At 39.8% G+C, this 72,089-nt stretch overlaps 2 protein-coding genes and 1 long non-coding RNA gene across 4 annotated transcripts; 2 read left to right on the plus strand and 1 right to left on the minus strand.

Annotated features, from left to right (window-relative positions):
• Nucleotides 1-5,252: 5,252 nt before the first annotated feature.
• Nucleotides 5,253-10,768, minus strand: LOC122646760. The gene is made up of 3 exons (XR_006330691.1): nucleotides 10,726-10,768; nucleotides 10,551-10,654; nucleotides 5,253-5,263 (listed from the first exon to the last, which is right to left on the minus strand). It is a non-coding gene; the product is annotated as an uncharacterized LOC122646760 (long non-coding RNA).
• Nucleotides 10,769-11,752: 984 nt separating this feature from the next.
• LOC122646675 (asparagine--tRNA ligase, cytoplasmic 1-like) lies at nucleotides 11,753-42,006 on the plus strand. Of its 2 annotated transcripts, XM_043840267.1 has the most exons (7): nucleotides 11,753-12,322; nucleotides 13,191-13,778; nucleotides 14,596-14,846; nucleotides 14,928-15,057; nucleotides 15,251-15,309; nucleotides 41,702-41,886; nucleotides 41,949-42,006. In XM_043840267.1, the coding sequence occupies exons 1-6, from the start codon at nucleotides 11,816-11,818 to the stop codon at nucleotides 41,883-41,885; spliced, it is 1,719 nt and encodes a 572-aa protein (XP_043696202.1). In that variant the 5' UTR covers nucleotides 11,753-11,815; the 3' UTR covers nucleotide 41,886; nucleotides 41,949-42,006. The 2 variants fall into 2 exon arrangements, with proteins under 2 accessions (XP_043696202.1, XP_043696201.1); XM_043840266.1 differs by lacking the exon at nucleotides 41,949-42,006 and having other exon boundaries at nucleotides 41,702-41,939.
• A 15,741-nt stretch (nucleotides 42,007-57,747) lies between these two features.
• LOC122646242 (long-chain-alcohol oxidase FAO4A-like) lies at nucleotides 57,748-68,513 on the plus strand. The gene is made up of 3 exons (XM_043839745.1): nucleotides 57,748-58,020; nucleotides 58,118-58,387; nucleotides 66,542-68,513. The coding sequence occupies exons 1-3, from the start codon at nucleotides 57,793-57,795 to the stop codon at nucleotides 68,435-68,437; spliced, it is 2,394 nt and encodes a 797-aa protein (XP_043695680.1). The 5' UTR covers nucleotides 57,748-57,792; the 3' UTR covers nucleotides 68,438-68,513.
• The last annotated feature ends 3,576 nt before the right edge of the window (nucleotides 68,514-72,089 follow it).

The raw sequence follows: 72,089 nt of genomic DNA on the forward strand, positions 1-72,089 counted from the left end.
CTATTTATCATTTGTGGTCTTTGTTGTGTTCTTGGCCTATAGTGATTTTAAGGTCTTTGGTGTGCATATGGCATATATGAAGTATTTTGCCTATATGGTTGATATGACTTAGGCTTAGGGTATTGCCTTTGTAGTCTTTGGGGCACAAATTCTCTTTGAGGTTTGTTGGTCCTCTTTTGAGAAGTGTAATAGAATGCATGATGCTTTCTTTTAGTATCCGATTCTCTATATATCACTTTACCATCAACATAGGCACCGATGCAAGTTTCATGCCCGGGTAGATGACATTTTTCACATACAATGGGATGCGAGGTTTGACCTTGGTTTGGTTTTCTCCATTTTGGAGTTCTTATCTTTCTTTTTTCCTTAGCTTGATGTGGTCTTTTACCATCATAGCCTAGGCCTTCTTTATTTTGAAGTCCATTTTATGGGGTTCCTAACAATGTATCTAAGGTCTTTTGACCTTTAGTGAAAGTGTGTAATGTGGAGGTTAGATTCTTGTTTTCTTCTTCTTGGTTGTGTGCATGTGAAGTCAACTCATCAATTTTATGTAGAAGATTAGCTACTTCCTTTTCTAAGGCCTTTTTAGAAACTTTCTCTTGGAGACTTACATCATAAAGCTCTTCAAAGGCCTTTTGAAGTTCTTCATATTTTAAATCATCATTGTAAATCGACAAGGAGCTATGATAAAGAGAGTTTACCTCGTCATCATCATTGTTGTGAATCATTAGTGCCAAGTTGATAGCCTCTTCATCGGATTCATTATTTTCTTTTTCACTATCACTTGAATCCCATGATATCTCGACGGTGTAAGCCTTTTTCTTTCTACTTTTCTTTCCTTCCTTTTTTTTTAGCTTGGGGCACTCGATTTTGAAGTGTCCTGGCTTTCTACATTTATAACACATAATATCCTTATTAGTATTGAAAGGTTTTTCCTTTGGGTATGTTTTACCTTTTATTTTCTTATGATGGTTGTCCTTTGTTGAATCTTCCTCCTCTCTTCTTTAGGAATCTTTGGAATTTTCTTGTGATTAGAGAGATTTCTTTCTCTAGATCATCTTCATCGCTTTCTTCTTCTTCGGATTCACAAGAGGTCTTGAGTGCGATGGTCTTTCTCTTTGGTTCTTTTACTTCCATAACTTTTTCATTTTCAAAGAGTTCAACTTCATGGGTTTGTAAAGTACCCATCAATTCATCCATGTGTAGGACCTCTAGATCTTTTGCTTGTTTGATGGCAGTCACCATTGGTCTCTACTTAGAGGGTAGTGATCTCAAGATCTTCCTTACATTCTCTGCTTTGGTGTATTCCTTTCCTAAGCTTTTTAACTTTTTGACAATGTTAGTGAATCTAGTAAACATGTTAGAAACACTTTTATCATCAAACATTTTAAATAATTCATATTCATGAATAAGCTTGTCAACTTTGAGTTGTTTAACTTGTGATGTTCCTTCATAGGTAACCACAAGAGTATCAAACATCTCTTTAGCTGTGCTACACATACTAGCTCTATTGAATTTCTTTTCACTAAGAGCACATTGTAGGAATACAATAGCTTTATAATTTTGTTGTATGTGTGTTTTATCCGACGGTGTTCATTCAGATTTCTCCTTAGGCACAGTTTTTCCTCCAACTTCTTTTGTGATTTGGAAGGAGGCTTCTTCAATTACAGTCCATACATCAATATCATGAGCACACACATAGTTTTTGAACCTGTACTTCCAATAGGCAAATCCTTCACCATCGAAGTATGGTGGCCTAGAAGTGTTGGGCCCCTCAATTTGGTGTGTAGATGATGATGCCATGGATCATTTTTGGCATAATGTAAAGACAAATATGATCTTAGTTTTGAGCTCCCGTTTTGATACCAATTGTTGGGTAACCTAGAGGGGGGTGAATGGGTTACCACTAGTGAATTTTATTTCTTTTCCGATTAGTTACACAATTAGATTAATTATTACAATATAAAAGATGAAAGTAAATGAGGCATAAGATTTATAGTGGTTCGGCTAACTTACCCTACATCCACTCCTCTCAATCTTGAGAGAATTCCAGTAGTATTTTTCTTTCAATACAATAGGTGAAAAAATGACACATTTATAACTCTTTTTATCAGGATAAGAGGATTCTTACAATCTTAGTTCCAGGACAAGAGTATCCTTCAATCGCTTAAGGATGAGAGGGTCCTTATACTAATCTAAGTACGGTCTAGATTAATATAGCAATGCTTTATCAATTCAAAAGTATAAACAATCAAATACAATAGAAAGTTTGGTATAAATACCTATCAAAGAGTAGTGACACTTTTACCCTTTGAGTGATGGTGCACAATGATATGAATGAGAATGATGCAGCTTGAATCTCCTAAATGATTCTCCTTGATGGTATAAGTTAGAGAGAGTGGAGAGATGAGAGCTTGGTAAGATCTCTTTGAAGAGCTTGGATTGACTAACTTGGCTCAATGATAATTTAGCACTTTTTCACTTTCATAAATGTACTATGCATTTTTTTTTATTAAAAGATGTGTTTTTTTTTTCTTGTTTGGATGTCTTTTATAAAGTCAAAAGTTGGAGTTTGTTTGATCTACAACGGATATAAAATAGTTATAATTTTAGACTGTCGGTCGACCTATAAAAGTTGTAGGTCGACCGTAAAAAACTAGTCGTTGAAAAACTAGCCATTAAGGCCAATTTTGGGCTGTCGATCGATTGTCGGTCGACCTATGGATCGACCTACAGGTGTCGGTTGACAGGCAGTTCTGTCGGTTGCAACCGACAGGCCATTGGAATCAGGCTTATGTTTTTCACATGCTGTAGGTCAACCGACAGAATTTGTAGGTTGATCGACAGACAGATGTCCTGTTTTTGACTGCTTGTCAAAGGGGTTTTTGGTCCGACCTGCTTGGGACTTCATGGGTTTTTGTCCAATACTTTTATAGCTATATTTCTTGAGTCTAGGGCATGGGAATGAGTTCCTCCTAGGGTCTCTAACATATGAATGCAATGTGTGTGCAATGTGATGTGCACATGTACAGAGTGTGTTCTATTGGCACTTGAATCTTCTTGGAGGTTCTTTGTCTTGTGAGTGTGAGTTCATGGTCTTCCTTTAGAGATGTTCTTCAATCTTCAAACTTCTTCTTTTCTTTAACTCTTCTAATGTGAGCTCCGTTGATCAAGTTCATCCTAGGTGCTTGATATCTTCCAATCGTCTGACTATTGAGGATTGTTTAAAGATTTGAGCATTAGTATTAATCTCAAAGTTTGTTATCATCAAAATCAATTTTGGAGGAATGTGTTTTCCAACAGTAGGAACCCTGCAACCGTGTAATGTTATTTTTCCCTAAGGCCCCATTTGTTTAGAGGGGACTTAGGTGGGGTGGGACAATGCTGATGTGGGACTTCAAATCCCACCCAAACCTTGTTTGGTTATCCTCGGGTGGTGAATTTACAAAAGCTAAGGGAACATCATTAATTGTGTTGCCTGCTGACGTAGCACTTCAAAATCCCACCCTTAGCCTATCCAAAGTCTCATCAAATTGGTGGGACTTTATTTACTATTCATGAAAAAAGTAACTTTACCTCAACATTTCCACCCAATAAAAATCCCACAAACATGTGGGTCCCATCTTCCCAACAATCCCACCTCACCTTCCCCTCTAAACAAACAGAGCCTAAGGCTATGTTTGGAAGGCAAGAAAAGAAAAGAACAAACATAATAAGATAAAAAATCATGATGAAAAAATGATTGATTTATGTGTATTTCTCTCTCTCTCTCTCTCTCTCTCTCTTGTTAACGAGGAAACCCTTTAACTTGCCTGAGTTAAATATTTTTATTATTGAGTTTCAAGGAATAGAACCTGCTCGGTTTGATTTATGTCTCTCTCTCTCTCTTTGTTAAGATATGTAACATGATAGGGGAAGTCCCCCTATCGTGGTTGATTTTCTTTATTGCTTTATATCTTTAGTTGTTAGTTTCCTAGTGTAACTAAGTTTCTTGTTTAGGCTTAATTAGGTAAGAGTTATATTCTTTTTATAATTCCGTTTTGGCTTAATATAAATATATGTTGGCTGGTACAGTAGAAGAGATATTCTATCGCACAATCTTTTTCTCTCATTATTCTCTCTTCTCCTCCCTAGTCTCTTTATATCTTCTCTCTTCTCTTTGTCAGGCACTGGTTACAGGTTTTGGGATTCTTCACATGGTTTAAGAGCTATAACTTTAACCAGTACCTGATTCTCTCATTGGTTGGCAGTTTTGAGAGTCGTTTAAATTTTTAGGTTGAAGAAGGAGAACTATGGTTTTGTTTTGGTTTCAATGGGTTTCGATGGGTTTCGTATGAGTTTCGATGAGTTTTGCATGGGCTTATTTGTATTGTTGATGTTGAATCGATTTTTCATTACCACTGCAACGATGATTTTCTTAGTTTTATTCTCCTGGAAACCGTATTGCAGCTACGCTCACATTCTTTTGGGTCTGAAAATTTGCTCTAACCACAGTTGCTTTGGTTGTATCAATTGGAGAAATTTTATAGTTTTGATAACTTCACCATATTCTGTTTTAGGTCTGGTTCTTGAGCCACTGCTAGTCATTATTTGGTTGTGGTTGATGGGTTTTCCACCTTGGTGAAGAATCAAAAGGTTGAAGAATTTGATGTTGATATTTTGAATCAATGTTGATTTGCTAAAGATGATGTCGAAGACTTATTTGGTTCTTACCATTTTCGTTAGTTTTTTATAGCAGAATTTTTTCAGGAGTTGTTGCTTGTTGTTCTGGTCCGATACTGGTTGGAATCGAAAGATCTCCATACTGCAACCCTTCGTCTGAAATTTCAGACTAAATCCTTGTTTGTTGTATGGTGGAGTTCGATTAACTTGAGGTTTGCTGGTTTACCGTTGATGTTTCGATTCTTAAGGTTGAAGACGATGGGCTTCTCCTTCCTCACGGGTTCCTTCTCATATTAAATTTTTTTTTTTTTATAGAAAATAAACACAAACACCCTAAAAGCCTACAAGCCTAATAAACAGTCCTCAGTATGAGAGTTTATAAGGGTTAGGGGGGTATAAGTTAAACCTATGCTATTAGAGTTTGAGTTCAATATTGAATCTAACAATTCACAGTAGATGCCAGTGGTAGTCCAAGGAAGGGGGAGAGAGAAAGGTTCTTTAAACAGATTAAATAAAGATCTATCAGAGGTCCATATACTCCGTAGCCTAATATTCACCTCCTGTGCGGTGAGCCAACCATGGTAGAGGCCTATCAACGTAGCTTCAGTATCATCAATAGTGTTTAGGTTACCTGCATCTGTTAACATATGGTGGCCATCTATCAAAATGTAAAAAGCCCACTAAGCTAGATTAAGTTCGGGTTGAAAAATTCCTGCGATCAGTAAACCAAGGAATTGAAAGTTAACGTTAGCAGGTAAAAGAGTGTTAGTAGTAGCACGTGTGTGATGATTGGTGCAGGCCTGGTGTGGTGTGTGGTCAGGGGGATGGATGTGAAGGTCAGCCAACCAGCGAATGATATTTTCAACGACTGATACAGGATCAGCCGGAGCAGAACAGTGAATTATCTTGTTTCTTATAACCCATATAAAATAAAAAGTGATAATAAAAACTGAAATAAACCACTTGCAAGATTGTTTATCCAAGGCAAACTTGCCAAGGAGGAAGACACAAAGGTCGAGTATGGTTGGGGCAGAGAAGTGCTCGGTTCTTAATCCAAGAGGGTCAGCAGCCCAAATATGCTTAGTCCAATCACATGAAAGGAAGAGATGCCAAATCGATTCATTGTGTGAACCACAGAAAACACATGTAGGCTCGACTGAAATCCATTTCGAGAGACAAGCCCGTGTGGGAAGCCCTGCATGTAAAACACGCCAAAAAAAGATTTTAAATCTGGGATGAATATTAAGTTTCCAAAAGAATTTCCACCAATGGAACATTAGCGGTCTAGGTTGATGACTTGTAGTATCTAGCAGATGCTTGGCCACTAATTTAGTAGAGAAAATCCCTGTTTTGTTCAGGGTGAATCTCCACACATCATCAGAACTTGAGATAGGGATCTGTTGAATTTTTTAGACAGAAAGATCATCAAAGCAAGAAATCAATTTATACCTATCCCAAGCAAAGTTATGCATCAACTCATGGACCAAATGGAAATTATATGAAGCCATCAATAATTCTCATATTAACTTATTTGGTATTTAATGCTATTACCCTACATTTAATTATTACCCATTTCTCTCATGTTATTTACATCTTGCCATTAAAAGTTTGCTCATTCCAAGTATGCCTCCTATCTATAAATCTAATTCCCTTCATGACCCATTACTTTCTTATTTACCAATGGCCCCTTTGAAAAATTTTGGTTATTTATAAAATTGCCATTACCTTTTAATACGTACCTTTTAGTTGATTGGGTGGATCCACAAATGATCCGAATCGGGTTTTGAAACCCAGGATTACGTTAGTTGGTATATTTGCTTGGATTCAACCAAAGATTGCATAGATGAATTCCAGAATTGCCATTGGCCTTATGTTTTTGCATGGAGTGGTGATTGTGCTTGCCTAGCAAATTTTACCGTGAGAGGGAGGTTGGTAATTATTATTGGGATTTTATTTGTTATCGTGTGGGGGGTGATTGAAGATTAATTTATTAAGATCGTATTTGCTGGTGCTCTTGCTTATAAGATTTATTGAGATATCCGTCCTTTGAGATATTGATTATTGGTCGTTATTTGTTCACATGTAATGCTATACGTGAGGGGGAAATTGAAGATGTCTACTACAAGCAATTTTATCTTAGAATTTTTTATGGGCTTTTGTGTAGGCATTGGAACTGCACTTTTATGGGATTTTGTGTAGTCTTCGGAGTTGCACTTTATGGGCTTTTGTGTGACCATTGGAATTGCACTTTTATTTTTCTTTTATTGAGCAAGTTACTACTTGCATTGTGTTTCCTTCATTAGGAAGGATGTTTGATGTAGCTGTTGGGTGTTGCATTTTGTTGACTTCCTTGGGAAGAGCTTTTGGTGTTGGCATGTTGCTGATTGGATTTATCTGGACTGCTATTGTTGATGGATTTATTGATTAGAGTGCTGCTTTGAATTTGCTAGCGTCTATGACTACATGTTTTCAAGACAAGTGCTACCTTTTATAGTTATTCTTGTTGTTTCAAGCTGGAGCTTTCTTTTGAAATATGTATACTCCAGCTTGAGGGGGAGTGTTAAGATATGTAACATGATAGGTACGAGTTATATTCTTTTTGTAATTTTGTTTTGGCTTAATATAAATATATGTTGGTTGGTACGACAGAAGAGATATTCTATCGCACAACCCTTTTCTCCCATTGTTCTCTCTTCTCTTTGTCAGGCAATGGTTTGGTTACAGGTTATAAGATTCTTTACACTATAAAATTTATAATTTTTTTTTTTTTTATTGGCTTCCCTAAAAAAACTTCTTTTTTATTCACCTTTCACATATTTCATTGCTTTCTCCTCACTTTAGCAGTTTAGCTACGAGAAAACTTTCATCCTTTTTTTTTGGAAAAAGTTTTTCTCCACCCATAGGTGAAGGTTCAACCACCATCCTAGTGTTCACAAATCCCTCCTAGGATTGTAGTATGTTCCAAAATACTCTCCTGATACCCATTACTGCCCTCTCCCGTCCCTTGGTGAATGAGATCATCCCATTCACCGTGGGTGGACGGAAACTCATTCTTTTTTTTTGAGCAAATTACATGCACCTCCCTTCGTGTTTGAACCATTTACAGAACACCCTCCGTTGTTTGAACAATTACGTTTGTACCCATGAAGGCTGATGGTGTTAGTGAGGTATTTGTTTTGAAATGTAAAAGACATATTTACCCTTATTATATCTTGAACTAAATTGATAAAATCGAAATACCATTTGTACCCTTTTTAGATCCTCAAACCTAAAATCCCCAAATCTTCTTCTTCCTCCTCCTGTGACCCGCTCCGCCCCGCCCCGCCCCCAATCCTCTGCACTTTCCCCTTCTGCTTCTTCCTCCTCCTGCATCCTCACCTGCCCCCAATCCTTTGCATCCTTTCCCTCTCTTCGAACACTCTCTCTCTCATTCTATCTTGATGGTTCTAATGCTTGCTTATGCGTTGTAGTTGAGTTGTTTCATGCATTGGATGATTCGATGAATCAAGCTTTGAGATTTTTTAGCTTGGATTATTGCTTGCTTAGAAAAACTAACAACTGCTTTCAATTTACTAGTCTGCAACCCATAAAATGGATGAAACCAGTGTTACTAGTGAGAACAAAATAACATAAATGTGTACACAAAATCAAAATACCTAAATTGCAGTTCTATTGTTTCCGATACCTGAAATCTTTGGGAGTATCGATTTCTTCAATTAATCCAGATCTGTTATCGAGCTTTGGCTGATTATTTGGGGCTTTTATTAAGCAATTTGAAGTGGTCCTTCGACCTATTTTTGGGGATGATCTAAGGCCTTGGGTTGCTGGAATTTGAATTCTCCATATAGTGTAGTGGTTCTCTAATTGGCAGAATTGGAACTTCATATTATTTTCGTCTGATTTTCTGATTTTAGCAAGTATTTAGGACATTGTTGGCCCTTTATGGAAGATTGTTTAATCACAATTTGGAGTTATTCTAGTCCTTTGTTTACAAAGCCATTGATGTTTCTGAACTTACAAAGCCAGGGAAATTTGTGACCGATGAACAATGATGAATCATCCTGCCTAAATCCTTTCTCAGCTTTGTTGAAAATTGTTCCCCAGAATGTTATGCAAAATGCCAGAAACGTGATTAAATTTCTTGCTCTCCTCTGCAAATACTTGTTCCTCTTTCTTCAGTGATTCTTCTTTCGTCAGTTCCGTTTGATTTCCCATTTGATGAACCATTTTGCTACTCAATCGATTTCGGATACCAAATTACGTTAACATGGGAAGATTCATTTGAAATATCAATTTTTTGAGAATCAAACTCTTCGGATCCCTGTTTTCAAGAATTTGAGTCGCATTTCGCCGGATTGGAGATATTAGAACACCAATAGAATATTGTTGTCTTATATTTAGCAGAGCTGGAGATTTTCAAATGGACAACAATAATATGCTATTTCGTGCAGCTCACATTTCGCCAAATTAGAGTTATTAGAGCAACATCAGAGCCGTTGGAGTTGATCACGGTCAGATTTGCATCTCGAAGTTTGCCGGAGTGGAGGTGGAGAGTGGAGCTCCACCCTTGCAGATCGACAAAGGGATCGATGAAGAGGGCAGTGGAGGTTTGTAGAACGCAGAGAAGAGAGAGATGAGATTGATGGAGGAAGATGAAGTTGGAACGATGGTAGAAGAGTTCTACCCTCATGTCAAATACTTCACTTCTAATCTACAAAATGTGATATCTAAGGTGTATTTTTGCCAGGCCTGGAAATTGTCATTTCATGCGTCATGGACCCTTCTACATCTTCGATTCCTTACATTGAATCTTAGCTTAGTATTTATATTAGTTATTCTCTTCCCAAGTTCACGATTGACTTGGATTTGTGGCAATATCTAATGGTTATTTGTAAATTTCAAGCTCCACTTGATGGGTCTTTAGCTCAAATTGGTAGAGCACTTGGAACATAAGCATGTTCCAAGGATGGTGGTTCAAATCCACCAAGGCCTTTTTTATTCAACTTTTTTATGACACTAATCCACACAAGAACTTCAACAAAAAAAAAAAAAAATCCACACAAGAACCCAAATTTAATGGCATCTTTGAAATTTGACAAAAATTTTATATGTATGTACTTAAAATAAATGGATATGGATTTTTTTTACCATATCCTGAGATCTCTGTTGTTTGAAAATGCCCGTATTATGAGTTTTGCTTTGTTGAAGTAACATAATACCACTTAGTGCTAATTTTATAATTTTTATGGACACATGAAAAATTGGGAAAGACTTTCTTTTGAGAATTTTAATCCCATTTTTTGATTATCTTATTTTTTATAAAATCATATTAAATGTATGTATATGTTCTATAACAAAATAAGGTTAAAATATTTTTTCAGACAAAATTCAAGTAGAATCCAACTGACAGACTCAGGATAATCAAACAGTCTTACATATAGATTCAGAAGGATTCCACCCGACAGATCCAAGACAACCAAACAGTTTTTCAGTTGGATTCCACCTGACAGACCCAGGGTAACCAAACAGGTTTTTTATCCGAATCCATATCCACATGAACCAGATTCTTAAGAAGCTGATCAAATTTAAGAATCCGACTCGTCTGATACCTTCAACCAAACGCTACCTAAGGGTGTCAATTGGTTTGGTTTCGGTTATTCGGCTCGATTTTGGTTCGGTTTCATGAAGTGATAGTGTGATCCAAATCCGAACCGAGAACCGACTCGGTTCTAGAATTGGATCCAAATCCAAACCTACTCGATTCGGTTCGATTTCGGTTCAATTTGGGTTTTGATACGGTTTTAATTCGGTTATGGGCAAAAGAAAGGAATGGTGAAGGTTGTAATAAAGAAAAATATATTCATAACTAAACAACAAAAATTTATTACAGGTGACATGTGACAGGAATCTCTCCCTCATCAATGGTGAGTAAGGCAAAGATCTGGCTGGTGTACACTCCGAGGAATATGAAGTCTGGTTAAGCTTCCTCTACCTAGAAGGGTATATCTTTGAGCCGAATTGTCATAGGTTTTCTTGAATCTAGTATTTAGGGAATTGTGGTACAGCATATGCAACACTTTTTTCATGAACATTATATGCTCGATCCTAATGTTTTGTGATTCTCTATTGTATGTGTTACTCTGTAAGTTTGTAGTTTACAAACTGTAAATCGAATTAAGAGTTAGAGCTTGTGACTTGGGAGTTGGGAGAGACGAAGAGTCGTAGAGAATGGAGATAGTAAAAGGTTGGAACTTGGAACTTTGGAAGATAAAGAGTCTTGGCAAAGGAATGAAGCAATAAACTAATAAAGCATTAAAGCCTAAAGCTAAAGGTCAACTGTCAAATGTAAAAAAATTAGGGATTTAGCCATTTAGGTTCAGTCATTCGGTTCGGTTTCGGTTAGAACCGACGTTTCTTGCATCGAAACCGTATCCAAACCGAATTGAATAAAAGACTTACTTGGTCGATCCGAATCCGAACCAAATTAATTCGGTCCGGTTCAATTCGGTTAATTCGGCTCGATTTTAGAATTGGTATTCGGTTCCGATTACATTTTGACACCCTTAGAGGAGATGAGTTTAGGTTTTGTAATATAAAGGTGAGATTTCGAATACATTTATGAATGTTGCTTCAACGGTTTCAACTTACTAGAAATGGCTTTACTTGTAAGCCCCACAATAGTCCAGGGAGGTCCATGTAAATATTCAAACAATGTAAATGGTGCATGTATATTGCACATTTTTTTTTATTCTCCTTTCACATATTCTCTTTCTCTTTTTGCTTCATAAGCAATGTTATTCGAAATCAGACGAACACTAACCACCAATCTGACATTTCAATTTGGAATCTTTCCTTACTTCTTCTTTTTTCGGTAAATTTGGAATCTTTCTTTTAAAAAAGAATGCGATACGACCATTTCGCCAACCCTTAACTGTCTAATCTTTTTTATTCATTTTTTTTTTTGGTGGGAAAACTGCCTAATCTTTGAGCAACGAAATTACAAAGCACACAGCCACGGTTCATCTTCTGCTCTGCTTTGCTGTTCCCTGCCCTGATAAGAGGTATCCTCTCTCTCTCTCTTTGAATTCTTCAACTTCATATCTTTGTTCCGTGCCTGCCATAATTTGCTACTCTGAACAGGGAGGAGGAGCAAATGTTAGACGACGATGCTTCGCCTTCGCCACCCATTCATCAAATGGCCACTGCAACCCTAACTGACAACTCCGATTCCTCAATCGTTCCATGGTGCCAATTCTCACGCCGTGTACTGATCCGCAGCATCGTCTGCCGTCCCGACGGTGGCGCCGCCCTTGCCGGACAGAATGTCACAGTTGGTGGGTGGGTAAAGACAGGGCGAGAGCAAGGAAAGGGAACCTTCGCGTTCCTTGAACTCAACGATGGCTCTTGCTCTGCAAACCTCCAAGTCATCGTTGACGGGAAAGTCGCCCCTCTTGGACAACTTGTTCCCACTGGTACTTGCGTACATGTTGAAGGAGAGCTCAAGAAACCCCCGGAAGGTACTAAGCAGAGTGTCGAGCTTAGAGTTGAGAAGGTCTTGGATGTTGGCCCTGTTGATCCTGCCAAGTATCCCCTACCAAAGACTAAGCTTACCCTTGAGTTCCTCAGAGACTTTGTACACCTTCGTCCCAGAACCAATACAGTAATTTCTTCTTCTCCACTTCTTTATTTCCTGCTCTTTGATTTCTTCTAATTCTAGTGATTTTATAGCATATATATTTTGTTCAAAAGTGGCATGTATGCGCCCTAAACGGTTAAGTTGAAACAGGGAGCATTTGTCTTCGAGATTGAAGAATGGTATACTCGTGACTGTTCTTTTGCAAACTAGTTGGCTACTTCTAAATTTGCTAATAGTTGTGAAATTGGGGTCACATTTGTTAAGAACCATTTATACCTTTTTCATTTTTTTTTGGGGTGGGGGGGGGGTGGGTGTTGCGGGGTGTTTGATTATGTGATTGGAGTATGGAGAAAAGCTTCCAAATTTCATGAATTAGTGTTGTGGAACTTGAAATTCTATTGTAGGAAATGAAAGTACTTGAAATTGATTTAAGAAAGAAAATGGAAACTTTTTTCCATCAGAATTGTTTAACTAGCCAATCTTAAATTCCTACCTGATATGGTAATTAAAATTTTCAAATATATTCATTTCCCTGTCATATTTTCCTGTTCAAATTCAATTAATTTGGTTGAGAACTGAAGTAAAATTAATCACTGTATTTAGTAAGTTATTAAATTTAGTTACACAATCATTTTTTGTAATGATTAGAGAAGTTTCCGCTTTATTTTTGTTTTGATTTCAGTTCCCATCATTTCACTTCCAACCAGATGGAGCCACTGTTATGGATTTTATTTTGAGAAGCCTGTAGATCCCTTCCAGCTTGCATTTCACCTTGCGCCGCTTTTCTGTTATCATTTCGAGTCATACTACTATACTAGTGGGATGCTTTCTACGTTCTGAAAGAATGTTCAATGCACTGTCGGTTACATTTGAATTTTGTGCATGTTCTCAGATATCTGCAGTTGCTCGGATCCGAAATGCATTGGCTTACGCAACTCACACATTTTTCCAGAAGCATGGCTTCATTTATGTGCACACTCCTATTATTACAACTAGTGATTGCGAAGGTGCAGGTGAAATGTTTCAGGTTACAACATTGCTAACTGATGCAGAAAAACTGGAAAAGGAATTGAAGCAAAACCCTCCACCATCAGAAGCTGAAAGAGAGGCTGCCAAGCTTCTTGTCAAGGAGAAAGGAGACGATGTCTCGCAATTAAAATCTGAAGCAAACAAGGAAGAGATCACTGCTTCTGTGGCTGAACTTTCAAGAGCAAAGGAAAATCTTGAAAGGCTGGAAGAGAGATCTAAGCTTAAACCTGGTCTTCCCGAAAAGGATGGCAAAATTGATTATTCGCATGATTTTTTTGCTCGTCAAGCTTTTTTGACAGTTTCAGGCCAACTCCAGGTTGAGGGTTTTGCATGTGCCCTTAGTAGTGTTTATACGTTTGGACCAACTTTTCGAGCTGAACACTCTCATACATCAAGGCATCTGGCAGAATTTTGGATGGTGGAGCCTGAAATTGCATTTGCTGATTTGGAGGTATTGAAATATGATTTAGTGTATTTTCATGAAATAGTTCATTCTTGATAAGCTTGGCTACAATTAAAAGTTTCTCATGCCAACTTGGAAGTTTGGATTTGTCTTGAGACTTGGCAAATGCTAAGAAATTTTTGAGTCATAGATGCACCTTCTAATGACTAATGTTCCCTGTTTCCCCCTCACCCCACCCCACCCACCCCCCCCCAAAAAAAAAAAAAAAATCTCCGCTTTGGATGTGTTAACCCTATTCATTTTCTGTTGGATGGAAGGATAGGTTGATTGACTCCCAATTTCTTTAGCAGCCTCATAGGTTAGGGTGTGTACATTATGATCCTCCCAGACCCCGCAATAGCGGAAGCCTCGTGGACTAGGTACACCCTTATAGGTTGGGGTGTGTAGCTCTAGTCATTCTCTTTGCTGTCCTCTTGCTCTCTTGGACTTTTGATTTGTACATGGGCATAGATTCCATAGAAAGTTCTTCTGTTCAGCCCATAGCTTCTCGATAGTTACCTGAAATCGTGAGAAACTAATTTCACACCACTATTCATCAAGCTTCTGGTACTTCATACCTATTTCAAGTTAACTTGACCACTGATCAAGTGGATCTGAGACTGTTGTTTAAATTGAATCGATGAATTTCAATCTATAAGATATATATTGACATGTTTGCATGTTAGGATTGATGTGGCATTCCATTGCTTGGCTTGTTTAGCTCTTTTTTTTCTTGGATGTATACCCTACCTTTAATTTCAATGGAGGATTTGTGCAATCATCTGTTTGTATTTCAGTAACAGGCTAAATTTTATGCATTTTGTAGGATGATATGAACTGTGCCGAGGCATATGTGAAATTTCTATGTCAATGGTTACTTGAAAATTGCCTGGATGATATGAAATTTATGGTTGAGAATTTTGATAAAGCTGCCATTGATCGCCTCAAAATGGTTACTTTGACCCCCTTTGAGCGTATTTCTTACACACATGCTGTGAAACTCCTAGAGAGTGTTACAGATAAGAAGTTTGAGAATAAAGTAGAATGGGGAATAGATTTATCATCTGAACATGAAAGGTATTTGAATGATTTACATGCTTTTGATTTATTTGTTTGAATTGTTTATACCAGTCCTGATGGCATGCTCAATTCATGCAGATATTTGACAGAAATAATTTTTAAAAAGCCTGTTATTGTGTATAACTATCCAAAAGGGATCAAAGCATTTTACATGAGGCTCAATGATGATATGAAGACAGTGGCTGCCATGGATGTACTTGTGCCTAAGGTATATTGATCTGTTGTTGATGATGCTTTGTTTTTCCAGAGGTATCTTCTAGGATTTATTGCTTTGTTCTATTGGTTGATTATCTTCCATGTGCAACTAAAAAAATATTTTATAGTATAAGAATAATGCAATGGAAGGTCTCTGTGTTATATCTTAGATTAATGCATAAAATATCTTCACATTCGTTTTTTAGGTAGGAGAGTTGGTTGGTGGAAGCCAAAGGGAAGAGCGTTATGAAGCCATCCAGAAAAGGTATGGATGTTTGTGTTGTTTGTGCCTCCTGTTGACATGTTTGATGTTTTCATGTTTCATTTGTGCAAAGTCTGATGTTTTTATGTCTCATTTGTGCATGATTGGCTTTACACTGTTTATTTGTGCCAAACTAGAAGTGCATTTTATCTGGTTCCCATCCTGTCTTGTAAGTCTTCAAAGTCTTAAAATGGAAGATGTATCAGAATATCACATTTATGGTATGCTGTCATGCATGATATTTTTCGTATTGAACTACTAGTGCACCATATCTGATTTCTCTCTTGACTTCTTTCTTATACTTCAAGGCTTGTATATATGGTATAATTTTGGAGCCAAGTTTTCCAAACTGAAAACATGTCAGATAGTCAAATGTTCCTTTTCGCATCTTGGTTCTGATGGGTTTCGACTATCAGCTCATTTTCCTTTTTAAGTTGTTGAGGCTTCTTCTCTGGATAAGAGTTGCAACCATTATCGGGGATTACACCATATCCTCTTGAATCTAGATCTTAAAAAGGTAAAATTCGATAACAGTAATTGAGTGTGGTTGCTACCAGAGGACACCCACCAAAAAAAAAAAAAAAATTGAAAAGAAAAGGATCTTTTCTACTTTCTATCTACATCAGTCATGAGAAGAGGAAGAAATATATAGTACTCTGACGGGCTTGGTACTACCGTTGGGCGACTAATGATTTTTCTCAAAGCCAATGTTCTTAAAGGCTTTGTTAGCTTTGATATAAAATGCCCAGAAATGGAACAAAGTAGTGTGAAACATATGCTTCTGGTTTGTTGTATGGGTGATTTATTGGTGGACCCACCAATTTATGCTTTAACACCCGCAAAAGTCAAAACTTTATGCTCAAATTAAAGCATAGAACACTTACGCTGCACCTCCTGAAATGCCAAAGATGCAGCAGTCATCACCTTCTCTCCCTCACAACTTCCCTTCTGAGACTCAAGATGACTACATCGACTACTGTTGACCTTATGTCCCTAAATGACTTCACCAGCTTTTACATAGTAACACGACAACTCATGTGATTCTACCTCTGAGACTGCAACACTAGGTAATCTTCCACCATCCAAACCTGTTTCCTTCCTTTCTGTCATGTCTTTTCTCACTTTCCTGCCCTAGAGAATTATTGAGGCCAAAGTAGATGCGATGGGTTGCCGGAGAAAATGGCAAAGGACAGGAGATTCCCATTTGAATAACAAGAATAACCAAATCCATTCTCTTGCTGCTATTTTCCATCACATGAGTTATTTCTTCTTTCAATTCCATTAATATGTCAGATCCTCAAGAAGACAATCAAAACTTTCAGTTTTCAGGTAGTGAAGTCAAAGGCAATTTTCCTGACGTGCAGGGAATTGCTAAGATCATCAGAAAGTTTCAGTATTTTGAGAAAATTGGATTGATTGATAAGTCATTTCAAGGCTATGTCGAAGTTCATCTACCAATTATTTGGTCACCTCCATGTTAATGAGAAGAAGGGGCAAATCAATCACTGGCAGATGGCCACTAATATCTTCCTTGTTTCTCCTTTCTTCTACAAACACTTTTATCCTGGTTAGGTCATGATCATGAAATGTAAGGGGTTTCTTTAGTTTAGGGTCACAGAAATAGAGTTGCTGGATGTTAGGACCCAAGAAATAGAGGGTTTGCATGCTCTGTGGTAGGGGTGCAACCGGGCCGGCTTTTTAAAACCCCAGCCCAACCTTAGGTTCTCCTAACTCAGCCCAGGATCAGCCCAGCCCGAGGTTGGGTTAGGATATCTCAGACCAGGCCCAGCCCTGGCACTATTGGTCTCAAACCAGCCCAGCCTAGCCCTGGTGGACCTTGATTGTGCTAGGCAGGATGAGCCAGGTTGGCCTTAATTGATCCTGGCTGCCGCTATTTTTGTCATTTTACAAGCAGTTCAATTAAGAGTCAAGGTAGCTGTTCTCAGTCCTCAGCATGGAAGAAAAACTCAACCGAAATCTGTTGAAACCACCGAGTTAACTCGGTTTCGCAGGTTTCCGAGACGCGTTGAAGGGGGATTTTATAAAATCCCTGGGTTCGATCGGGTTTCGATGGTTTCGACACATATGCCCATCGAAACTAGGGGAAACTTGGCTCGAAACTAGGACAGACAGGTATTTATGCCAGAAATTGCCAAAAACCACCAGAAACCAGGATAGACACGTTTTTTTTTTTTTTTTTTTTTTTTTTAACCCGAAAATTCTCTGGGACCCGGGCTGGCCCCTAGGATTTTATTGATAATCAAAGAAATATTTAAAAACGTACAAGGGGGGGACATACCCGCCTTACCCCAACCCAGTTCAAGCAGGAATCACACATACTCATAAGGTAATCTCACTCCCATACAATGCCCACCAAAAGTCAGTGCCTTACAGTTGGGATTCCCAAGGAATCCTCCCAAATGATGCGATTGAGGCCCTCTGGGAGAGCCACATCAGGTCCAAACCTGGTGTTGGAGCTTGACATGCATGCATAGTTAGCAAGCCAATCCGCTGCCCTATTTCCTTCTCTGTAAATAAAAGCAATATCAGCTTGCAACTTTTCCATCAGAATATCTATCTCATTGTACCAATACTATAGCTTCCAAATGTTGCACCTTCTTGTGAGCACACATTGCACCATAAAAGTCGAATCCAAATTGTTAGTGAACCCTTTGAAGCCCAGTTCTTCACAAAGTTTGAGCCCATCCCTCAATGCCCTAAACTCAGCACTTGAGTTGGTACAATCTCCATAGTGATTGGCAAAAGCCGTTATGACCTTCCCTTCACTATTCCTTATGACTCCCCCTCCTCTCCCAATACCTGGATTCCCCTTGCACGCCCCATCAATATTAAGCATGAGCGCATTGGGGTGAGGTCGCCAGACGATTGCCCTGGGGGGCTTCAATTTTGGGGGTGTGTGTTGAATATTAAAAATCTGCAGGAGAAGCTGCTCTCTCATAGCAGGCTGACTAAGAAACGACCCATAGAAGGGAGTCTTACTCACCCAACTTTTGATCTTCTCAATGATCACAGAAGCGGGTCTAATCATCTCACTGTGTCTCCTATTATTCCTTTCTTTCCATAATTCCCAAATGATGTATGAGGGTATCAAACCCACAAATACCCCACTTAAGTTCCTCCCCCTTGCTTGGTTGTGCCAGAAGAGAATTTTACTGCGAACAGTTTGAAAATGAATCACAGGGAAATAAAAAATTCTTTCAAAGGCTCTCCATACCTTCGAAGCCGTTTTCCCTTCCACTAAGCAGTGCGAGGTTGATTCTGTCATAGGGTCACCACAGCATTGGCATTTTGTCACGCCCCTATTCCAGACAAGGAATATAATATCATATAAAGGGTGACTAGGACGACGCGTGTCATCCTACTAAACCGCCCGGATCACTGACACAGTGTCCCAACGCACAGTCATAACCAATATTAACACAATATAATATTAGAATGCAGAAAAGAGGAATATTACATTCCAAGGATCAGTAGTATTGCGGAAGCGTATAAATCGAATAGTTACAAGATGTTCAAAACTAGATGATAAATACAGTAATTAGTTACATTTCCAATGACCATCTAATAACTATCAAAAATGGTATTACAAGTAAGTATTTCCCCATAGGCCTTAGCCTCAAAAGTGATAAAAAAGGGATCGAGTCCCGAATATCCTCACGCCCGTAGGCACAATCATCGCAAGGACACCCGTCGCCATGTTCCTCAAACACGGCCTCCGGTTCCTCCTCACCGATCTCATCGTATCCCGAGGGCTGAACTCCAAGTCCCGCGAGATATCCGTCACCTGCACCATAATCTAAAAAGTGTGCGCACGAGGGGGTTAGCTCCACTGAGCCAGTGAGGGGATGGGAATGCACAAACACGCAATTCACATAGTCCAATGATGCATGCACATGTTAAGTCCATTTTTCCACCTAACAAACAACTAAGTCAATGGCATATGCTACTGTGACAACTCGGGAGACACTGTGGGTCACTTAACTTATCGCCACAATGAAACCTCAATTGTCACGTGGGACCTACGCCGATCGAAGCCTCCAAGACCACTCAGTGGCAGACCCCTGATAACCAATACTACCATGACTGGCCTCTCCCACCTCCACGAATCCGGTTCCGATTACCCAACACCTAAACCCCTGTTGGTAAGGGTCGTAGCATAAGGGTGTGAAATCCTAGCCACAAATATACTACATGCAAGTCCTATCGTCCCGAGAGGTAATCCGGGCGCATCAACTTTTCATCTGGTTTAGTGCCCGGTTACCAGACACGGCACGGCGCATACTGATTCAACATGACATTCAACAAAATTTCTTCATAAATGTATATAGTGTTGGGTTCGCAGTGTACCCACCGGCACCGAGACCCATTAAGGTACAACATTACCAATCAACATTATAACAAATGGATATAAAATTATGCAATATGCGCAAACATGCTTATTAATTATAATGAGTACATAATATATAGTGCAATAATAATAACAAGCCCAAACAACCAAACCCACTCACTACGTATACGCCAAGCACCAAGATTATCAGTTGTCGCCTCGATCAAGCAAAAAGCCACAAAAGTGAATATTTTAACCTATACAAAGAGTGAAATAAGGTTAAACGAGCGAAGGGAACGGATCCCCAAAAGGTCTCCCATAAACACTTAAGTATAAGGTTTCAGAAACGAAGTGGTTGCAGGAGTGGTTTCATGCCAAAATTCTGCAACCGCATGTAAATCCTAGGAAACCGGGGGTTCGGGACAGCTTTTAGTCAAGGTCGGATGCGGATGTGGTTTGTAAAATCGAAACCGAGTGTAAGTCCGACCTTCACAGGGACTCAGGACAATTTTGGTCAAGGTCGGATGCGGATGTGGTTTCGTAAAATCGAAACCGAGTGTAAATCCGACCTTCACAGAATCCTTCTCGGAAGGTAATTTCAGGGTGGTTTCTTGCGGTCCGAACCCACATGTAAACCCTCACACCTTCAGGTCCAAAATCCGAAGGATTCCCCTCCAAGGACCCCATTTCAAGTGGTTTTAAAGTTCAAGGACTTCTAGGAAACTCCATCCTAAGCTCATTAGGGTCCAACCTTAAATCTCTCAAATGGCAATGAGAACCCTCACATTAGGGCTCATAATGGAGTGAAATAACTCCACCATAGCTTGGCTTTAAAGCTCCATCGACTCCCTAGGTTCCAAGAGAGATCTAGGTCAATCTCTCCCATTACCCAACCCCTTTTTAAAATCCAAAATAGAAGAAGGAAGAAGGTTCAATAGCTTACCTACCCCCAAGATGAGAGCTCCACGATTTATGGCCCAAGAAATGGGGTCTCCACCTTCCTCCAAGCCTCTCTCTCCTTCCTCTTTCTCTTCCTCTCCTCTTTCTCTCCTCTTTCTCTCCTCCACGATTTAGGGTAGAAGAGGATGGTGAAGGAGAAGTAATGTTCTCTCTCTCCCTCATGGACTCATTTATAATAAATGGGTATTTGGGTACCTCTAGTCAAATGGGTCATGAGGCTTAATGGGTCAACCCATTAGCCCTATGTGGGTAAGTGGATGGAATAACCCATCATTGGGTCAATAGGTTAAATGGGCCTGCCCACAACCTTAATTAGGGAAAAGCCCATTCTTAGATGGGCTCAAATGAGATGGGTATAAGTCCCCAATATACTTCCTAAAGGTACGCGGGACCCGAACTTAAATTATTCCCTTCTCTCATGAAATAGCTCGAGCGGTTCAAGCCCGGACCCGCACTTCGAGGTTACCAAGGGAAGAATAATTAATAAGTCTTGAGGCTAGAACTTACCTTTCCCCCTGTCATGGTTTATTACCCATGACCCGAACAACTTCGCCACGGCAATGCTAAGCTCATCACCGAACAGAAATATCCAACTGAGGTGACGGTCCAGGATGCTCTCTCCTGAACTCCTCGCTTCCCGGGCTGGTACTTGGAGGGTAATCGACGAAGTCGCCGTCAACGAACTTTCCCCACTGGCGGTTGAGGAATCTTTCCTCCACAGGCAAACCCGTGCTGTGGTCAACGATTTTGTAGCTAGGTTTGACCATCATGGAGAACAGTCACCAAGATACATGGCGGTATCTACACGTCACGAGAAGAAATGATATTTAATTATATCCTGGTACGGGTATAACATCCCCCCACCTTATAAGAAATTTCGTCCTCGAAATTTGATGTACCTTGTAGATAGGCAAGAAAAGGGTATTTCGCCCGCATCTCTACCTCCGCCTCCCAAGAAGCTTCTCTTCCTGGATGGTTGCACCATTTTATCTTCACATAATGAATGGGCCGGTTGCGAAGATGAACAACCTTGCTGTCCAAAATCTTTTCAGCAGACTCTTTATAGGACATGTCGGCCGCAAGTTCGGTGGTTCATGCGTCAATACATGGCTTGGATCATGGACATACTTCCTCAACATGGATACGTGGAAGACGTCGTGCACACCTTCTAAAGATGGAGGGAGTGCTAACCGATATGCCACCGGTCCAATCCGTGCAAGGATCTCAAAAGGCCCTATAAATCTCGGACTCGGCTTGCCCTTCTTGTTGAAACGCATCACCCCTTTGGAGGGTGATACCTTAAGGAACACTTTATCGCCGATAGTGAACTCAAGGTCTTTCCGCCTCAAGTCCGCATAACCCTTCTCGCTCGGATCGAGCCGCCTTGATCCGCTCACGAATCAAGTCCACCTTCTCGCATGTTGCCTGAATCAACTCGGGTCCAAGAATATGCCGTTCACCTACTTCGTCCCAATATAACGGTGTCCGACACTTCTTCCCATACTCGAGCCTCAAACGGTGCCATGCCTATAGTAGCCTGGTAATGTTATTGTAAGCAAACTCAATAAGTGAGAGATGCTCGTCCCAATGCCTTGCATATCAATGGCACAAGCTCGGAGCATATCTTCCAATGTCCGAATAGTCCTCTCCGATCGTCCGTCGGTTTGAGGGTGGAAGGTACATCGAAACTCAATAGTGTACCCATTGCCTTCAAAACCCCCGAACTTAGATGTAAATCGGGATCCCGACGGAGATGATGCCGATGGAACTCCGTGTAGACGAACTATATTATCAATGTACAAGCGAGCCGGCTTGTCCATCGAATAGGTAATCTTCATGGGGATGAAGTGAGCCGTCTTTGTCAATCTGTCAACGACAACCCATATGGTATCGACACCTCTAGGCGTGCGGGGCAACCCGGTGACAAAATCCATGGTAACATGCTCCCACTTCCACTCTGGAACGTGCAATGACTGTAAGAGGCCATGAGGTCATTGTCTCGTCCGCCTTCACTGCCGACAAGTAAGACATTTTGCCACATACTCGGCCACATCCTCTTCATTCCACTCCACCAAGTAATATTCCTTCAGATCTCTATACATCTTCGTACTACCTGGATGAATAGAATAGGGAGAGTCATGGGCCTCAGCCATGGTTCAAAATCTCGCGATATTTCGCCGAAATATCGCTTAATTTCGTATATCTCGAGCTTACCGAGATGCGAAATCAGGTCGAAATGAAAAAATACCATATTTCGTCGATATCTCGTGAGATATCGTGAGATATCGACGATATCTCGTGAGATATCGACAATATCTCGATATCTCGTGAGATATCGACGAAATATGGTATTTTGGCTTAAAGTGTCACGTGAAGGGGGGCTTTAATACAATATTTCGCAAATTTCGGTCCATATTTCGACCGAGAGCTGCATTTGCTAAGGAATTTCAGTCTTTTGCCTATTCTTCCACTCTTCCAAGCTCTCATCCAACACTCTAGCCATTGTTCAAGCACATTGTTGTCGGATTTTCACCGGTAAACTCATCGGAGGGTCATCTAAGCTCATCATCCAAGCTTTTTTCCACTATTTAAGGTAAATTCTATTCCTCTAAAACTATTTTTTTGAAAAGACTATGTACAAATTTTGTTGGATGGTGATGATATTAATATATGTTAGACACGGAGGCCGATCTATAGCCTCACAAAGTGTCGAAATTTTTTTCCATATGTATTTTTTTTTTTTTTTTCTGGTTTTAAAAATTCATTTTCCTACAATTAAAATAGGAAATAATTAGGGGTAATATGACTTAGATGGTAATGAATTAAATATATGTTAGACAACAATGGCCGATCTACGGCTTCACGGTGTCGGATTTATTTTTCTGCTCTTAAATAATTATTTTAATTTTCTCACATACCACTCCATTGGCATCGGATTATGGTGCATCACAACCTTACGATGGATATAGATATGGATCATCATCATATGGGCAGTTTAGTGGGGTAGGGGACTATGACTACTACCCCAGTCCCAGGGACATCTTGGATCATCTTTTGTAAATAACATCTTTGCATACCCTAGCGGACCTAACTACCAACCTCACCACCATACATGCGCCAATGCCATCGCCTCTTGCGCCGACGCCAACATCATATCACAAAGGATCATCTTCTTCACTGGATGGATCGATTGGTAACCCTAGTTTATATCCTAGGATAGGTTACCTACAGATGTTGATGATTCCATTTACGTGACACTTGTGGATGACTACACTCGTTTCTTCTCCGATTCTATACCGTGGTCCACATATGTCCTTCAAACAGAGAGCAATGGACGTCGACTCACGAGGCATGAGTGGGATTGATCCAGGGAGGCACAAGAACTACTATTAGCGAGTTTAGCACTTGTAATTTGTAACTTAAGTTGTGATTTCATTGATCTATGAACTTGTGAGTTGTGACTTGTGAGTTGCGAGTCTTGTGACTTACTAACTTTGACACTTAGTGTATTGCCTTTAAGGCTTTAAGCGAGTTATTGAATATTATGGAGTTTATGAGAATCATGGCACTCATCAATGTGTATTGGCTTTAACTTGATATGTGATGAAGTTAAATACTATTATTAAATATTAACTGCCTAATCTATGTGTATTTAACTATTTATACATTAGGGTTGGCGACCGTATGTCAATCAAGGGTGCAAGCCCAAAACACCAATTTGAATTCACATTTTTACAATTTTATGGTTTAAATGTGTTTATTAAGCTTAAATAAGGCTGTCCATGAAGTTTCAGGCCTAGATATGGCCAAAAACCCCCGAGATGGACCCCCGAAATATTGCAGAAAAAATGCAATATTTCGGTCATATTTCGCGATATCTCGGATATTTCGGATATCTCGGTAGGCCCGAGATACCGATATATCGCGAGATATAGTACTATGGCCTCAGCTAACACTTCCTTCCTCAACTGAGGGTTACTAGGAACACATAGCCGTTGTCTGAACATGAGAACACCACTCTCTGTTAAAGAAAAATCCAGTTCCCGCTGCGTGTCCCCCTTGATAGCCTCAATAACCTTTTGAATCTCCTCATCAGAAGCCTGGGCTGATTGAATTCGCCCTACCAGTGTGGATTGTACTGATAAAGCTGATAGAGATAAGGTAACACCATCAACCAGTAATTCCAGGTCCATCCTTCTAGCTTCCTCGATGAGTTTCTCACTGGTCGCTAGTGATGCCAAGGACGAGATTTCCGGCTCAGCGCATCCGCTACTACATTTGCCTTGCCTGGGTGGTAATGGATAGTACAATCATAATCTTTCAACAACTCCAACCACCGTCGCTGCCTCATATTGAGCTCCTTTTGTGTAGCTGCACCTGGAGGACCTATCATCCGAGGATGAAGACAGTCTCGAACCATATGCCCGGACTCCTTGCAATTATAACATATAAGAGTCTGGGAACCATAGTGAGGAGTTGAGGTAGGCCTGGGCGCTTGCACCGCATCTGACCTCCGGGACTGGACCGGAAAAGTAGTAGTGTAGGATCCTCTCTTTTGGAATTTTGTGGATCCCCTAGGTTCATGAGAGGTCATGGGTCTTTTACCAGCCTGAATGGCCCTGTAATTCTCTCTCTGCTGGTCCTCAATCACCTTAGCGGCCTGGACCGTCTCAAGATAAGTAGGGTACTTGTGTAGCACCACGAATACTAATGCTAGGTCTAAGCCCCTTTTCAAACTTCCTAGCCTTCACATTCTCGGCCTTCATGTGTACCGGGCGAAGTAAAACAGCTCCTCAAAAGCTTGCCTGGTACTCAAGGACCGATTTGGATCCTTGAAAGAAGCTCATAAACTCGGACTCCTTCCTATCACGGAAGTTTTGAGGGAAGAAATTTTTGAAGAAGACTTCCTTGAATTGAGCCCAAGTTGCCTCTGGGGTGAGTTGCCCAAAAATGGTCTTTAGAGGAGAGCCACCACGCATCGAATCACCCGGAGCTAGTAGGTAGCACACCGGATCTTGTCCGTGTCATTGCACCTTGTATCACTTCAAAGATCCTCTCAAGATCCCTTATAAATGTTGCCGGGAAAAAGGAATCATGGGCCATCTTGTAGAAGGTTGGAGGGCGATGTTTCGAAATCTTTCCGAGATCCTAGCAGAAGATCTACCCAAGCCGGAGCCACCGCTTGGATGGAGGAGTCATCAAGTGGGAGGTAGAGTAGGTGCTGGCACCTCTTGTGTCAAAGGAATTCGGCAGTATCTTGAGCCAGGAGGAACACTAGGTACAGCAGAACCCACAGGGCGTGGGGAGGATTGACTTGCACAGAGGAGGCATCGGCTGCCTTTCCCTAACAAAGGCTTGGAACATAGCAGTCATGTTTTGCATAAATTGGCGCTGCTCTTGTTGCGCCTCCCTATGCTCTCGTTCCATGGATTGCAACCTATTGCTCAACAACGCGGCGACATCCGCATTATTATTAATTGGCGGTGCTACCGGTAGAACCGTATTCGAAGCCTCACCGGCCTCTTCCCTAGCAAGGGAACGGTTGGCATTTGACCGTGTATTAACCATGGTTCACCCTGGTTACAGTCAACACCCACAGTTATAGGCACAATAGCAATATTAAGCAAACCAATCAAAAATCGATTTGCAAGGGTAAACACAGGTTACACGAGGGGTAAGGGAAGCAATAATGAGGGTAATAAGCATTAGAAACAAGTTGGTTAAGCAAAACAGGGTCAAAAAACCCTTTCTGGCCGGGTCGGATTTACATGCGGTTTCACTAGGCTGCATCCGAGTGTAAATCCGACATTCACAGGACCAAAGTCTGGTCTCGGGAAACCGCGGATTCACAGTCGGTTTCATAATCTTGCATCCGAGTGTAAAACCGCATGGTCCAAAAACAGAATTTCTAACTCGAAACTCTTTTTCAAAACCCAAATTCCTATTTCTAAACACCCCCTACGCTCTTGAGAACCCAAAACCGCACTCGTTCCTTGCTCCCTTTCCCTTCTAGGTGGATTTTTGGCACTCCAACCCCCGCATCAACAGATCCGATCGAGTTCAGGTATGACCTCTTCCCTCTCTATCGATCTATCTCTTTCTCCCTTCGACTTCTCTTATGGAGAAACCCCAAAACCCATTTCGGGTTTACTAGGTTTGGGTTTTTTTTTGTTTTCTCCTAGCTAAATAGATGGATTATTGTCCATTCTCCATTCGTTTCCCATCATATGCAACCTAGTTGAGGTATTTCCCCCAATTTTGCACCTTCACCATGGGTTTGGGTTGGATTTTGGAGAAATCCCAAAACCCTAACCGAAATTCTATTTCCTTTTTGCCCAAATCAGGTTCGGTTTTGCTAGGTAGGCTTGGTGTATATAATTTGGGGTTGTCTCAAGCCATTACTTATTTACTTCTTGCAAATTGGAACTTCAAGAATCACATCTGAAATTTTCTTTTAGAGATTCAAGCATGATTTACTACAAATTAGCTCCATATATTGCTTGAACTAGGTATTTAGTATAAACTTCATATTTTAGGTATACTATGGCCATGTATGTATATTGTTTACTATGCCATTCAACTTCCAAACACAAATCTGAAAATTTCCTCTTTGGATCTCTTAGTACATTTCTTATCAAATCAGTCCAACTTTGTTTGAACTAATTGCTTGTATGATATAATGCTTCTCCAAGCATAATGTGGCCATGTACATTTATCCTCTATGAGTGCATCTACATGTTGGCCATGCATCAAGGTCTAGGTTCTAATTCCTTATCTCCTTTCATTGTATATCTGCTTAGACCTTAATATCCAAGCATGGACTTAATATGTTTCTGTATTCTCGGCCTTCTTTGGTTGCAGGTTAGGGAATCTAAATGGCTCCTAGAACAAGGCGTGCACGGGCCGAACAAGCTGCCCCAGCTGCTTTGGATGCACTATGGTTCCAAGACCTAGAGAAACAGGAGATGTACCAAGACCACTTTCGCTTTAAGAGTATCTTGGAGGGGAGAGATGTGGTACTGGAAGACCTCAAGGCCTACAAAGTAGGGCCGAGATTTGAAGCACTGGGGTGGTCCAACCTCCTCACCCTTCCAGAGCCATTCTATCCCAAGCTCATTCGTCACTTCTACGCCAACCTGCACACCGAGAACCTAGGTACGCGAGATTACCGGATCCTCTCTTATGTCAAGGGAGTCACCATATCCTTCACGGGGGCACGATTAAGGTGCATCCTCAATGTAGCTATCCTGGGAGAGAAGACTCCTCTGCAAGCACCATGGAAGAATCCCTACTCCTTTCTCGGAGAGAGGCATACAGGAATTATACAGGAGCTTACACATGGGGCATTCGAGAAGAAAGTGCCTCGAGACTTCTTTTGCGAATTCTCCCGGATATTGAGCCGGATATGCGGCAAGACAACATCGTGCCTATAGCAGTCACCGCACCATGCCTTCCATCTTCGTAGGCTATGTGGCCTATCACCTCTACAAAGGCATTCCCATCTCGCCGCCCTACATTATCATGCGGACCATGGATCATGCGGGCGAAATCCCAGGAGGAACTTAGATTTACCCTATGGGAGGTTGCTCACCACTATTTTCCAAAGCATTTTGGAGTTGACTTGAGTGAGGAGGATCAAGACTTAACCGAAGATCCACCTCTAGATCGTAATGCAGTGGCGAGGATGCGAATTGCGATGGATGCATATAGTGATGGGGAGCCATTGGTCCCAGCAGAGGGTCACGGGCCTGAGCCTCAGGTACAGGAGCCTCCTCCTCAGCCGGCTATGCATGCGGCCTCTTCATCCGGCACTGCTCCTAGTGGGTCTGACATTGACAGGATTCTTGCAGCTCTGGGCCAGATGAGCACCAGCATGGCTCAGGGGTTTGAAGGAGTGAACACTAGGCTCGATGCATCAGACAGACGCATGGAGAGCCTCGAGCAAGAGATGGAGGACTTGCACTCCTACCTCCATGATGAGGGCACAGAGGATGAGCCCAAGAGTGATGATGAGATGGAGCAAGAGACCTCCCGGCCATTTCCACCATGCTCTCTATGGACTCCTAGCTATTTATCTTACCATGTAGTAAATTTTTTTTTCTTGGTTGTAAGAATTCGAAGTTTACAGTTCAGCTGAATTTTTTGTAATCACTCCTTTGGCTTATGGAAATGTATTAACAGCTGAAATTAAGGAATATATCTATAATTATATACACATGTCTTTCATTTCACTGTTGTCTATTATTTGCTATTGTCTTCGGCTTTCTCCCTAGCATTCACACACATTCCAATTATGCATTGTTGGATTGTGGAGAGTAAATCACAATCCGCTAGACTGTGGCTGGTGCAGAGCATCTCGCTCTGATACCACGCTGTCACGCCCCTATTCCAGACAAGGAATATAATATCATATAAAGGGTGACTAGGACGACGCGTGTCATCCTACTAAACCGCCCGGATCACTGACACAGTGTCCCAACGCACAGTCATAACCAATATTAACACAATATAATATTAGAATGCAGAAAAGAGGAATATTACATTCCAAGGATCAGTAGTATTGCGGAAGCGTATAAATCGAATAGTTACAAGATGTTCAAAACTAGATGATAAATACAGTAATTAGTTACATTTCCAATGACCATCTAATAACTATCAAAAATGGTATTACAGTAAGTATTTCCCCATAGGCCTTAGCCTCAAAAGTGATAAAAAAGGGATCGAGTCCCGAATATCCTCACGGCCCGTAGGCACAATCATCGCAAGGACACCCGTCGCCATGTTCCTCAAACACGGCCTCCGGTTCCTCCTCACCGATCTCATCGTATCCCGAGGGCTGAACTCCAAGTCCCGCGAGATATCCGTCACCTGCACCATAATCTAAAAAGTGTGCGCACGAGGGGGGTTAGCTCCACTGAGCCAGTGAGGGGATGGGAATGCACAAACACGCAATTCACATAGTCCAATGATGCATGCACATGTTAAGTCCATTTTTCCACCTAACAAACAACTAAGTCAATGGCATATGCTATTGTGACAACTCGGGAGACACTGGGTCACTTAACTTATCGCCACAATGAAACCTCAATTGTCACGTGGGACCTACGCCGATCGAAGCCTCCAAGACCACTCGGTGGCACCCCGATAACCAATACTACCATGATCGGCCTCTCCCACCTCCACGTAATCCTGACTCGATTACCTAACACCTAAACCCCTCGTTGGTAAGGGTCGTAGCATAAGGGTGTGAAATCCTAGCCACAAATATACTACATGCAAGTCCTATCGTCCCGAGAGGTAATCCGGCGCATCAACTTTTCATCCGGTTTAGTGCCCGGTTACAAGACGGCACGGCGCATACGATTCAACATGACATTCAACAAAATTTCTTCATAAATGTATATAGTGTTCGGGTTCCGACCACCCACCGCACGAGACCCATTAAGGTACAACATTACCAATCAACATTATAACAAATGGATATAAAATTATGCAATATGCTAAACATGCTTATTAATTATAATGAGTACATAATATATAGTGCAATAATAATAACAAGCCCAAACAACCAAACCCACTCACTACGTATACGCCAAGCACCAAGATTATCAGTTGTCGCCTCGATCAAGCAAAAAGCCACAAAAGTGAATATTTTAACCTATACAAAGAGTGAAATAAGGTTAAACGAGCGAAGGGAACGGATCCCCAAAAGGTCTCCCATAAACACTTAAGTATAAGGTTTCAAAAACGAAGTGGTTGCAGGAGTGGTTTCATGCCAAAGTTCGCAACCGCATGTAAATCCTAGGAAACCGGGGTTCGGGATGCTTTAGTCAAGGTCGGATGCGGATGTGGTTTTAAAATCAAACCGAGTGTAAGTCCGACCTTCACAGGGACTCAGGACAATTTTGGTCAAGGTCGGATGCAGATGTGGTTTCAGAAAACTGAAACCGAGTGTAAATCCGACCTTCACAGAATCCTTCTCGGGAAGGTAATTTCAGGGTGGTTTCTTGCAGGTCTGAACCCACATGTAAACCCTCACACCTTCAGGTCCAAAATCCGAAGGATTCCCCTCCAAGGACCCCATTTCAAGTGGTTTTAAAGTTCAAGGACTTCTAGGAAACTCCATCCTAAGCTCATTAGGGTCCAACCTTAAATCTCTCAAATGGCAATGAGAACCCTCACATTAGGGCTCATAATGGAGTGAAATAACTCCACCATAGCTTGGCTTTAAAGCTCCATCGACTCCCTAGGTTCCAAGAGAGATCTAGGTCAATCTCTCCCATTACCCAACCCCTTTTTAAAATCCAAAATAGAAGAAGGAAGAAGGTTCAATAGCTTACCTACCCCCAAGATGAGAGCTCCACGATTTATGGCCCAAGAAATGGGGTCTCCACCTTCCTCCAAGCCTCTCTCTCCTTCCTCTTTCTCTTCCTCTCCTCTTTCTCTCCTCTTTCTCTCCTCCACGATTTAGGGTAGAAGAGGATGGTGAAGGAGAAGTAATGTTCTCTCTCTCCCTCATGGACTCATTTATAATAAATGGGTATTTGGGTACCTCTAGTCAAATGGGTCATGAGGCTTAATGGGTCAACCCATTAGCCCTATGTGGGTAAGTGGATGGAATAACCCATCATTGGGTCAATAGGTTAAATGGGCCTGCCCACAACCTTAATTAGGGAAAAGCCCATTCTTAGATGGGCTCAAATGAGATGGGTATAAGTCCCCAATATACTTCCTAAAGGTACGCGGGACCCGAACTTAAATTATTCCCTTCTCTCATGAAATAGCTCGAGCGGTTCAAGCCCGGACCCGCACTTCGAGGTTACCAAGGGAAGAATAATTAATAAGTCTTGAGGCTAGAACTTACCTTTCCCCCTGTCATGGTTTATTACCCATGACCCCGAACAGCTTCGCCACGGCAATGCTAAGCTCATCACCGAACGAAATATCCAACTGAGGTGACGGTCCAGGATGCTCTCTCCTGAACTCCTCGCTTCCCGGGCTGGTACTTGGAGGGTAATCGACGAAGTCGCCGTCAACGAACTTTCCCCACTGGCGGTTGAGGAATCTTTCCTCCACAGGCAAACCCGTGCTGTGGTCAACGATTTTGTAGCTAGGTTTGACCATCATGGAGAACAGGTCACCAGCATACATGGCAGCGGTATCTACACGTCACGAGAAGAAATGATATTTAATTATATCCCGGGGTACGGGTATAACACATTTAGACACCAACGGAATCCCCAACCCTTGAAGGGCAGCATTAGTGGGAATGCCTCCAGTCAGAACTTGCCAAGTGAAGAAACCGATTTTAGTTGGTAGGGACCGATTCCAACACCATGTTGCGAAGGGTTGTAGATTGGTCTTCTCCCTAATCACCTCCCACATTGCTTTAGTTGAGAAGTTTCCATCACTCGCGGGTGCCCAAATCAGCTTGTCCTCCTTGTTTGAGAGGAATAAATTGTGGCTAAGTAAGTCCTCCAACACAGCATTAGAGTCAATCCATAGCGCAATATCATGCTTCCAGGTCCCATCACAAGTTAGAAAGTCTTTGACATGGGCATCTAAGCTCAAATTGATGCCGCCATCATCCACATAATCAATTAGCGGCCCCCAGCCCGACCAGTTGTCCAGCCAGAAGAGGGGAACCCCTTTTCTAATCAGCCATCGAGAGTAGGAGATAAGAATATCCTTGTCAAGAATTGCTCTCTTCCAAGAAATCAAACCCATATTTCTGGGTGACGCCAGAGTGATATGCATGTTTTTAAGGAATTTTGCTTTGAAAAGAGCACTCCATAACGACTTTCCAGCCATAGTTCTCCACAGTGCCTTCAATCTCAGAGCTCTACCAATGTCTTCAATGCGCCGAATCCCTAAACCCCCTTCTGCTTCAGGCCTCGTGATTTTCTTCCAACTCACCCAGTGGTGACGCCTTCCCCATTCAGATTGCCCCCAAAGAAAATTAGCACAGATAACATTTAATTTCCCTACCACCGCTTTGGGGGGGTCCAGTGTGGAAATGATGTGAATCGGCATTGAAGAGAGGACATGCTTCAGTAAGATCACCCTTCCTCCTACAGATAACAACTTGCTCTTTCAGCCTGCAACTTTAAGACGCAATTTAGCCAAAAAATCATCGAAGAAGGAAATGCGAAGCCTACCAGAATAGAGAGGGGCGCCCAGGTAGGTAAGGGGATGTCCCTTCCTCTTGAAACCTGTAATTCTTTCTACCATACGACAAGTGGCATCAGGGACCTTGTTACCAATCACAAAACAACTCTTCTGTTTATTTACCAATTGCCCTGAGGCCTTTTCATATCTACTAATCAAGCCTACTATTTGCTTCACTGAGTGCTTTAAACCTTTCGAGAAGATAATGGTGTCGTCTGCAAAAAGGCTGTGGGAGATTCTTGGGCATCCCCTAGGCAAGCAAAAATACTCGGCTCTCCCATCAAGAAAAAGAGATCGCAGACCTCTACTCAGAACCTCTTCTGCAAAAATAAATAGGGCTGGAGATAATGGATCACCCTGGCGAACTCCTCTTGTAGATTTAAAGAACCCTGAAGGCCCTCCATTCAAGACAATGGAAAACCAACAATTTTCCACCGTTGTCTTTATTAAGTTGATCCACCGCCCCGAGAAGCCGAATTTTCCATCACCTTATACAAGAAGCCCCATTTCAGCCAGTCATATGCCTTGGCCATGTCAAGCTTAAGGATCAGGTTTCCACCCCTAGTTTTCTTGTTAATATCCTGAGCCACTTCTTGCACCAGTGCAATATTGTCGTGAATGTTGCGACTTGAAACAAAACCTCCTTGCTCCTTCGAGATAATGAGAGGGAGGAGAGGGGAAAGGCGTGAAGAGAGAATCTTAGCAATGATCTTATAGGAAAAGTTGCACAAACTAATAGGGCAAAAATCAGCCATTACCTCCGGGTTATCCTTCTTGGGAATGAGGACCAGATGCGCTGAAGTGAAGCTTCTAGGTAGGTACCCGCTTGAGAAAAAATCTTTAACTGCTTCCCACATATCCACCCCTACGATATCCCAACAGGTAGTAAAGAAATGCCCAAAAAAACCGTATGGACCCGGGGCATTGTCAACAGCAAGATAAAAAACGGCACTCTTCACCTCTTCTAAAGACGGGGACACCACCAGGCAGTTGTTGTCCTCCTCTGAGATCACATGGGGAATGATGCCTAGCAGATCATCATCGCCCTGGGAACCCTGGGAGGAGAAAATGGCTGAAAAGTATTTAATGGCCTCCTCCGCTACCCCTGCCTTTCCTGTGACCCAAAAGCCAAGGTCGTTCTTAGTGCGCTCCACACCTTTCCTGCATCTTCTTGCTTTAACCAAGTTGTGGAAAAATTTTGTGTTTCTGTCTCCCTCTTTCAGCCATTTCACCCTCGATTTTTGTCGCCAAAATATTTCCTCCTGTAGAAGAACCTCCTAAAGGTGCTTTCTGGCTTCAGCCAATCTTCCTCTATTAGCCTTATTTGGATCTTGATCACAAGTAATTTCTACACTGCAAACCCTGTCCTCCGCATTGCGAACATTCTAGTGAATATTTCCAAAAGTATTTTTGTTCCAGGAGCGGAGATGAGCCTTGAGGAGCTTTAATTTCATAAAAAGGATGTAGAGAGGAGAGCCGGCAACTGTGGTGGACCAACACTGCCTTACAGCACTGAGAAAATCGGGGTGGGAAACCCACATTTGCTGGAATTTAAAGGCTGACACCCTTGACGGAGTCTGGGTTGCAAACTCGAGAAGGATCGGAGCGTGGTCAGAGCAGGCTCTATTGAGATGCTCCACCCGAGACATCTGGAAAGAAGTGGCCCACAGGTTATTGAAGAGGACCCGATCTAACCTAGCCAAGATTTTTGCATTTCCCTCCTGATTATTTGTCCAAGTGAATGAGCTTCCACTAAAACCACCATCTAACAAATCAGCCGAACTCACAAAATTGCCAAAGTCCTCAAGAGAAGTAGAGCAGGGTGCTCTTCCTCCCACTTTCTCCGCCGAGTTGGTAATGGCATTGAAGTCACCCCCTATTACCCAGGGCAATCGAATGATGGCAGAGTCCTCCAACAGGCTAGTTTAAGAGCATGCACAAAGGTTATAAGCACTTTCAAAGCCGTGTTCACCACACACTCCAGCGAGATGTACTGGACATGCGTTTTCACCACTGTAACTTGGAGCTCACTCTTCCAGAAGACCCAAATTCTATCACCATTGTCCACTCCATTAGACACAACACTGCTCATGCCAAGCCTCTGCATGATACGCGCTGCCTTAGAGAATTGAAGCCTCGGCTCCGCTATAGCCACAATGTCCACCTTGTAGGTAGTTAAGATGGATTTCAACCGCCTAACAGAAGGCTTGTTCCCCAGGCCCCTGATGTTCCAAAAGAGACTAATCATGGAGAGTATCTTGAGATGGGCTTGGCAGTCCTGAGAGACCTTCAGGTACGACCTGCCTTTTCCAATGTAACCTGGCCTTGCATCTTGGCTTTTCCTCCCTGCCATAGTACCTGTAACAGATTGATCAAGATCCAACTCACCTGGGCATCGCTGCTTGCCTAACCGCGCCATGAAGGCTGCAAAAGACTTGTTCATCGTAGCACTGGCTTGACGCAGCTCCTCTTGAGCATCGCTGCGGCTCAACCGAGTAGGATTCTTTGGAGCAAAAGAGTCATCCTTTGTAAAGGTGCCAATGCACTTGAAAGGTTTAAGTACTCTGGAGTCCACAAAGAGTGAGGGCTCCAAGGTAGAGGTGTTGCGGTCCTCCATCATGAGCGCTTCAAGAAGAGGACCGTCACCTGCAACTTGGCCCTCCTCAGGCGCATCAAGTTCTTGAAAATCTTTAGGGATCATCTCCAAACCACTCCCCGAAGGGCGACTCGAGGGGCTGCCAGCACTCAAGGGTCCATCCTTCATCGTTATACCCCCAATCTACTCCAGAGCCCGCGAGGTCTCCATAGTAATCCCGTTTTCCTGCTCCTCTATCATAACTAGGGTTCCTTCAGGGCTTACTAGTCCACACTCAACAAGCGGATTCCTTCCTGGTTCTTGGACATTCAAGACAGCCTTCCTCTTATCTTTGGATACCATGTGCTCGGTCGCAGCACCAGGAATGTGACTGGCCTCCCCATGCTTCTCACATGTGATCATAGGCTCCGTAACAACGTTCTCCGCAACGGCATGTGCACCCTTCCTGCATTGTTCACCTGTATGCCCTAGTTTGAAGCACCCCATGAAGTAAACAGGTTTCCTCTCATACACTACACGTTGGAAAAACCCTGAGTCCCCACATCCAATCTAGATACGATCAGGGTGCTTGGCTCTGAGATCAAGTTCAATACAAACCCTTGCCGCAGAGGTTCTGGTGCAACCCGACGTCGCCCCATCAATCTTCAGTAGCTTCCCTATCGTCCCAGCAATCGACCATAAGAACGATCCCTGATAAAGATTTACTGGAAGGCCTAGGAGCGAGATCCACACTGGCGCGATGGGTGATTCCACTCCCGATTTGAAGGTCCTAGTCCACTTGAAGAACTGGAACGAAAACCCTTGATGAAGGTAACTTCCTTCAGCCATACCCTCACATAATTTATTTGATTCTAGAACCTTAAAAGTAGGTGACGTTGATCCAAAGACGACATGATCACGTCCGCCGCAAGGTGGAAAGAAGCTTGAAGGCACTTCTTGGCATCAAACAAGGAGGGCCTGCCATAGGCACACTTGGCGATAAGAGCAAGCTTGAAAGGCTCTTCAGAGATTGCAGTCTCTTCTGTCGAAAAGAAGACCGCCGGTGATCCCATGTGAGATGACGGGGGCTTCACCGGAATGCGAGCGAACGTTGTCGAGGGTGCAAGGGCCACCACCGTTGCAAACGATCGGGGTGGTGCCAAGGAGGTGCCAGGCTGCTCCACATCACGCCGGTGGCAACCGAACGGCCAAGGGATCCTCCCTTGCCGTGGGAGGATCAGGCATCGAAACCCTAGGCTCTCCTGCACACGAGCGCAAAACCCTAACCCTAGGCTCTCAGCAGGTTAAAGAGCACCCGTTTTCAGGATAGACACTTAGTTATGTCTAATATCATTTAAGTAAATGTTTTTGTATTTGTATTTCAAATGTTTTTGTATTTATATTTCATTTACTTAAGATATTATTCATAAATAAGCAAATACCCCCTATTTGATCCAATAAAAATAGTTAAAAAATCAAATTCCAAAAGGGAAAAAAATCAACCCCCCAATTCAAAAATAAAAGCTGGATTTTCGACAGTAGGTGCAATTTTCAATTTTCTAATGCTGGGGTTTTTCTCAAATCTAAAAATTCCATAAATCTTAATATGGTAAAACATTGCTAAAAACCAAAAGTGCGCGCACACCAAATTAAGTTTGACCAATACATAACTCCTTCAATATAAATCAGATTTAAGCAATCTTGGACTTGTTGGGAAGTTATCAAAACAAAGCTTTCTAACAAATCCAACATTGCTTAAATCTCATTTATATTGAAGGAGTTATGTTCCGGTCAAACCTTATTCGATATCATGTCCAAGAACAATATACAGTATCAAACTTGGATCAAAACCACAAGTACTGTTTTTAGTGTTCTCTATGTGAAACTAATGCATGGATTGAGTTTAAAGTGTAAAAAATAGGCAATACACTAAGAATCAGGGCAAAAAAATAACTTTTGGGCCTCGAAACCAAGGTTCAAGTTAGCCTGGAGAAAGTCCCAGGTTTCGACCGAGACATGGTCGAAACTGAAACGAACTTGTTTTCTGGCTGGTCGGAACCTAGTTGAAACCTAGTTGAAACCCGAGTTTTAGAACCTTGGTCTTCAAGTGGATGAGCTAGCTGAGCTTCCACTCACAGATCAATGATTAAGGCATTTTCGTTGCCTTTAACATGTATTTAGCAATCTTTGATTAAGAAGGTGAAGGTGAAGGTGATGTAAGCATGTATTTTTAAAGGGCAAGGGGTTGCTGCCAGGCTACATGGCCCCTACACTAGCGTACGGGCCAATGGGGTGCTCGCAGGGGCATTGATCAAGTGGATTTTTCATTTTGTAAGGGGCAGGACGGTCATTTCATAGGGCTGTGTCTGGCCACAGACTGCATGTGACCAGGCAACATTCTTTTCCTATTTTTTATTTTTTATATATTTTTTTATATGGTCGGGTTGGGTCATAATTGTTGTTATAACGGAAACGGAAAAAAAAAAAAAAAAAACTTTGTTTCGAACCACATGTTTAAAACGATTAAAAATTAAAGGGACGGTCAAATATACTATTATACATTTCGAAAAAGGCAAGAAAATGAAAACGGATGATATGTGTTTTTAATGTGTAGATTTTTCAAATATGGTACCTAAAAATGTCAATTACTCTTACCCCAAAAAAAAAAAAAAAAAACTGCAATTACTTGGGCTACGTTTGGTAATGTTCTTCGGGAAGAACGAGTTTTTTTGCCCAGAAACTTTTGTTGTTGTTTTTGGTCTGGAACAATGTTCTTTGTATGTAATTGACCGGCAAATCCGTTAAAGAATTGTTCTCAGAATAGTTATGGAACAAATATGGCGATTGGATCAGATATGATAGAAATAGGGAGCAGCCTTGAATCGGGTTCCAAAATGGAGGAGTACGAGAGAGGAATCGTCTTTCAGGTGGGGTTGGGTTTAAGATATAAGGTTTCAGTTCACTCCAATGGCCGCACACAGAAGACGACTGAGCTTGGGTTTCTGTGAAGCAGATCTCATATAGCGAGAGAGAGAGAGAGAGAGAGAGAGAGAGAGAGAGAGAGAGAGAGAGAGTTGTAGGTCGCTCCAGGGAGTTGCAATTGAATATCCCAGTCGAGTGAAGTACATCGAGTGATTAGGGAATGAGTCGTCACTTCTCTCGATTTTTTATGCCTTGTAGTTGTTCCATGGAACAACAAAACAAGTCTGACTTGTTTTTGCAAATGATGTTCTCAGAAGAAAAATAAGCCCCGGTTCGTTTTTTTCAGACCCAAAAAACGAACCAAAATGCCAAACAGATTTTACCTATTTTTTCATTCTCGGAGAACGCAAAAACGTAGAAACACGTTTTGTGGAATGCTACCAAACATAGCCTTAATATCTATGTTATCAGATACTGATGCTTATGGAGCACTATATTGCAAATTGTTTAATACCAGACCATATATTTAGAAAAAATATATTTTTTCACACGTTTAGAGGTTTTTTATTTCATAAAACAGTTTGCATGTTGGCCACATGGTGGCAAATTTTCTCACGCAGTGCGAATCAGAGTAAAACTGGTCAAAATGGGGAAGAATGGATGACTTAGGAGGGGTGGTAGTGGCCGCACACAAGGGCTCTAAGCCTGTGAGGATGTAAACGGATTGAATTCGGTCGGATAGTGGCATTATCATATTTGTATCTAATTATATTCGGATGGATTCGGATAGTTTCTGGATATTTTTTTTTTGAATATTGATTCTCCTAAATGGATATGAACATGGATCGGATATGAATTTTCTACTCTCCGTTGGCATCTTTATCGTTTTGTTGATGAGGGTTAGGGTTGAGACTTGAGAGTTCAACAACTATCCTTTCTTCTACTCTTTTTAGTCTTTGATTTTCTTACGTTTTTTTACTTTTGATTTTATCTTATATTTATTTTAATAGATATGTGATTCCATGTATCATAGTGCATAAAACAATATATATATAAACCAACAGAAAACCTAGAAAAAGAATCACACTATCTTAACTTATAAAATTATAAAACTAAGAAAACAAAATCCAATAAGGTAACTTAATCAGATAGACGGACACCAAGATATATTTCAGACTTTATTACCGTCGAATTGCTAAACGAATCAGATAATAATCGGTCGGATAAGGGGATTATCTTATTCGTATCCGATTAGTTTTCAGACGGATTCAGATTCTCCTAAGCGGATACAAACACGGATCGAATATGGGGTTTTCAAATATCAGTTGACATCCTTAGAGGGCTGTAGAACACCTCAAAAGTTTGACTTTCAGGATCTGAAATCAATGGATCGAATCTAACATGAAGTTATATCATACATTAGAAGCTGGTTTGGTCCCATTAATTGACAGATTCGATTGTATCATAAGTTATTTCCGTGGTATCGGATATGAGTTATGGGAAGAACTTTTGCTCATTTTACCAATTCAGTTATCAACGATGAAGGTGTGGATCATGATTCATGAAGTCATCTGTTATGTGCCTAATAAGATCCACTCTAGTATATGAGCGCTAGATTGGGCCAGCCTAGTATGAGATAGGTTAAAAGGTTTGATTTAATGATGTGAGAAGAAGTTTCCCACATTTAAAATATGGAGATTGGAGAGGGAACAATGATGAGATTGGCTAATAAATAAACCCTGCATACAGTCTCGCAAAACAGGTTCCAACAAACTATGATTTTTGGGTACTGTGCCATGTGTGGTAGTACTGTTCTGGTTTTAGTTTTTAAATTCAAAAGTTTTAAAGGTTTTTTTTTCACTGGAAAAAAACGGCCAAAAAACTTTAAAATGTGTTTTAATCATGGGCTGGGATGGTCCGGAGTATGGTTAGACAGGCCCAGCTTGGGTCTTGTCAGGATCAAGGCGGGCTTGGGTGGGCTCGGGCTTGTCAGGCCAAACTTGCACCCCTACACTGTGGTCACTGTAAGGGGAGGTACAATTCTCCGATATAGTTACAGATTTACAAGAAAATAAAAGAACATGCTTTGTGGCCACTTCAATTCGAACAAACACAGGAAAAAATTTCCGTAAAATTTTTTTACCCTGAAATTCTTTTACTTGCTGCCTTTATTTTATTTCAAAACAAACGTAGCCAAAATGGCAATCCGATTCCTTGATGTCTTTTTGAATTAAGGGCTTGATCACATACTGACAGAAACAGGGACAAAAATTATTCTGCTACACATACATTTAATGCTACCTCATAGTATCATGGTTCAAGATTTCGATTTCGACGTAGTTTCAATCTAAATTCGATCAAAATCTGGTACACTTTGGTTGGTAGTTTCAATAGTCAAATAGTTATATTTTGGTCTGAATCTTCAGTGAAACCCTAATTAAGCATATCTAAACATATTCAAAACCTTTAGATTGTTAAAAATAAAAAAAAAAAAACCCTAAAATCTTAGTTTCGCTTTGGACCTTAGAAGAATCTCTCAAAGTCCATCACAATAGCCTATAGGTAGAAAATTTGAATTTTTAGGAAATTTGGTCAAATGATGCTTCAAATCTACCTGAATGTTGAAGTGGATGCTCCACAGTTGCCTGCCAAGTCTTGATTCAGTAGAAAATTGAAGGATTTTGCCCAAAAAAAAAATTTGAAGCTTTTTTAGTAGTTTTGGAGTTCTTAGGATAAAATTTTCACTAAAATGAGTCGGAGGTTCATTGAAATCTAGAATGCTAGTAGAGTTGAGCATCAATTCACAATATTTTGCGAAATTTCGATCAAATTTTTAAACCATGCATAGTAGGAACATGGTATAAATGTATTAAATTTTATTGGCCTGGGTTGCTTGTTAACTATGGACAAGAAAAGTATCAAGATCTGAGTTTTGTTAGTGGTTCTTATCCCATTAGATAACCTTGTTGCTCTTAAGGGACAAGATCAGTTGTTTGGTACTGTCAATTGACTTATTTTGTCCTGATTGTGGTTAGGGTGGGGAAATATGGTTGATATGGCAAAAGTTTTCATGCACGGTAGTCTATGTGCACGACCTGCATTAAATGTAGTCATATTGTCATAAATGTTAATCCGAAATGACGTAAAAGCCCTTGTCCCCTTTATTTGATGGAGTTGATGGGAGAATCTCCCGTGTACGAATACCTTCCCCTTTTGATATCTCTGCAGAATCCAGAAAGAGATGAATATCCATATCTTTTGGCGAATTTGACAAACTATTTATGTGAGCCTCAGATGCTATTAATGCTTTGGGCTCTGGAATCTGTAATGTGATTATCCAATTTTATTTCTTATATTTGTGAAATGATGATCCTCATGGAACAACTTGGGCATTGAGTTGTGGCTGATCTTTTACCATGCAGGATACTGGAGATGGGGTTGCCACTTGAGCCATATGAGTGGTACCTTGATCTGAGGCGTTATGGGACCATCAAACACTGTGGATTTGGTTTGGGCTTTGAGAGAATGGTGCTTTTTGCTACTGGCATTGACAATATTAGGGATGTGATTCCCTTCCCAAGGTATCCAGGCAGGGCAGATCTTTAAGATTTTTAGGGTAGATGTTAAAATTTTTTCAATTCCTCATTTACGATCGTTGCTTACTTTGATGTGTTGGTTCTACCGTCCAAAACATCGAGAAAGAAAGATATTTTATGTAGTTATACATGTAACAATGGAAGGTGATGTTTCTAAAAAACACAAGATAAATCTCAATCATCCATCGTTATGGTTTTTTTTTTGTTTTTTTTATTTTAATCTGAATCGTTTGTTTTCACTTAGAGTTGGGAGAGTGTATAGTAATGTGTAGAGTACTGGTACACATGCATGGACATATATGAGATATGTACCACTACAAAAATGAGTATTTTGATTGAATTAGACTTTGAAATTTGACTTGTGACTAATCTAGACCATATCTTCTCTATCCAACAGTCGCAATTGACATATCATTTGTTGAAGTAGTAGAATAAATACTGTGACATCTGGAAAAATAACAAACCTTTTTTATAATAATAATTTTGCCTTTTTTTATTTATTAATAATTATAAAAATTTCATATTGATTAAATAATGTTGAATTTCCATTGATCAAGAGCCAATTCACAGTTTGTTTTTAGTATTTCGGTGAATTGGGTTTATTCTAGATGCCTCAAATCAAATTCCATATGGAGTATTCCTTGCACTATGGATGCTTCAAGGGTTTGGAGGAAAATCCTAAAATATAGTTACCTTGTTTCTAACCATATCCAAATTTCCATTAATGATGGTTTGACACTTGCCTTTGGCTTGATAATTGACACCCTGATGGTGTGCTAATTTTAAAGTATGGTGATTCAGTTATATATGATGTTGGTTCAGATAGGTTTTCTAATGTATCTTCCATTATTTGGGATGGTTCTTGGTGTCCCGACCCTACTATTTCCCCATTCTCTCATTGAGGTCTGAAGTAAACTTCATAATATATATCCGTCAGAGACCTAGAGGTAGTGAGGATTTGGTTCAATGGCCAACGAATTCTTCTTTAAAAAAAAATCATCTTCTTCTGTTTGGAGGTTGGTTAGTTCTAAAGCCTCCATTGTTCCTTGGTTTAATGGTTTGGTTTAATTTGCTTGTTAATCCCAAAGTATTCTTTTACTATTTGGAGAGCTATGACTAATTTTCTTTCTACTCAATAATTTCTTCTCCAAAGGAATCTGACAATTCCAAATTGTTGCCTGTGTTGAAACTCTGTTAAAAGTGTTGACCATTTATTCTTTTTATGTCCTTTTTCTAAGGCTGTTTGGGATGGTATTCTTAGAAAATTATGTCTAATTCCTAGAATTATCCTTCCCTTTAACAGAGAATGGAAGTGGATCTCAAATATTTTCAAAATGGTAAAACTTCGTATGACATTAGTGATAAGTTGAATTTTACTGCAATGGGAAAGGAACAAAATATTATTGACATCATGTTCAAGTACTATTGAGCAAATTTGAGATATTTTTTCTTTTGCGATTAGAAATAAATTTCTTTAAAACTACCAGAAATAGGCATCTTGCATATTTGTGAGATCTCTCTCTTTTTTCTTTGCCCCTGGCCCCTAATTGTGTTGCACCATCAGCTTTCCTTTGCTGGTTGTGGCCCCCATTTTTTTGGTGTATGTTTTGCCTCTCCCCCCCAAGCCTATTGGTTCCTCTCCAATTTTCGAGTCTATTTCATTTTCTTTTAATATATTTTTCATTCTAAAAACACACAAAAAAGAAAAAAAAAATCTTTTGTTATTTGTGTTCAACAGCCCTTAGTTTGGTGGTGAAATTGTGGTATGAGTGTATGACATACCCCAACGTACGTCTCCTTAACCATAGCCAAATAAATTGTTTCGTGAAAAGAAACTGTAGTATATATGAGAATGAAATAACCCCAAAAATGTCCTTATAGCCAGCCATTTTGTTAGGCTCTTGCTCCTCATCATCATCATCTCACTCCATTACCTCTCTCTCTCTCTCTCTCTCTCTCTCTGTTTTTCCAATGTCAATTCCATTCTCTCGTCGCCCTCACACAGTTCATCGGTACGTTGCCACCCCCAACACCAACACCAACACCAACACCACGGTACCATGCACCACCGTTAATGTCTGACACTGCGGCCCCTTCTGATCTGCGGTGCCCAGTGCCCTGTGAGCGACGAGGGATTGACGTCTCCCATACATAAAATGTACAGTACATGACATGCGATTGTGGAAAACTTAACCCATGACCTATACCCTACTTACCATACGGGCTCGCTCATGCAGCAGTGAATTTACACCATCTACCGGCCATTTCATTGAAATCCTATTAATTTCGGGGATCTCCTTTGTTTCTCTTTCTTTTTGGCATATTTCACTGTTAACTTTATAACACCCAACAGATGCTGAAATTCAATCCAAGGTAACCTTCTACTGCCGAGCTGCCCATACTACGCTGCACACCTCAGACACAGCAAGGCCATGAAAAGACCACCTTGCTGTGTGTCTGGGGCAGCTCGAAAGTAGAGGATCCAGATCCAGGATAATATATATGTTTGAAGTAAAAAGACTTAGCCACTTAATTGTACACTTGCTTTGGGATTGAGATTCCCTTCTAGGACGTACGAATTAGGATTACGTGGGATTTTTTCATGTTTTTTTTTTTTGTAATAAAGATAGCTTTATTGAGATTAACGTGTATTACACATGGACGAAGAAGATCTTTATCCCCTGCAATTCCTTGCCCGGAACAGTTCTCCTAGTGCTCCTAACAAAGGAGGAGGAGGGGGCGCAATGACCATTTCACCCCTGCCCGATCGGGGTCCACCCCCTTCTTATTACAGGCACTAGGGAATTGGACCGGGTAGAGAATTGCAGGAGATAATTTTCTAGACGATGGCTCTGTTTGTTTCGGCATAAAATTTAAATTTTGCACTTCAAAAAATTTGACTTAGAAAATTTTTTATGAATAAAAGTTTTCCAATGCTTGTTTTTTTGATAGAAACAAACATTGGAAAACTTTTCAACATATAAAATTTTACATTTACGAAGTAAAATTTACCGCGGAAAATTTTGCAGGTAAAATTTTACGCTGAAACAAACGGAACTGACAAAGAAGAACACATTAGAATTTGACCAGACTCTTGAACACATTACCCACAGTGCCTTCTTTCCCCATTTCAAGTGAGCCAAAGCGAGGATGATTAAGTCTCACTTATCCATCATGAAACCGGCACCCAATAGAGGGAAGACACGTGTGTCCTCTCGGGGGAGAGGACGGAGAGAACTAGGCGTGGGCACTCGACCAGGTCGTTCCATGAAGGACGAGGTGGGGAAAAGGACGATCTAGTATAAATGACGACTCGATCCTAGCAGTCAGTAGAGGCCCAACCACGCCATGATAACAAATCCGGATAAAGCGGCGAATCATATCACGAAAATGGAGCAGGATGGCCCTAACGGCACTAAATTAATGCGCCAATCCAGCCTGACGAGGCGTGATAGAGTGGGGACTCATCCCTAATCCTAAAGACACTCCTAGTCTCCTATACTCACTCCAAGGGAACTTACTTTTCTATTGAGTCACATCACCGCCTACAAGACTCTCAATCGCCTATAAATAACTGGATAATCTTGTTCCATGATCATTTGGATTCAATCACAATTATTTGTTGCTAAAGAATTCTAACTTAGGCATCAAAACGAATTAATCGGCTTCGACCCGATCCTCTATTGCTATTTTCCTCTTTGCAGGAACTGCACTCTCCAACCCAGTTCTTGATGCGAGTGAATGCAACACTCGCATCATATATATAGTGATTAATATAGTGGGGATCTGTGGGGACATTAGGAAACCTCCATACACCCTTTTACAAGCCCACAGCTTTCAAAAGATAGCCAGAGGTGTGTCACTCTCTCACTCTCTCACTCTCTCACTCTCTCACTCTCTCACTCTCTCACTCTCATCTCTAATCTCTATCTCACTCTCACCCCCATGGATTGACGTACCATACGCTTAATGGCGAGACGCTGATAGGAGGATGTGATGTGAGTCAGCATATATAGGTTTAGTAATATTAACAGCAACCTCGATCTCTTTAGTAATGAATTATAGCTTGTGGACCTGAATATATATATCATCGATCAGGTAGTTCTAACTAAGTCTTCACCCTCTTAAAGACTACACTACGTACACTCATCCAAACGATGACACGCTACGTACCCACAAACACAGCGTTTGTTGGTTAGTCTTTCAATCTTAATTACACATCTTTTTTTAGGGTTTTTTTCTTCTTTCTCCACAAAGATTTTTATTTTTTCAGAACTCCCTTTACCACGTGGCAAACTATGTTTAAGATAGGAAAACTATCATCACACGTATGTTACATTCCAAGGATAAGTAGGGTTAAATAAGGGGCTCTCTTCCCAATGTTAAGTTTCATTCATGACGGGTTTGGCCATGGCACCATGCACGTAGCAAAATCAAGTATGGGATCATTAAGTCATTTCAAAAAATATAGGAAAAATATCTCTAAGCCTAAGGTGTATACGAATTTTCATTTTTTCAAGTACGGTGTATTGCCCAGTGGACACAAAAAATGTGACCCATTTACACGATGATTTATCTATCCAATGACATGTGTGGCATAAGAAAATAAGCTCTATGGACACCATTCCTATGTGGGTCTGAGCAATGCAAAGGAACTTTTAATGCCTTTAATATTTTATTCAGAACTTGAATATATATGACCTGTAATAGAATTAGATAGTGAAATAGTTAAAATGATGAATTTGCCCTCTGAAAGGTCGAAATACAAGATAAGTGCATGAAATTGCATTTAAATAATCAAAAGTGGCTAAATTATGATGTATAAACGTCAAAGTCATGAAAAGAACTTAATGGAAATGCTCAAAGAGACAAAACAATGAAAGGGGAAGACATTTATGGGTCCTAGACCCTTAAAGGTTATTGCTAGGTGTCTAACACATTCCCAGCTTGTAAATTTGAACTTGGCCAGAGATCTAGGGCAGAATTTTTCTTTATCCATTAGAGTAAGTTCTCTCCCCTGAAAGGAGAGACATGTATGGGTCCTAGACCCTGATTTAGGTGGAGACTCCAAAAGAACAGAAACCTGTAGTGCAATAGACAGGCACATACAGGTGAGGGGAATTTAGTCATATCCTTGCATGTTTTCTAAGTATTGTATACAATATCATTGCTTATGAGATTATTATGCTTTATATAGAAAAGAAATATTATTTTATGCATTGTTAAGTAAAGTTAGGAATGATAAGTCAAACAACAGTAAAAAATATTATAGAATAGAAAACAACTGAAATTGAAGGTTTGTTAATGTCTGTTTCAAACAAAGGAATGAGAGGGATAGTACAAGATCCCTCAATGTCCAGTCCAATGTAGAGAGGGATAATAGAGATTCCATCAATGTCTAATTCACCCTGGAGTTGAGATAGAGATCAAGAACTAGAAAGTGGAGGTCAAAAGAGAAAGCATAGGAGCACCAATAACTCAAGAAAAATAAAGTACAGAAAAACATAGCAAAACCTGTGACTGCCAATCCTTTTCTAATAATGGTTTAGGTATTGGATTAGGTACACAGAGATTAGGGCATGGCCGGTCTTCCCCGACATTGAGGTGATTGGACAAGGTAGAGATTAGGGCATGGCAGGTCTTCCCCGACATTGAGGTGACTGGACAAGGTGGAGACTAGTCTTCCCCAACGCCTTGATGACCGGGTAAGGCGGAGATCATGTACCTTCAGAGATAGTTGGATCCTCATAGATTCCCGACCATAGCTGGATACTCACAAATCCTCAGAGGTACAAAATATTATATCCTCACCCTTATAGAGTTCGGTGGTAGTTTACATGGAGAACCAAACATATAGTAATCCATAGAAAGAGAATAACAAATAAAAGATGTTTTCATTGTTTAGAGTACCATGCATGCCAACTAATGTATAATCAGTTATAGTATCCCAGATTGATAGATATGATAACAATAGATTTACAGTATGATGTATTACATTCGGAAGCATAATATGAATTGTGCTTTTTCTCACTAAACTAGTTAACTCACCCCATCCCCGTTATCAAAAAAAAAGGTTAATTCACCCCACAATTTATGATTATTTTACAAAACATACACATGTCAAGTGTTAATTAATGCACGGGCTATGTCAGGAGAGGCAGAGGCAAGGATGCCAAGCCTTCGAGTAGATGACCAGAGAGATTCAAAGATTAGATATTTTGACGTAACTACCAGTAGCACAAAGATCTAAATATATAAAATTATGCATTACCTAATTTGCAAAACCAATCAATTAAAGACACTAACAACTTCTTAACAACTACCAAAGCATCCGAAAAAGACGGGCACATCATTCTCTTCCATACCTATAGGATGCTCCTAGGTCCTCTATTAAATTCGATCAAAATTTTGATAAGAAAAGAATTTAAAGAACATAAAAAACAAAAAACGCATACACACACGGATTCAGATCCTCTACTACCAAGCTATTTAGTAGGATCCTACTGCTAAGACACAGTAAGGTGATAAATGATCGCTTTACCCCCATTCGGGTAAGACACTTAGACAGAGGTAAAGCAATCATTTTCCGCCTTGCTGTGTCTTGGGAGTAGGATCCTGCTGAGCACCTCAGCAATAGAAGATCCAAATTGCACACGGATTCGTATGGCAGTTGGTTATGCCACACCCCCGGATGGCTTTCCTGCAACATCACTGTCGGACACCCAACACCCACTGCCATAAAGTTTTGGAGACTTATTAGAGTAAATGCACCTTTACAGTTTCCACCCCCACCATAATTAAATAGAAATTCCTAGGTCTTATCTTGTCCACGTAGTCAACTTGAAGAAATGATAAAGAATATCCGTCCTACTTTTCCTCATAAATTCCTGTAAGTAGTGACGGATCTTTTCTGTGGACAAATTTCTTTGATCATTTCTCAGCTGGCAGCATTTGTACCATCACTAAGTATGGTTTTAAGAGTGATCACAAAGACTCATGGCCGACAATCTTGTACCTTTTATTTGTGATGACCAAATGATTTGGATTCATTTATTTTCACTCTTGGTTTTTACTGAAACTACTACTTTACCTATCTATACTTTCTAGCTTTCTGCAATTTAATGGGTAAATCATAAGTGACCATGCAGTTTCGAATTTTAACCCCTCTCTCTCTCTCTCTCTCTCTCTCTCAATATGTGGGCCGGACCAGTCAATAAATGGAGATGTCATGTGTGGTAATTTTAGATAGAGGAATGCTCTAACATGTGAATTAGGGGAAACAAAACCATAACACTTATAATAAAAACAACGTACCTAGTATACGAGGTTCTCCGGTTCTTAAAGAAGCAATTCATGGTTATTAGGTCGTAATGGAGCAATCTTATCATTACGCTGAGGCTCCTTATCTATCTTCTCATTTATCAATTGGAATTAAAATTTTCACATTTCTCCACACATTTTTTTTTTTTGGAATTGAGAGTTTTATATATATATTACTTTTTTTTTGGGGGGGGGGCAATAGGGGGAATAGGGAGGGTGGAAGGTACCAGCCAGGAGACTCAAACTCGAGACCTCCTAGTGAGTATGGGCATGAAGCGTACCACAACTCATCAATTGCACTAGGCAGTTGTTGGTATATTTTTCCACACATTTGATGTGTTGACGTGAATCATGTTACTGTACATATTCTTTAATATCAAATATCCATACTAGCTAGCTCTTATATGTCTTCTATTTCTCTTATTCGAACTTCAAATGGTTTTTCATTCAACATCTTGAGTTTGAAGGAATGGTATTAGTTGCACATATATTGTAGTCCATACTTTTGATACCTTGCATAGTTCTTTCTTGTGTAGACCTGCTTTGTATAATAGGTCCAGTCGATCTTCTGCATTTAATCCCTTCTTAGTGAATACACATTAATACATTGTATTATTTGTTATACCAAAAAAAGAAACTACCATTTTCTTCTTTGTTAGATTTAAATATGGATAGAAGTTTTGTGCACGGTTGTGCGTTCAATCATGAATGGATCGACATGATCGTGTACAATACACGTCCCCTCTTCTCCATCAACCATTCACAAAACCTTTTGCCTGGAAATATATAAAGAAACAATTCTAAACAAAGGCAAAGGATTTGTATGTATATATATATATTTTTGGGTAAGAGCATTTATTAAGGATAACGTGAAAGCTCATGGCTGGAGATTACATAGATCACAGAGTCATGGATCGAAAATAGGTCAAACCATCGTATACGACACCGATAGAATCTTCCTTGTCAAGGAGTTAGTCAAACTGTTATTCTCCCTTGGAACAAAATTAAAAGTTACATAATATATGTTTTCTAAAACAACTCTCAGACTAAGAGGAGAAGAAATAATTCGTTTCTATTAATAGGAGATAACCTCTTTAATTATTGTCTGATCCAAGAAACACATTCTCAAAACCTTGTGAGAATTACAAAATATTGCAATGACTGCTCACCCCTTAAGCAACCAATTAAATCTTTTATTTGGGTTGGGATTCTCATCTCTCACTCATTTATTGGGCGGGTCCAATCCATAACTACTACTTCCCATATGTTATGTACATTATTTTCTAAATTAAACTGACCATAGAGCTTCTGTCCTTTCCTTTGGACAGCATCATATATCACCTTGTGCTCGAGATCCTTTGTTCTCCTGACGGTAGGGACTAGGGAGAGAGACCAAATTAAATTAATTATTAATTGTTTTGTGGCAGGTTGAGCTATGTTATGAAACCCAACTACTAACTGTATATAGTCCACCAAAAGGTCAATCCATAATAAAGCAATTAAAATGTTCAATCCTGATGAGTATTTTGATAGTGACCATTTTATCCTTTTTTTTTTTTTTCTTTTCTTTTCTTTTGAAGGTAATTAAATTAAATAACCTTTTTGTGTACCCTTTTGATGGGAACTACACACATAAATAAAGATGTAAAGCAAGCACTTGTGTCACGTCACATATTTAGTTTCATAAGGTTAAAAAGTCGGGAATGGAGTAAATTTACATTTCACTTCATTAATCATAATGAAATGGAAAGTGATTCATAGATTCAATAGAAATTAAACTCCACAATTCAAGGTGGAGGTCTCAATTAATCCTATTGGGTGGGGTGTCATGAAAAATTCTTTTCCACATTTCTAATGTGGATTGATGTAGACAAAGATTTCAGAAGGTAAAAATCCATTCGATCAGATCAAAAATATTGAAATTTTAACGTAATTTCTAATGGTCATAACTTTTGATTTGGATGGAATTTTGAGAGATATGATATCAATATTTAAATGACAATCAGTGTTTTACGATTTTTTACGGTCCAAATGACGAGTCATGGGATCACCGGATTGGGGGGGCAAATTCCACGTTTAAAGGGTGCATGGGACCTAACGATGATTAGGGATATTAGGTTTCTATTTTATTTTCTTACTTTATTTTGGTTTCTTTTTCTTTGTAATTTCACTTTCTTATATAAGATATAAGAAATAAAGACAGCGTGAAGTTTGAAATGAAATTCATTTTTTTGTTCAATTCTTCCCCATTGGAATTAGGGTTTCTTTACCTTATGTATTCAAGGGTTCGTTAGCACTAGAATACATCTAACCCACATACTTCCTACTGTATCATACTCCTTTATTTGTTCATGTGAATTGAAGCATATAAGAAATTCCTAACAGAGGAAGAAATTTCCGATAGCCAAGTAGACCCCATTTCAATTTTTAGGACTCTTATACCAACTGAGCTTCAATCGAAAAGGATTTTCCCATTGTGTATGATGGAAATGTTTTTCTACGTATAAACTGTGATAGAACAAAATTTTTATGACAGATTTAAGAAAAAATTCCCCCCAAGCTCATAAAGAACAAAAAATGCATTAAAAAGTAAAGGTCCGTTATGAAATCAACAAGATCGCAAAATGCATAGTAAAATTAGTTAGGTTTATGAACTGCAATGTTCTTTCTAACTAGAGTGGTGGGAACCTCGTGTTCGGGTACACCCTTCTTTTTTTTTCTTTTTTTTTTTTTTTAAAACTTTCTTTCTAGAATTAACCTTTGAAGGATCTCAATTGTATCACGAATCTTGGGTAAGTTCAACTCCTGCACCTTGAAGAGATTTATTTGTATTGAAGATGGTTAATTAAGAAACCATAATAATGGACTCCATCAAATCAGAAAAACCCCATGCCCCATCAGGGTGTTATTATTAATATAAAAACAAAATTAATTATCCTCTAAAATGATAATATGTCTTATTTCAGAGCGTAGACCATTAATTTCAATTCTAACTTAAAATTAGTGATCTTATTTTTGCTTATCGCTTTTTAAGCTGATTTAGAGGATAATTAATTATTACCATCTGCAGTAAAAGGCTAAATAGCTTTATCGAAAGGATTTCTGAGCTAGTTTTCCTGAAAGCGATGGTAGATGGGGTCCTTTGATAAATGGACATAATTGCTTCCATCTCCTCCTCTCATTTCTCCCAAATTGACATTTTTTTTTTTTTTTTGACTTTAATATAAATGGGGATTGCATTTATTGCAAAAGAGGACTCAATTGAGGGCAATTAAATTCTAATTGACATGTTTGATGATAAGTTACAGCTCAATTGCATTTTACTATACGAGTGGAACTAACCATAATGGCCCATCCAAAATGTACACGTGGACAAAGTAAATTTATTTGTCTCTGAGACTACTGCTCCTCACGATGACCGTCAGCCTAACATTTTCCATAAAATAGTACATTTTGGTTTTTTTTTTTTTTTTTTTAATATGAAAATTTTTTGGGGAATGTTTTCATAGACAGCTGTGTCAGCCGTGTATGTGACAGGGTGGGAGTTTTAAGGTATTAATTAATGGGTGAAGGTTTATGACTTTTCCAATTCTTTGTGAGAGAGGACACGATCGTGCATGCTTACACGGCCGTGTATCAAAACTTTTCCCAAACTTTTAAGAACAAGTTTTACATAATTTAATGGGAAAAGGCTGGTTACACAAGTTATGGACTCCCCTACACCGTATGGAGTAGGATATTTTCTCTCTATGCGTATGGGATCGAGCCATGCTTTTAGGCGTGGTTGGTATGACTCAAAATGACTTTCTATCTCGCATTTGGTCATTTAAGCATGAATTACTCGAGTGGGCAGTCAACTTCTTCAAGGAAGGTCAGTTGACGAGCGTAGCCGTATCGATTCAACCAAGGTTGCTCTTCCGAAGCCGAGTTTAGGAATTGTCCCCCCCCCCCCCAAAAAAAAAGTAGTGGCTCAGTTGTGATGCACGCCAACTGAGAGAGACTCCACAAGTATCAACGCTCAATCAAAAGAAAGAGCAATCAATTAGATGCAACACAGATGCTAAAACACCAGGGGGCACGAGCTCCATCGCCAGGAGAGTTGCATCGAGTCTACCCATCTCTATCCCTTCAAAATGACCCCATTGCCCCTCTTGTATGATACCCCATCCCACACTCACATTGGTGTTGCCTGCTAATTTATTGCACACAAGCGGTTTGTTTATTTTCCCACCCTAATTTTTTTACCAAGAAAACTTTAAAACAATTAATCAAACATGTAGGTAAAAGTAAAGTGAAATACATTGGCAGGGGAAAGGTAGGGCAAGCATATCATTGACCAATTCAGTTTGGGAGGTGCTTCCTAGATTTGTTTTAGTTGACATCAGTTGGGATGCCTAAATGAGGCTTAGATTTAGATTTAGTTGATCAGGCTACCTATCTGCTCTGAAGGCTATGCCGAAGGTGGATAGTAATCTTGTTTTCTTTTGATTCTCTTTGTTCTGGTTCTTGGCTTTATTAACCATTTGGTGTATTTCATTCATTCTTTGTTAATAAAATTCATTGCTAATCCCTAGTAAAAAAAAAAAACAAAAAACGAAATGAAGAAAAACATGACTCTAAGAGTCTCAGACAAGATTCAGCTTTGGGTGGATCCTAATCCCTCTCCCATCTCAGCCTTTCTATTTCTGCTTGTAAGCCTCTTGTGGTCGATGTGGATCTAGATCCTCTACGGTGCACTGCTCGTCCAGCACCGTGCTGTGTAGACAAAGGACCGCACGCAATGACTGTCTTACCCCCACTCGGGCAAGGCGCTCGGACAGAGATAAGGCGGTCATTGCACGTGACCCTGTGTCTGCGCAACACGACGCAGGACGGGCAGCGTGACGTAGAGGATCCAAATTGGTGGTTGATGGCTCCCATTTCCTCCTTTCTTTAAAGCTTCCCTAGGGGGTGGCACCCCTAGTGTAAGGATAATATTTATAACAACCTTCCATCTTGGGACTTTCCATAATTGCCATTGCTTGAGTATCAAGCATGCAATCTCATAGATAGCTTGTAATCTCTATAATCTCTCTCAATCACCTCTACAATCTCTCTCTCAATCTTTCTCAAATATGGTAATGGTGATTGAGTCTCCAACATGTGGATTCCTAGCACCTACAGCTATATATTGATAATCTTGTAAATTCTCAAAGGTAAGACAATACAATATTCTCATCTCTTTACAAAGGCTGTTGGGTTCTTTTGGGGAAGCCTTGCCTTCTCTTGGGATTTGTCTTCGAGACACCCCCCCCCCTTGATTCTGTCAATAAAGAAAAAGGAAAAAAAAATGCAATTGGCTGGTAGCTGGTCACAATCTTGTAGATCGTCGCTTCAGGACATCAAGGGATGAGACCCCATAAATTTTAGTATACAAATATGAGGAAATTAACATGATTCGTCATGAAAGCGCACATCCACCCAAGCGAATCATATAATTTTTCCCTAGTTAAAAAAAAAAAAAAACATTTTCACTACTTTCCAATTCACTATGTGATATCCTTTTCTTATGCATAGGATTTTCCCTCTAAAGATAATACATAAATACCTTTGAAACTCTAATCTCCATACAATTACAATTTTATAGGATGGATTCAAAACCAATCGAATTCGTCATATAAACCCAATAAAAATTGTGTGAGTCCTGCAAAATACAAGCACAAAACCCAACAAATCTTTGCCTTTGGCTTAGATTGTACAAGCTACCATGAGGAAAAACAATGTAGATGCCAATCTTGCAAACTCCACCATTTTCTGTTTGTCCACATCCAAACCGGCATGGTCTACACCCCCACCCGAGGTGCCCCACACACCTCACTGTTGCATAGTGTAATGAAACTCCATCTCTCCTGCTACTGTAGTTATACTCACAATATCCAAAGCGAAAGAGATCTATTTCTTTCTAGATCTGCATTTGTTCATAGCTTGAATTGTTTGTAGTCTTCATCATCCACTCTTACTTTTTACCTAATTCCAATGGTAGCTCTATCTATTGCAACACTCACTATAAGTCTCCTATAGGTTTCCAATCAGCTATCCCTACTTCACAATTATTTTCCTCCTTGAAACCCTATGAACTCAACCTTCAATTGAGATCACGAAACCTCTCGAATCCAATGTTTCCAGTGAAATCATAAATATATTTAGATCTAGCATATGTTTAACTCTAGTAAATGTTTGCATAATCCCCTTAAACATATGAATCCATACAGTCCCAATCTTGGCAATTGCATTTAACATTAATGTTTGTCATTTGATCATACAACTATTACATGTATGATATGTAGCAAACTGAGCACATGTTAAAGGAACAATCAAAATCTATAATTCAAAATGAAATTTTCATACCTAATGGAGTAGTAAGAAAGACATTTCCATCACTCCAAAATGCTTCTACAATTGTAGTTTTAGATGATTTACCTTTATTCACCCTTTTGTCCTCCGTCTCCTTTTTGTCTTCCTTACGCTTCTGACAATTACTCTTTAAATGATAATTCTCATTACAATATTAATAGTTTTTTTTTATTACCTTTCAATTTGGACCAACCCTTATTCTTGTTGGACTCTTATCTCTCATTTGACTTTCATTGGTCCTGGCCGTCCTGCCCATCACCCATACACTTTAGACAATGTTTTGCTTCTCCGTCCCTTACGATCTGTTCTTGTATGATTCTTGAGCACCACATGTCCTCCAGATCTCAATGCGCCATTGTTGGGATGATTGTGGAAACACGAGAAAGAAAAAAAATAAAAAATACAAATAACAATCACACACAAACACGAAGAATTTAAAATAATTCAGCACGAATACCTACATCCATCCAAGAGAAACAGAGAATCACCCTAGAAACCCTAATCTTACACAATTACAATTTTAATACTACAAATGTATAGATCCAAAACTGATTCAATTAAATATATACAAATCCGATAATAATTGTATTCCTATACAATATAAGTCACAAAACCCAACAAAAGACACCTCTAGTGTAGAGTAACATAGTGTAAGTGATTTAACCCAAAAAAAAAAAAAAAGCAACATAGTGTAAGTGCCTATTCTCCCTCCCCTCTTTTGGAAGCTGGAACATAGGGGAATAGTCCACAATGACACTCAAACTTAACATCACAATATGAAATAGACTTGGATTCTATGAGTATTTGAGCTTTATTAGCTCAAATCACTTGTAAGAGAAAATAAATTTTTTTAATGGGCAAGAGATCGCAGCCTAATCACATGACACTTGCACCAGTGCTAAGGTCAATGAAAGCATGTGTAGGGGCATCAACATAGATGATATTTTTTTATTTCACGGAGGTGGGTTGGTAATTTCGAGCAAGCTCCACGTGACTGGATAATGTTCTTTTCTCTCCCTTTTTTTATTATTTATCTTCCTCATTTTGAGGTTTTGTATGGTTAACAAAATCGAATATTGTTTACATTTTTTGGGAAAAGAATATACACATTATGAGTGTACCAATTTGGATCCTCTAATGCTGAGCTGCCCGGCAGGACCGTGCTGCCCAGACACGGTGTTGTGTGCAATGACCGCCTTACCCCCATTTGGACAAGGTGCTCAGGCAGGGGTAAGGCAGACATTGTGCGCAGCACCGTGTCTGGGCAACTTGGCAGTGTACTTTCCTCTCGCAATCTCTCTGGTTAAACATGTGAATCCCTTTCTAATTCTTCATTAAAGATACCATTTTGCTCCCCGTTAACTTATATAAAAAGTCTACCCAAAAAAAAAACTTATATAAAAAGAACCCTCACCGCTATTGATTTGTCAATTATACTAATCCCATAACTATGACCTATGGGTCCCATAGTGGATTCCATGTGAGTGAACCTGGAGGGGCAGACCAGGGCGAATCTTTATCTCCTCCAGTTCCCTCCCTGGCCCAATTCTCCAGTGCCCCTAACAAGGGGGAAAGGACCACCTTATCCCTACCCGAACACTTTACCCGGGTGGGATCCATCCCCTCATTAGAGACACTGATGAACTGGACCGGATAGGAAACTGATGGAGATAGGAAACTGATGGAGATAATTTTCTAGGGCCTTAGACAGTACTTATACAAGGACACGATCAAGTCTCTCGAGAGATTACTGGGAGAAGTAAAAAAAAGCTAAAGCTTTTGCCATTATGGATAAGGACTGTTCAGGCGTAGGCACAACGTTCCTTTCCAATTTCATCAAGTGCTGACTGTGCTGCATAGAAAATTCCGTTCGTCATATCACTTCCTTTCTTCGTGGCGTGCATCACAATCCTTCCAATTCCGATCAACGCTTCATAGAAATTTCTGTTAGCCATCACCTATTCGTGACGAGTCGTGCATCACTTTTCTCTCTCTCTCGCTCTGTGTGTGTGTGTGTGTGTGTGTGTGTGTGCGCGCGAAGATAGTAGTATAAGTTTGTCAATTCCCCAACTCTAGAGAATTCGCGCCTCTCTCTCTCTCTCTCTCTCTCTCTCTCTTTCTCTGTTCAACAACTAGTGAGAATGGAAAATGTTGAAACAGAGCAGAACTTGATTTTTGTGAAGGAAGGAGAAGTAGAGCATTCAATGATAGAGCTGAACGAGGTGGTCATCAATCCCGTTCCACAATTGAAGAAGAAGAGAGTGAGTTTCTATGGAATCCCTGTCGTTAAGTCTCTATCTTCAAATCAAATGGAAACTCTATCCTCTATTTGTGATACCTTTCTCCCATCTATCAATCTCTCCGGCAATTACGACGATTCCGTCCATACTTTTTACAAAACTTGTGCATCCATGGCTGGAACCCATGAACATGTAAGAACAACTAATTAAAGTTAATTAATTTTTATTTCTTATTATATATGCTAGCTGATCGAACTAACCAGAATATATATTCTTTTTTATTTTTTAGGTTGGAGTGATGATAGCAGAAACATTGAAGCATCCATTGATGCCTGTGCTTCTATTAACAATATGGATGCTGTCCACATGGTTTGGAACTTTTTTGCTGTGTGGGACAGCCAGCATCTCCACCAGATTCCCATACTTCCACAAATTCTCAGACCTTCCTCAGAAGAAGCGGGAGCAGATCTTTCTTTCTTGGTCTTTAAGCTTCTTACATCCCTTGAGAATGTTTTTCAGAACCCTCAAGTATCTTACCATGCTCGTCTTCTTTTCTCAGGTATTTATTATTACTTCTCTCTCTCCTTCCCACCCTCCCCGGTTGTTCATGTTTCTTTATGTGTGCCCGGCCTGTTTGTATTTCTCAACTCGGGAGGAGTTTGGATCCTCTGGAGTGGGAGTGTTTGGTTTCTGTTAGACTTGGTAAATAAATTTAATTTGGGTTGATGTTCTCTATGTTGCAGCGCAGTCTGCCGTCAGACACATGGGCTGGGTATTCCTGCCATTCAGGGGGCAGGGTAGTTACTTCACCCACCCCATGTGTCGCCCCATAGTCTTGTTGTATCTTAATCCTTTTTTGACTTTGTTCGAAAGTTCAGGCCGATAATGAAAAACAAAAAAGTTAAAATAGACTGATTTCACCATAAAAATTCAAAAAACAAAAACAAATTTCTCTTTTCATTTTGCTTGTATTCAAAATCCAATCTTAGGTTATATTTTAGGGAGTGGATCCAATAGCTTTTCTGTCTATGTACCTCAAGTTATAGAGGGGGGGGAGGGGATCCAGATCCTCTACTGCTGAGCTATCAGGCAGGACCGTGCTGCTCAGACACGGTGAGACGTGCAATGACCGTCTTACCCCCATTTTTGGAAGGTGCTCGGCCAGGGATAAGACAGACATAATTGGAGATTCTCATAAAAAAAAAAAAAAAAAAGTCTTCTAAGCAGAGTGGCTGGTGGAGAGAGAAAAATTTTGCTGCTACCATGCTGGCGGCCAAGGAAATGAAATCTTAAAAGATATTTTTGAAAATACACAAACCTAGGGTGGGGGGGGAGGGGAGGGTCCTTAGTCTCTCATTCTCACAACGTACCTCACGTAGAAGGGGACCACTCTTTAAAATTAAAAGAGGGGTACAAGCTCAACGGAAGTCGTTAGAGCTTCTTTACAAAAAACCCTAATAAATGCCATTACAAGTTTTTTCATTAGCTTCAAATTAGGATATTATTTTATTGGAACGGTGTTCTCTGTGGAGTGCCCAGACACAGGAATACTCAAAATTATCATTTAACTTCCACTGAAATAAAAAATCTCATCCGAGCAAATGCCCTTATGCATGCTTCCATTGGGTCCCTTACTTGTGCAGGGGCTACACAACTAGGTAGTGATCTCCTGCCTTTAAATTATAATTTTTCATGTATGGCACTATCGATACCAACATTTATAATTTATTCATTAAATAATTACTTTTGAAAGCTGAAAATTGGAAGAAAAAAATAAGTTATTCAATAGAAATAGTCAAGCTTGGCAAAAATTTACAAAACTGTAAAGAAATTTAAAATCATGCTTATAAAGCCAGCATTGAATCAAATGTGGCCAATGCTACATGATACATTCAGTAATTAGAACTCAACTCAGCCATTTTAATTTTATGTGAGACTTCCTCTTAACAATTATGATTTCTGGTTCAGGTAATGTTTGACTTAGGAATAAGTCACAAATAGATAGCTGGTTAAAATTATAAATGAGGGTAGGTTTGTGAGTGCCATAAAATTCAAGGATAGATTGGTAATATAGATGACCCTAATTAATACCATATATGCATGTTTACCAAAACAATATGAATACCATATATACATATAACCATTAATTTTCCTTTTCATGACATTAGTTGTTTAAAACGATAACAAGGATGCACTAACGTACCATCTAAAATTTTAAATATGTATTTGATATGTATTTTTTTTTTAATCCGAATATTATCTAGACCCGAGTTGGTCGCTAGGATTTTATTAAAATAATATGAAAACATGTACAATGGGGGGAGAGACACAGCCCGCCTTACCCCAATGCGTAAAACACAAAAGATCACTTATACTAAACTAACCCACCTAGAACCCACAAACCAACTTAATATCTGATATGTATATATGTATGTATATGTTGGGTACACTCGAAATTTTGAGATACAAAGTCATATGTACACAAAATAAAAGTAAAAAAACACATAGAAGAACAATATGAAATTAATTAGTTGTTGTTGTTATCTTTTTGTAATCGTTGTATATCCTATTATCTTTGTTTCTTGTTTTTTTTTTCCCCCAAATTGTTCTCAATAAAATTGATATTTCTTATTAAAAATACACAGTTAATGTCTTCTTAAGGAAAAGACGTAATATATTATTTAATGGGAAAAAGGACACTGCTAGTTTGCATAGAACTAGCCCCAGACATAGGAAAGAGAAATAACCGCCTCACCCCTGTGAATTAAAAAATCTCACTTCTATTAAATGCCCCCTCTCATTGTCACCGGATTAGTGCAAGGCCACACAGCCTGACAATGATCCCTCTCTTTATATTAATATGTATAGTGAAACCTCGTAGTGGTGGGAGCCTCGTGTAATAGGTATAGCTGCTTTTTTATAGAGTGACTGAAAAAGATGCCCATTCCTAAAGGAGGCATGAGAATGAAACGTCCATCAGAAAGTAATTAAATAATATTTCATTCTATACCATATGAATTTACTTAAATACCTTTGTTATGGATAAACATTGGGAAAATTACATGATTAGCTACTTTTGGGTTTTCATTTATAAAACTGTCTACTTTATGTTTGAGTTAACAAAAATAGACAAAAACAAGTTAAGATTTACAAAACTGGACAAAATAGTGCCTCTCCTTCCCAAAATTATTTTTTTAGACATTTTTACGCTTGCCATTGCCTTCTCGCCCAGACATCCTTTGTTCTCTGCAACCCACCCCTGTCCCCGCCACCGCCATTCTCTGCTACCCAAATCCGCCCCTCCCTTCCCTTCCCTGTGATTACCTAGGATGCCTGGGAGAGAAGGCAATGGTAGGGGTAAAAATGGTTAAAAAATTAAGTGAGGGAGGAAGAGATACTATTTTGTCCAGTTTTATAAACCTTAACTTGTTTTTGTCTATTTTTGTTAACTCAAATATAGAATGGACAGTTTTATAAATAAAAACCTAAAAGTAGCTAATCATGTAATTTTTCCATAAACATTTTGATTTGTGGGAAGTGTCACCAGCCCCTAGGTAGCGATTGGACATATAAGTACCAGCTGCGATTAGTTTGGAATTTAGTGCTCCAGCCGTCTCATCCAACTATCTCTAGATTTGAAATTCAATAACTTGGGAAGTACACTTTAATTGCTCATGAATCAAGTCCCTTTGAGGACTCTAATTGCTTGGATCATTTACACACCTGTTGTTGCTCAGTTTTTTGAGCAAATTTGGGTCCATTGCTATCGTTTTTGAGTCAACACTTCGACATTGTGGGCTCGATCATCTAATTTAGAAAATGACTCCTTACCAATAAATCTGACTGATTTGAAATAGTTATAATTATAAAGTTTATCCCGACTTTATTGAAGATATATTAGAAGGAAATTAATAGAATAAGAGCCGGAGTAAGGATGATCAGATCTTTAGATCTTGACTATGACACAAGTATTTAGTTTGTGGTATCGGTGCTGGTATTAGTTGCTACCAATATCGATATCGATATGGATTAGTCATATTAGACTGTATTTTTGACGATTTTCTCTACAAGATTTCGATACTTTCAATTTGTTTTTTTTACTTTATTATCCTTCATATTTTTTTTTCGGTACCATCGATTTGGTATCGACTAGGTATCAATATCAGCCACAATGCTCTAACATTGCATTATTGCCATGTATAGTGATGTTTAATGTTTTTTCATTCTAGCAGCTACAAATATGATGCACTTTTTGGATATTGCCACATTTCGTATTTGATAACTTATCTTGATCATACGATTCATCATTTATTGAGTTTTTCAGTTACTGGTTTCAATTCTTTAAGTAGAATTTTATGATTTTTAAGGCATTATATTGCTACATGAAAACATTGGGTCAAAATAAAAATAATTTTAAAATGTCATATTGATACATGAAAATATTGAGTCAAAATAAAAATCCCCATACTAGAATTGATGGTGACAAAAAAGAATTCCATTGCATTTGACTCAAAATAATTATTCCATCACACAACTCCAAATTTCTAAAAAAAAAAAAAACCAACCAAGATAGGAGAGATAGGGTAGAAACTACAAATATTTCGAGCCCGCTATAGGATTCTGAGAAGGGTTATGTTTTCTTTTTATTATTATTTTTCATTTCTTTATTGTTTTGTTTAGGGTTGGATGGGGAACTATCTGAACCCGGATCATGTCCAATGACATTTAATTACCAACGGGTTCAACACCCCCATGGATGGTGGAAGATCGACTCTGGTGATTAGATGTCATTGGAAAGGATCTAGATTCAACTTTTCTAACCTCAAATGACATGTAACGGGCGCCCAAGACATCCCTTGCTTGTAAAAACATATTAGCAACTTCCCTTATTCAAACATATCAGCAATTCCGATCTCCTCTAGGGATCAAAGATGCAACCTTTGCAGAAGATTCCATGCCTGCATGGCCATAGTTTTGTCCAAATTATTGAATCTTTTCAAGTCTTCAAAAAAAAAAAAAAAAATTAACATGGTTCGATGGGTGAATGGTAATGATCAAGAACCTTGGCGCCTATGCTTTATCCTGATAAAACATTTCTCAATATTTTGATAGTCACTGCTTCAATCAAATAAATGTATATATTAGCACTGCTCAAAATACAATTGCACTGAAAGCTCTAACCATCACGCCAGTCCACTCTACCTGTGGGATGTCAAACTCTATCTGTGTAATCAAGATTTCCAGGTTGAATGGCTCTTTCTCCCCTTTAATGAGGTTAATTGTTGCAAAATTCTCATTATGAGAAAAGAAAGGGTTGGTTTGTACATTGGGTTGATTAGTCTGTATTTCGAATTTTTTCTTCATCAAGTAAGTCTTGAATTACATATTTCAAAGAGAAACAACTATCAGTAGCGTGGCTGGCCATGTTGCTGATGATACATGCACTATAACTTAGCCTTATACTATTTTGATAGAGGATTTGGGAATATCCCGGGTTGGACTTTGGTTAAGAGCCTTCTTTTGCAAAAGCTTTTCCAAGACAAGACTCATGCGACATCCCTAAGTCTGTGAACTGTCTCCTTTTTCTAGCAGTGGTACTATACTTAGTCTGGGACTTGTGCCAAGTATGACCTCAAATAGAGCCTTTTTGAGGGCAAGGATCCACGTTATCGATACCATGTAGCTGAGATTTTCCTGATTCCCTGGGCTAACCTCTTTCCTCTTACTTTTATTTTTCATTTTCATTGCTTATTTTTCTTATCCCATTTATTCTTCTTACCTTGCATTCCTCTTACTTTGTTTTTTAAAGGATCCATGCAGCTGACCCATTTAGTTGGGATAAGGCTGAGTTGTTGTTGGTACTATGCTCAATCATAAAAGGGCCTTCAGTGGTTGGGACCACAATATTGACTATACTCAATTCCAGGTTTTGTGGGTTCTGGGCATCCCCTACTTATTGACGGGCCTCTATTAGAGAGTTAAAGATAGTCAATGGCTGGGCAAAGAGATACTTTCCATTATCATACTGTAGGTTCTTGATAAGAAAATTAACTTGTTCTTTTTAAGTAGGTTTGTCCCACATCAGGGCAATCTTGTTTCTGAATCTTTCATTTAGCTATTGTTTGGTGGTCTCAAGATCCCTCCTAGTGAGCCCCATATCAGTATTGTAAGAGTATTGGTTCCTGAAAACCTTAATCATGTTTTACTAGACGAGTTTGAAAAGAATCTAAGGACACGAGCCCATGGTTTAAGGTATCAAAAATCGGATTGAGAATGGTCTCAGTCGATACCAATCCAGATTGGGAATGGTCTCAATCGATACCATCAGATCCAAGCAAATTGATCGCTCCAATCTTGAGATTACAAACCATGCGTGACCACCTTAAAAACGGTGCAGTGGGAGTCATTTGGAAGGCTTAACCCATTTGTTGGTCAATATAACTCTTAACTTTCATTTGGCCTATGTAAACCCTCAACTTTAACATAGGTCCACTTCCCCCATCAAGCTTTTCTGTCTTCCATTTAAGTCTCTCCGGTAATTTAGCCTCAAGAAAAAAACACAAACCTTCAAAATTGATCATTAAGTCTTTTATCCCGAAATTTTTCCTCTCAAGTGCGGTGCCCAGTGCACCACACTTAAGAATCCAACCGTCCAAAAAATGGGTAAAGTACACATAACCCCCTATAATGCACCAATATTCCTCGTACCCCCCTAAACTTTTGATAAGTCCATGTACCACCCCTTAATATTCCACGTGCCACCCCTGCTTTACTCCGTAATGCCATTTAAGTCCACACCATATGTTAAATGCTAAAAAAATGACCAAACTACCCTTTCTTCTATCTTTTCTAAAATTTTGAAAAGACCTAATTGCCCTGACCTATTTGCTAAAATTTAAAAATACCAAAATGCCCTCATCTTCCCCAAATCATTATCTTCTATTACATACCCAATACCACCACCACCACCCACCATTAACACCATCACCGCCATGAAGCCCCACCTCCAGCACCACTGCCACCCACCACCATCATCAACTACAGTGCGGTGAAAAGGCAAAGGATCTCATCGGTTCAGATTGTTGAACTAAGTGATGACAATGGTTACTCCAGAATCCATTGGGCAGCTACAAGCAGCAGCACTACTGTGGGGGTGGGGAGATGGGTTGCTTCGGCAGCAGGGGGTGGGGGTAGAGAGATGGTCATCAGCAAGAAGGGGAGACGGGTTGCACCAGTAGCTTCAAGGTTGCTCTGATGACCAACTCCGACTCTGCAGCAGAGTTGATCATCGGGTTTCGCAGCTCGAAGATCGCCGGATTGGAAAGATTACTTCTCGCAAACATTGTAATGAAGCGATAGGGGTTAGTAGACTAGAGTGATTCAAATATGATCAAACAACTTCACACCCAACTAGTGGGTTTTGGATTCAGTTTCGTAAGCAAGCGATCAGTGGTTTATCCATCAGATTCATCGTTCAATTTGAACTTTGAAATTCAGGGAACCGAGACCAATCCCTAAACCCTAGTTGGAGCTCAGCACCCCTCCCCCCCCCCCCCTCATCTTCTCCAATCTTTCAACTTGTTGGAAGCTTGGACCTCAGTGGCGCTGCTACTCGCCGGAGACGACGCCGACGCCAAGAGCATTCATTTGGGCAAGTAATCATCTTCACATTACCCTCTCTATTTGTATCTCTTTCATATGCAAAACAGAACAACTACTTATTTCTCTCTCTGTATCTCTTTCATATGCCAACTCTCTCTCTCTCTCTCTCCATATATTCGATCTGGGGCTGTGTTTTGGCTATTTCCTTGTTAGGCGGCAGTGGGGTTTTGAAACCCTAAAATGGGTTTAGGGTTTCATGTTTTGGAGAAATGATCTGGGGAAGAAGATGGTTGGTGGTATTAATGGTGGTGGGTGGCGATGGTGTTGGAGGTGGGGCTTCACGGTGGTGATGGTGTTAATGGTGGTGGTGGTGGTGGGTATGTAAAAGAAGATGATGATTTGGGGAAGATGAGAGCATTTTGGTCTTTTCAAATTTTAGCAAATAGGTCAGGGCAATTAGGTCTTTTCAAATTTTAAAAAAAATAGAAGAAATGGTAGTTTGGTCATCTTTTAGCATTTAATACCTGATGTGGACTTAAATGGCATTAGGGGGGTAAAGCAGAGATGGTACGTGGAATATTGAGGGGTGGTACGTGGACTCATCAGAAGCTTAGCGGGTACAAGGAATATTGGGTGCATTACAGGGGGGGTACGTGTACTTTACCCATAAAAAAATGCCACTGCCCATGTTTTTACAATTGGATTTGAGAGGATGAATATCCTCTTTTATCCCTTTAACATTCTTCAATGTATGTTTCAATTTTTTATCTTTAATTTCCCTTAAGAATTCGATCCCTTTAATATTCTTCAATTTATGTTTCAATTATTCAGAAATATGTAAGCTATGAACATGAAAGGGGAAGTGTTGTCTAAAGCTTTTTTTATTCAATTCTTAGTCCTCCTCACAATGTTATCGTCTATGGTTGTCTTTTATTGGAAAAAGTAAAAAATAAAAAATTTGTGGGAATGCTAAGGAAATCTGAGAAACTTTTCCCAATTGGTCATGTGATGGTCCAAATTTCTTTCCTTGCCTTTTTCGCTTGTGGTTTAAATAATGCATCCCATCATCATCATCATCATCTTATTATTCTTCTTCTTCTTCTAATTTCAGGTAGACGAGAATAATCATAACTTGTCATGGAAAGCATTGGGTTACTGTGGACCGGATCCGGATTTGACCAAAATATGTGAAGAAACAAATAATAATAGAAATAGTAGCAGCAGTGATGGACAAGAAGGAGATGGAAATCGGCGCAGCACCAACGATGCAGACAAAGAGAAGTTTATTGGACCTCTTTATAAAGGCCTTGTTGACGTAACACAAGCAAAGGAAGTACTCTCAGCAACGCTTGAGCGATCTGGATTTCCTGTCTCAATTCACCATCATCATCATCGTCGACCACCCAATAAAACCCCATCTCTTTCTTCTCCTTCTTTGACCATCCAATGTGATGTGGTGGTTGTGGGTTCTGGTTCTGGTGGTGGAGTTGCTGCTGGTGTTCTTGCCAAAGCTGGTTACAAGGTTCTTGTCTTAGAAAAAGGAAACTACCATGGAAGAAGGAATCTCTCACTTCTTGAAGGACCATCTATGGATCAAATGTATCAGAATAGTGGATTACTTGTTACAAATGATGTCGGTGTCACGATTCTTGCCGGTTCAACCGTTGGTGGTGGTTCTACTATCAATTGGTCAGCTTCGATTCGAACTCCAGATCATGTGATGAAGGAATGGTGTAACAGTTACGAGTTGGAGTTATTCGATAGCAAACTCTATGAACATGCCATGGATGTAATTTGTGAACGAATGGGAGTTCAATCCGAAATCAAAGAAGAAGGATTCAATAATGCAGTGTTACGAAAAGGGTGTACCGAGTTGGGTTATCCGGTAATCAATATCCCTCGAAATTCCAGTTCCGATCACTACTGTGGGTGGTGTTGTTTTGGATGCAAAGATGGTAGAAAAAAAGGTACCTCAGAGACATGGTTGGTGGATTTGGTGGAATCAGGTAATGGTGTGATTCTACCTGGTTGTAAGGCTTTAAAAGTGTTACATGAGAGGAGGAGAACCAGATCAAGAAATCGAAACATTTCGACCGGAGTAGCTTTCGAATTCAATAATGGATGGGGAAAGGATATATGTGTGGTGAAATCGAAAGTGACAATTGTTGCTTGTGGTGCTCTTTCTACTCCCACACTTTTAAAGAGAAGTGGATTGAGGAATCCAAATATTGGGAAACACCTTCATCTTCATCCTGTGGCAATGGCTTGGGGCTACTTCCCTGATTCAACGTCTACATCTGAATTACAAAATAAAAAGAGTTATGAAGGAGGTATAATGACGGCAATGTCCACCGTAGTCGCCAGAGGGGGTGGCGGCGGCGGCGGCAGCGACGGCTATGGTGCGGTGATACAAACACCAGCATTGCACCCGGGAATGTTCTCAGCAGTGATGCCTTGGGTGTCTGGGATTGACATCAAAGAGAGAATGTGCAAATTCTCAAGGACTGCTCATATATTTGCATTGGCAAGGGATAAAGGATCAGGTACTGTGAACTCAACAAATTCATATAGTTATCAAATGGATGTGATAGATGAAGAGAATTTAAGAAAAGGATTAGAGAAGATACTTCGGATATTGGCTGCTTCAGGGGCTGAAGAGATTGGAACTCATAATTGTAAAGGGAAGAAATTGAATGTAAAGAAAGCAAGCTGGCAAGAGTTTGAGAGGTTTGTGAAAGAGGAAAGTAGGAAAGAGTTGAGGGATTTGTCTACGCCGATATGCTCTGCTCACCAAATGGGAAGTTGTAGGATGGGAGTGGACCTTAAAGAGTCTGTGGTGAACCAAAGGGGTGAGACATGGGAAGTGGAGGGTCTGTTCCTTGCAGACACAAGTGTATTTCCTACGGCGTTGGGTGTGAATCCAATGGTCACGGTCCAGGCCATCGCTTATTGCACTGCTCACTCGGTTCTTGATGTTCTTTTCAGGAAGAAGAGCCGAAACTGCTGAACATGGTACCTAGCTAGCTAAAAATATTTTGTTTTCTTCTCTGTTTGATCCTTGGAACAATAAATTATACTTGCATAGGAAATACATAATATATAAAGAAATAAAGGTAATGGTGTTTTTGAAGGAGATTTGTATCTCGTGATGTTTCACAGTTGTTGTCTATCATGTTCTCATTCTGGATACGATGAATCAAATGATGAAAGGCAGTGCTATTTCCTTATCTGTGTTCAACTATGCCACTATCTTAGGAATTTTTATCCTCTCAGGTTCCTATAGGGTTTTATAAGTTTGTTCTCCAAAATACTTTTCCAATATCTTTTGTGCTCATCTAAAGTCACTGCAATAAATGGATTTCTATATATTGGATCACCATGGTTGAAGGAAAACTCGATCTTTTTTTTAGTATTAGATCTTGAGAAAATGTTGAAATGGACTATTTTTTGTCATTGGATATATAACATAGCCTTTGAGTTGGAACTTTTTTTTTTTGGGGTGAAAAAAGAGTTGGAACTTTGAGGAATAGCTCTAAATATTACATTTTAAGTACGGGGGGAAAACATCACCCAAGCTTTTGTACTACAAGAAAAGGGTGCATCGACAATACTAAGGCGGAGCTTTTAGCGGTGATATTCTTTACTAATGCCAAATAATAACCTTTTGGGGTCATAAAAATATATCACCACTATATAGGCAGACCATAACATAGGATTTTCATCCTCTCAAGTTCAGTTCACTGCCCAGTGCACCTTTAAAGTGCATCGAATAGTGGCCACTGCACTTGGGAGGATAAAAATCCAATGCACAAGTGAGGTGCACCATCTGATGCACTTCAAAGGTACATTGGGCAGTGCATCACACTTTAGAGGATAAAAATTCCCATAACGTATATAACGGTGGTAAAAATAAATTGTTATTAGATATAAGTAATCCGCGGTCAAATAACCTAAACTAAAGCAACAATATAATATTTACCACTGCCAGATAGCCTAAACTAAAAGGATCCAAATCCTCTACTGCCGAGCTGCCCGGCAAGACCGTGCTGCCTAGACATGGTGCTGCACGCAATGACCGCCTTACCCCCACTCGGGCGCTTGGGCAGGGATAAGGTGGACATTGCGCGCAGCACCATGTCTAGGCAGCACGGTCCGGCAGGACAGCTCGGCAGTAGAGGATCCAAATTGAAACTAAAAGGGGTTCCCTATTACCCCAACTAAAATTAATATAATACTGGGATATTTGACTATATAGTAATGGTTATCACAACTGGCATGAAATTTGACAATCAATGGCGTAACAATAAATGCTATAATGATCAAAATGATAAGATTTCCCCAAAAAGGCTGAAATACAAGATGAGTGCATGAAATTGTAGTTAAATGTCAGAAGTATCTAAAATCTGATTTAACAACATGCCCCTATTGGTGCAAAAAATGCGAGCATGCATGGGCATGAACCTATGATGAAAGAAAACCATTGGAAATGATTCCTACAGTTTTGAAATAACAAAATAGATAGTGTTAATAAGGTCAAAAAACTGAAGCTAAGCTTAATTATCATAAAATGACCAAAATGCCCATGTAGGGCAACAATGCACGGGATATGCCAAGTACCATAAGGGTGTCAATTTGGGACCGGAACTGGGAACCGTCCCAATACCGTCCCGCTAAAACCCGATACCGGATAGTCCCATTAGTAAATGGGACGGTACTGGTATCTAATTTTGGTACCGAATGATAAATGGGACGGGATAGTTCTGGGATGGGATTCCCAATGGTACCAGTACCAAAATACCAATTGGGTACCGGATGGTACCGAAACTGCTAGTACCGTTTAAAAAGAAAAGAGTATATAAGATCTTTTTTTAAAAATAAAAAAAAGGGTATAAGAATTACGACTCATTAGGGTTTCACTAATTGCCTTTTGAATACGAAGAGGAACAACAGGTCAACAGCCGTAGCTTGAAGTCTCTCCTCATAGAACCTGCTACAGTGCTACTCCCTCGACCAACTACATCTACCAGGTTATTCCTTTTTGCACAACGGGATTCTTCCATTTTATAGGACTTCTCTAGATTTAAAAAAATGAGAAGCTTATTACATGTGATCTTAGGGAGTTTGAAGAAGTAAAACTATGATTTCATAATTTAAGTTGTTTTATAAAAAGCAGTAGACAACTTAGATTTCATGATAGTGAAAAAATTCCACAACACTAATAAACCCATCTCGTTAGAAACAATTAAACTTCTTCTCCCTTGTTCTACAATGCCTAGAACCGTTTAAGAACCAATACCGTCCCATCCCGCTAGTAATCGGGACTGGGATCTAGGTTTGGTCCCGTTAACTAAATGGGACGGTACTGGGATTGGCACTTTTGGTACCGGTACCGGTACCGTCCCGTCCCAAATACCGGGAACCGTCCCAATTGACACCCTTAAAGTACCATATCAATGTGCAGTATTTTGCTTTGAAACATGTTTATAAATATTAAAAGTCAAGAAGTAGCTTTTGCACCAGTGATCAAATTCTTACTCTCAATTCATGAAATTTGAGTAATAAAACCCCTGCCAACAACAACAACTCAGTCACATCCCAATCAAATGGGGTTGGCTACATGAATCCTTTCAAAACAAAGTAGGGAAAACAGAGATCCACACACAAAGGGAAAGGAAAGTAAGGGGAATGAAAAATAAAAATGAAGAAATGAGATAAGAAAATGGAGAAATAGAAAATGAAGAATGGTCAAGCATGCATGTAAAAAAAAAGTGTACATAATAATCTGACTTGATGATATACATCATATATACAGAGAAAAGTGATTCCCTAACTCAAACAAAATGTACATTATAACATATATGCCCTAATTATGAAAAATAAGAAATATGCTAAACAAATTTTAAAAAAGATATCACAGCGCATGATTTGAACTTATATTATCAGGGTAAATAGTGAATCATAGCATATTACGTGATCATAAGTAGCAAGCATGCATTTTTCTGCATTTTTTTGGATATTTTTTTAATTAAAACTAGTAAATGACATATATGTCCTAAAGGGGATGAGCATGGCATAAACATGTAATCAGAGGAAAACTAAGCTTAAAATGGTAAGAAATAGTGAAAGGTACATCATATATATTTCTTGGGATTTTTTTCCGAGATATTTTCCGTTTTTAAGTAAAAGACCAAAATACCCATTCAAAGGGTAAATTTGTAGAATTGTTCGCCCGAATTTTAAGTAAAAAGACCAAAATACCCTTTAAAACTAGTAATTTTAATTTGTAAATTTGTAGAATTGTAGCTCAAATGGAGACATTCCAAATGGTCAAAGTGTTAATTGAGGGGTATTTGCTTTACCAAAAAAAAAATTGAGGGGTATTTGACGAATTTTAAAAAAATCATAGAAAAGGCCAAAAGGGGGATGAAGCTGCTGTAAGTTTTAAATGAAAGAGGGGGAAGAAGGCTGCCAGGGGAATTTTTTCACACCTCTAATGGTCAACCGTTTGCCCTCCATTTGAAGGTGGTCTTACAGGCAAAATAAAGGCCAAAACCCGGTTTATCACCCCAAATTCGGGCTTCCAGGGGTATGGGCCGGCCCACTGGGTCATACAGGGTCTGACGAACGGGCCTAAAGGTGTCAACTCGTGGAAATAAAGG

The sequence above is a fragment of the Telopea speciosissima genome, chromosome 11 (assembly GCF_018873765.1).
Source record: "Telopea speciosissima isolate NSW1024214 ecotype Mountain lineage chromosome 11, Tspe_v1, whole genome shotgun sequence".
NCBI lineage: Eukaryota > Viridiplantae > Streptophyta > Magnoliopsida > Proteales > Proteaceae > Telopea > Telopea speciosissima.

Excerpts from the sequence above, each read along its gene's own strand:
- LOC122646675 (XM_043840267.1), top strand. The coding sequence starts at position 11,816 with ATGTTAGACGACGATGCTTCGCCTTCGCCACCCATTCATCAAATGGCC. Across the intron at positions 14,847-14,927 it reads TTATCATCTGAACATGAAAG|ATATTTGACAGAAATAATTT; the intron begins GTATTTGAATGA and ends CAATTCATGCAG. Across the intron at positions 15,058-15,250 it reads TGGATGTACTTGTGCCTAAG|GTAGGAGAGTTGGTTGGTGG; the intron begins GTATATTGATCT and ends TTCGTTTTTTAG.
- LOC122646242 (XM_043839745.1), top strand. The coding sequence starts at position 57,793 with ATGATAGAGCTGAACGAGGTGGTCATCAATCCCGTTCCACAATTGAAG. Across the intron at positions 58,021-58,117 it reads TGGCTGGAACCCATGAACAT|GTTGGAGTGATGATAGCAGA; the intron begins GTAAGAACAACT and ends TTTATTTTTTAG. Across the intron at positions 58,388-66,541 it reads TGCTCGTCTTCTTTTCTCAG|GTAGACGAGAATAATCATAA; the intron begins GTATTTATTATT and ends TTCTAATTTCAG.